Below are 67,523 nucleotides of genomic sequence, written 5' to 3'. Positions count from 1 at the left end.
TTATCACAAATATGGATTGTTGGACAAAGAATGTGGCAAAGAGATTGGACAGCAGTACATACAGCACTTAATAATGAGTGGTCTGAACAAGTTGCTAACATAATGCTTGCACTTAAAGGTAATTAATTAATTAATTGAATAATTGAATAATTGAATACATGTTTAAAATACATTATTAATATTTTATTATAGAAAATGTACGTGAACGTGCAATGTCATTAATATCAGAGGCATATTCATCAGTTAATTTGACAGTACTTGCATCAATGACAGGCTTATCACTTGATGAATCACGTCAAATTGTATTGGATCATGGATGGACAATTGATGATACAACAGTTTTACCTTGCAAAGTTGATAAAGATTTACCATCACGTGATGCCCTTACTGAAGATCAACTAAATAAACTTACACAATTTGTTTCATTCCTAGAAAATTAATTGTTAAAAAAGCATTTTGGTACAATCAAAAACCACAAAATTTATCAAGATAAATATACATCACCGACAACGACAACGACAACAACAACAACGTGTCTTTAATTTATCAATAAAAAAAGAAAGTTTTTGAAATTAAGAAAATATAAATAATAATAATTCAACAAGTTTAAGTAAGTTACTAAATAAACAATAAATAAAAAAAAATTAAAAAAAAAACGACTGTTAGTCAAGTAATTTGAAATATTATCCGTGTAAATGCTTTTATCATCACATGCCCCAGGTTAATATTTTAAAAAATAAGAAATTATCAGCGACATTCCAATGGGACTTGGATCAGACTATTGGAGAGAAAATAAAATACACAGTGAAGATGAGTATTTGAACCCCAGGTGAGCGGCAAAAGCGTTCATAAAATTTATTTATTTATATTTTTTTTTTTTTTTATTTAAAAAGTAAAATGTGTAGTGCCAACGGCGTTGCTATGACCTCATCGTCATCATCTTTATCTTCTTCTTCGTCTTGGTCCTCGTCGTCATTGCACGGAAGAGATTATTTAAACTTAATTTAATGTTTATTTAAAATCTATCAATATACATTACTTAACTCGCACCAAAGTTTGTCGAGTAAGACCTTTGATAATAATTTTAATTCAACTCTCTCGTGATATATAATCCATAACGTTTTTTTTTTTTTAAATAAATAAATCTATCTATAAAAAAAACAACAACAACAACCTGATGAAACACATAATTTTATTATTTATTTTTTTGAATAAAAGGGGAGGCTCACACAACATCTCAACATCTCAACATCTCAACATCACACGATTAATTCGCAACGGGATTGTCTCAGCATGACGAAATAATATCGCGGTGAATTATATACGCACCCTGTAGCAAAATTATTTATTTATATATATATATATTATAAACAAAAAGTCAAAGAATATATTTTTCATGTTGCAATAATAGAAAATTTATAAAATATACAGGGCGGTGCAAAGAAGTGCTGTTCGATTGTTATACCTTATCGCGATCCATCCTTTTCAACAAAATGAACGGATCAATCCTTCTTATTATTCTTTATTCTTTAATTTTATATAATATATTGTCTAGCATCATCATTGTGATCTCACTTTATTCATTTGTTTATTTTTTTTTTTATTTAAAAAGTTGTTGGTGGTGATGGTGATGATGACGGTATGTATAACTCTTTTTTTTCTTTAGCTCATTTTAAATGTATGTATTTCATGTCTTTCACATTCATTGTATTCTGCGTCAGGAGAGATTTTTAAAAAAACTTTTTTAATTTTATTTTATGAAGCTCTCGGCTGCGCCTAGTCACATTGCTTATATATACTATTTACTATTTACTATTTACTATTTTGCATTGTGATCATTTTGATATGCTATATTGAATTATACTTGTTGAAATATTTTATATATACTTACTTTCCACGATGATTTTACATTATAATTGTTCAATATAATTTTATTATTTATTTTATTTTTTGCAGTGTCACAATAATTGTGACGATTGTTGTTGCTTTATTTATTATTATTATTATTATTATTATTAGTTGTAGATGATTTATAGTGATACTTTATTATCTAATAATTATTAACTTGTATTTCTGTAATACAAAAGAAAATATTTCCATTACACGTTGAAATTAAAAGATTCGCATTTTCATTAGTAATAGTAAAAATAAAAAATTTAAATTGAATTTAAATATGTATACAAATTACTTACTCAATATTATTATGCCAATTATAATTTTAAAAATTGCTTAAAATTTCAAAAGCTCATAAATTAAAACATTAAATTAGAAATTATTATAAAATAAGAAAATAAATATTGATTTATCAGAAAAAAAAAAAAAAAAAAAAGTGAAATTATTATTTATATATTGGTAATTAATATTGAGTAACTGTTAATTAATATTTCGCTGATTAATTGGAAATTTATTAATGACTATTCATGTAATATAATATAATTATTAGGAGGTTGTCCAAATGACTCTTGTCAATCAATCAATCAATCAATCGCAATTATTATTTATTTAATGGGGTTTATTGTAATATATAAATTAATATTTTTATCATGAAAATGATAAACACAGCTATTATTATTATTATTTCAATGACTTTTGATGGAGGCAGATAAGATAAAATATAAAATCTGACAACTAGCCAAATTACAATTTCCATCATAAGCAAAACTCTCTATATTCATTTTTTGAAAAATTCATTTGACAAGATTCAATTTATTTTATGACTCACACAAGTCATTGCATAAATCTTAATATATGTATAATATTTTTATTTTATTTATCTAATAACATGTTAATTATTATTTATCACTAAAATAAAATATAAACTCATTGACAAATTAAATTTTCCATCAATGGATAAAAATAATTTTGCCTCGCGCGCGCAATTGAATTGATTGAAAAATAAATGAAATTTGATATAATTTAAATATAATCAACATCTGCGAAATATCAAAGAAATGAGGAAATGAATTTAAAGCAAGTGAATTATTTAAAAGATCAAAAAAAAAAACAACAATAGAAAAAAAATTCCAGAAGAACGATGCACTCGTGCGACGACTTCGTGGTAATTTCACAACACAAAAAATAAATGATATCCAAGTACATAATACATACAGATGGAGAACCAAAGAAATATCTTAAAGCAAAGGTGCAGGTTAAAGACAAGAGGTGAGGCCACATAGGCAATGAAGATAGGCTAGGCCCTCTCGAATATTATTCTATCTATCTATACATATAAATGCTCTTGCAGAAAGTGAGAGAGTTGTATCACAAGTACAAATATACATAATATTTTATTTGAAAAAATATCATCAACATACACATACTTTATCACATTTATATATGGTTTTTTTGTAAATTGTGAGTGTGACTCTTTGAGATAAATAATAATAAACAAAAGGATATAATAATATATATAAATTTTTAAATGTATATGCAAGACCTCTTTAGATGAAGCAAAGATACAGAGCAATGTGTTCCGGGAGGTGGAAACGTTATAGGCATCCTTTTTTTCTTTAAATTTATAAATGATAAATAAATTGATGACGGAAATAATAAAGTTATTTTATTTGCAATGATTTTTTTTTTTTTTATATATAATAATATTTAAAAAAAACAATCAACTAATTAATAATTTTTCTTTAATCTATAATTGAATAAAAAATGAAAATTTATATCTTTCTAATTGATCTTGAAAAATAAAAATAATAAATCAACAAATTTTCAAGCAATAAAATAAAAAATTGATTAATGATTTTATTTTTAGTATATGCGGGTATTTAGTTAATTTGTCATTTTGGTTAATTGGATATGTTAATAATTCAAAGCGGATATTGCAATCTCATCTTCATCTTTATATTTTCATGATTATCACTGTGCAGTGAATGTGAACAATGAGGAAGAGACTCAATGACAAAATGATAATGCATCACACTTTCATCAAAGACCAAGAGTGTGAAAAATAAAAAATATATAGAATGGAAATACCTGCAGGATAGAGAATGGAATATACACTATGGAGAATCACCTCGGGTTAGGCATCGCCCACGTTAAACCATTGTCTTAAATTTTATTTCAGATCAAATATATATAATGTATGATTTTCATATATAAAGAAAGAAAAAAAAATAAATAAATAAAAGGGGAAAAACCACACACAACAACAACGACGACGACGACTACTCAAAAATTCTTTTAGTGCAAAACGCCTCATCCAGGAAGTATATACATATAAAATATTTTCAAGACACATTTATCTTGTCAATGATATTTCAAATTATTTTGATATATTATCCAACTCATTTGAAAGCACTGTATATTTATCAAATATTATATTTCTATACACATATATACTGATAAAAATTATTATATAATTTTGCTTTCAATTTATATCATTGTGAAATGAAAATTTTTAAGATGAAATTAATGCGAGTTAATTATTTATTTGTAATTGTTGATTTTAAATTTTATAAAATATAATTTTTTTGTTGAATCGTTTGGCGTGCGCCGGTGATTTTATTTTTATTTTTTTATCTCGCTTGATGCTTGTGTCCCACTTCTGCAGATGGAATAGCGTGGGATAGGCCCTTGGGATGATAATTACACCTCACTATTAAATATGCGGTAATGTTTATATATTTATATATTTTCAATAGCTGTCTAAATTTGTCCAGAAAAAATATTGCTATTTATTTGTAATTTTTTCAATGTCTTTTACTCTTTTATTTGTTGGAAAATACCATCAGCTGATGATGATGATGATTCATGAGCTGTCCAAACGTTTGCATACATATATATAATTTTTATTTGTTGGGGAAGCAATTCTCAATTTTCGCATGAAGAAATAATGAAAGAGAAAGATATATTATTTTAATTTTAAATGAAAAAATAACATTAGCAGGCATTTAGGTCGATGTTAGTAGTGTCATTTAACAATATACATACTCACAATTGCAATCGGCATACCAAATAAATATTATCCCAAGTATTTCATGTATAAAAGTGAGAATGGCACGCGAGAAACAAAAATTCATATATTGATAGTTTGATACTAAATTTTATAATTTACCTTTTTTGTATTTATTTTTACCTCTCACTTGTTTTTTTTTTTTTATATACCATGATACGTTGTCGCATCTTTGCATTCATTAAAATAAATTAATATAAATAATAATAATAATAATAATAATTACACATAAAGATCTATAAATGAATTTTTTTAAATAAAAAAACCAGACAACTCTTGCACCAATACTGAATCTATAAAAATAAATTATCAAGTCTCACAATATATTTGCCAGATAAATTAAATAAATATTCAAAATTATATATTATTTTATTCTATAAATAAAAAAATAACTTTTACCTTCTCTTTGCAATCTACACATGTAAATTTTAGTGAATATACCTATATATAATTTCATTGTAAAATCAGAATGATTTTTTTTTATAATTTTTTCAAAATATTTTTCCTTATAATTTTTATTTGAAAAAATAAAAAAGGAAACAAGTGCTTTTCACTTCTGCATCAGCAACCACTTATACCACCATTATATTATACATTTATATATTTATTATTTATATCGCAATTCTCAATGAGTCGGCAATTAACAGACAACAAAATAAAAAATCACAAGACATGCATCTTCATTTTTATCTACCTTTTTTTACATCTATTAATTCATCATTTAAAAATGAAAAAAAAAGTATATACATACAAATGAAAAAATGGTGGGAATGAAATATAAAATATAAAAAACCCTGAGGCTATAAATTTGTGGTACACGTATACCTCAATTCAACGCAGTGATTTCCTATAATATGATAATAATTTGCTATAGCAGGTAGACTGGCACTCCTCCATCTGCAATGCCACCTATTTTTTTTTTTTTTTTATTTTTTCATGAATTCATAGAGTCTTTGTTTTATTAAAAATTAAAGAAAATAAAAAAATAAACAATAAGATTTAAGAGTATTTAAGAGTGTGGACTACCACCATCAACATCAACATCAACATCAACATCAACATCAACATCAACATCAACAACATCAATAACATCAACAGTAGTAATAGCAACACCATCTTACAACTTGGACCATCATAATCATCATCATCACCATTATCATCATGATGCTATTGATGCACAGCCAAGTGAACCAAGTAAAGTGAAAGGCCTCATCGGTTCTCGTTGTAACACACTCACAAATATATATATATATTTAATTTAAAATACTACAGCTTGTTTGTTTTTTTTTTTTTTTGCACACACATACACGTATTTATATTTTAGCTAATATTATTTGTGTGTGTTGTGTATATTTATGAAAAAAAAAAAAAAGAATATAGCAACATCAGACAAGGTCCCCCGCGCCCACGGGGTCACGGGTCGGCTCACCCACTTCCACGATATTATATACCTCCTGGCCCTTCACCTCTCGATCGATTCAACCGGGACCAGCATCATCTTCTTCGTCTTCTTCTTCTTCTTCTTCATCTTTACTTTATTTATTTTTATTATTTTCAGCATCCTCAACGGTTCTTGTTGTACACAACATAATGTTACATCCATCTATAACTTGTTTCTCCCCTATTTCTTTTATAGGTGCAATTGTGTGTTTGTTAATGTAAATACATGTTATATGTATACTCTGATCACTAACAAGAGCCAAGACATAAGCTTTTGTTGTAATAACTGCACTTGGAATATGAAATTGCAATTTTTCTGTATCAAAAATTTCAAGACAAATTTAAGAAAGATTTTTAAAATTGATATAATATATAACATGCAGAGAAAATAAAGAAAATAAATCACAGCATATCGCACCAGACGATTCTTCTATTGTTGATAATAATTTATTTCGATGGTTTTATTCTTATATATGATCCGCGGAGATTGTATATATATTTATTTATTTTTGGTAATGTCTAGTCTATCTTAATATTATACGCAACGGTATATTTTTAAAAATAAATTTTATTTGGTCATCTTGGGTTTATTATTTTGTTCCTGGAATAAGGCCACTGAACCTTATTAAAGTTTGTCTACTTGTTCTATTTCTTCTTCAACTAATAATTTTTTTCATTTTTAATTTTTAAAAAACGCCCCTTCATATGAAAGTGATGACTCGATGACTGTCTTAATAATTTTATATATATTAAAGAAAAAAAAAAAAAATTAATTTTTGGAATAACAATTTTTCTATTTTAAACAGGTCAGTGACATCGAAAGAAAGTTAGCTTTGAAATTTTTTAAATTGTAAGAATATTTTGATACTTAATTTAAACATGTTATTATTATTATTATTTTTATTTTATGAAAATGTTTAGTTAATTGGTAGCTAAATAAAAAATATAATGAATGTCTACTGGGATATTTACAACTATCAATTTTTATTTATTTATTTTTTTTTATTTTTAATCATCAATTTTCTCTTGTAACGCATCTCTGGCAAATAAATTTATATACTTGTATATATTTTTTAATATCAACAAAAAGAAAAAAAATTGTTAATAATAATTTATATTATTTTATTTGTAACAATATAAAAATCAATTAAACTATATATACCTACTGTAATTATTTGTGTGTTTTAAATTAAATTATAATATAAATAATATTTTTCTATATTATAGCATAAAAAAAAAAAGAAAAAATTATTTTAAAAATTTTCTCATTTTATTTTCATTTTGTTTATTATTTAATCACCAATTTTCTCATAATATCTCTGGCAAATAAATATAAAAAAAATAAAGGGGGAAGTCTACAGTGCACCTGTGATTATCGTGACAGATGGTTCGTGAAATATTCTACTGACAGGGGTGTAATGAAGGAACGTGGATTATTACATAATCAATATGCAAAAAAAAAAAAAAAATGCTGATTATAATATATGTATTTGTAATTTTTTAAATATTATTTTTTTTTTAAATTTGAAAATATATAGCTAAATAGAAAAGGTCGTATACTGCAGCGAGTTCGTTTACATTTATTTATTTATTTAATTTACAAAACTTAAATCATTAAATATATAATAAATAAATAAAAATAAATATAAATAAATAGACACATGATAAATACGACACTACAACGACATGTAGGCTAATTCAAAAAATCCTATCGGAGAAAGTTCACTATGCCTGCACCACTGAAAAAAATTATATTTTTTTTTTTTCATTCAATTTATTTATTTTTATTTTAATAAATATAAATATTTTATTGCTTAATTCTTCAAAAAAATATATATATTTTTCAAATTTCCTAGCTTATTTCAAATACAAATATATTTTTGGGAGAAAAATAAAAAAGCTATATATATGTATATATATATAGGTATGTATATTGCGACAAATTGAAAAAAGAAAATAAAATATTCTTCTTCTATTATTAATCTAAATTTAAAATATCAATTAAATGTCACTGAAATAATATAATTAATAAAATTTAATTACCATTATGATTTTAAATTGATAAATGACAAAATGAAATATAAAATGTTATATATATAGCAGCAGCATCAGGATGTATCGACTATGATGATCGATAAAATTAAATTAAACCAAGCCTCATGCATAAAAAATAAAAAATAATTTTTATATAAATGGCAAAACAGGGCCAGTAGTTGAATTCGTTAGTAAAAAAAAGGATTGGTGCGGTATATAAACGTAATGTTAGTGTAATGTCGTTTCACATCATGAGCATGTACAGAGGTGAGAGTACTCTCTCGTGCACCTCTCACTCTCAAACAGATTCAAAAAAAAACAAACAACAACATTTGACTTTACATTGGCTTCACTTGGCTTCTTATACATACTTAAGCTTTTTATTTTATTTCATTTTATTTTCATGCAATACTGCAGCTTTGAATTGGTCCTTTTCTTCCTTCTCATGTTGATCGTCATCGTTATTTTTCCCTCTCTTATATTGTAAAATGAATTTTATATTCGTGGTCGTGTTGTTGGTTGTTAGTTGTTAGTTGTTAGTTGTTATACCGAGAGCCGTTGGCTTTCCCTTTCACACGCGGCGCTAATAGCCCCCATCGTTTTAGTCGATCTATCGGTGCAAGAGGAATCAAGAGGTGAGGCCAGACGAAGAACGAGAAATTACACTTAAACTTTATGTATATAATGCTGCACTTTGTATATATAGGTATATTTATTATTATCATATCTTCTCTGCAGTATATGTATATAGAAAAATGAGAAACGTAACTATATTCAACAAGACAAAATGAATCGTGTGCTCGCCAATTTATTTATATTTGTTGGGGTCCAGTGCACTATATGCGACCTGTATATATTTTTTTTTATTTTATTTCATTTTATCAACTATCGTTTTTAACAATCTCAAGTTACATCCAAATGTAAAGCCATTCTTCTTCAATTTCAATGCGACAATTCACCTGTGCAGTATATAATATATAAATTGTTTTTTAATTTTATATTTATTTACTGACAAATAGAAGAACATCGCGGCTGATATTATTTAAAATCATTGATCATTATCATTGAATGAATATGGAGTTACAATATTGAATTTATTTTATCATGATCAAATTTATTTATTTTGTTTTTTGTTTTGTCTATTTGTATTTATATTTTATTTATTTATGATGCACACGATTTTACTGATTTATTCTGCAGCTATATCAATTTTTTTCTTACCATTTGAAATTAAAAATATATACAATAATTTTTTTTCATCATTATTTTTTTTTGTTTAATCGAGTTTAACAAGAACTTCGTGATTAAAAGATTGTAAAAAATATGTAATTTGTTTTTTTTTGTATCGATGATGATGATGATGATGATGATGATGAAAGGTGGTGTATCAAGTGTTGAAGATAAATTATTTTATTTATTATTAAAAGCGAAAATGAAATGAGAATATATTTTTTAAATGATTGGTCTTTTTGATAAATATATAATTTTACTGTGTTATTATTATTATTATTATTATTGGAGAGATTATTTATAAATTTTATTTCAAGTATTATAAATATTTTTATTGAGAAATAAATTAGTTACGACGAAATAAGTATGGGAATTGCATTGTGTCATGTTTTAAGATTTTCGTCTTATTTTTTTAAAAAGACACAATAAATTTTCAACAATTTAAACTTGAAAAAATCCCGCAAAAGCTATACAGAAAATCATCAAATTTAATAAACCGAAAAATAGTAAATGCACTATGTCATATATTTTAAAAATATTATTTTCATTTTATTTTTTTTCTTGCAGCCAAATGAAATGAAGAAATTTCTTGAAAATTCTCAACATCAAACAATAAACAATATTACATAATTTAAAACAATAAAATTCCAAAAGAGATAATTTTTTGTTGGAAAAAGAAAAAAAAAATTAAACAATAAATGAAAATATCTTCCAGGTGCAATTTATTCAATTATCTATAAATATATACATAATTAATAATATAAAATAAACAACAAAACAAATTTATTTATTTTCAAGAAGATGATTGCCTCAAATAACTCATAATAATATATATTTTCTTACTTATTTATTTTTTTTTGTCATTGAAATTAACAAACTGGATATACAAACTGTAAGGTCATATTTATATTTATCCATCGATCAATCAGTTGATAATTAATAATTTTATTTATTTATTGCCCATGAATAAAATTTTTATTCAAAAATAAAAAAAAAAAAAATTAAACTACCAATATATGCAGTCGTAATCAATAAAACTGATTGTGTATATTATTGATTAAATATTATGCAAAATTTTTTTGTAAAAATTGGTCATTTTAAAACCTTGACAAGTTATTTTGATTTAATTTTTCATAAAATTATATATATACCTATACGTTAACAATAATTATATTTACAAATTAAAAATATATTTTTTATTTTTTACTCTCAATTATATTATATTATATTTTTACTTTCACTTGGTCAAAAAAAATTAACAAGAAAAGATGTATAAGATTACAATGATAAATATATATATAAGATGATTTATAAATTCCTGAAAAATTCAAGGCTTCATTTTAATATAAGCACACTTCCTTGACACTTTTTTTTATTAATTTATTTATTTATTTCTTTCACTTTTATGCGTATATATTATACTATGATACTTTGTTGTTTCTTGATATTTATTTTGACTATTTTATATTTTTGCATGGTTCCAATATACGAATTATCGAAAAACATTTCTCTTTTCCGCATCGTCATTAATAATCAAAAAATAAAAAATAAAAAATAAAAAATATTGTTGAGAATGAAAACCGGACGATGTTCCCTCGTCCCACATCATTATTGACAGTAAGCCTGATGCATAAATTGTTTTTTTTTTTTTTTATACCAGGGCAATGAGTAAACCTTGTCTCGTAACTTTCGTTATTCAGGATGATTTTTTTATTTATATATATACCTATATATATTTGCACCATGTATTACACAACCTGTTGCTTCGCTCGCATGGGCCACCCCACGCTTTTATAATTCTACTCTGTCTGATTTATTAAATAAATAAATAAATATATATATAGTTTTATAATAATATACATCTAACTTTTAATAAAAAAATTAATCCAAAAAAATTACATTACATTTTTCAAAATTTTGTTTTTTACCATATATGTAGTAATTATTTTATTTTTGGCGTATATACGGAAAGATATATATAACTAAACACATTCATGGTCAATCAGTCTTAATAAAATTTGATAACCCAAATGATTAAATAAAAGTTAAATAAAATAATATGCAATAATGTTTATTATTATATTTTTTTTTGATGGTGATCAAGGGCGGCATGATCATTAAAAATCAACCGGGTCCTAAAATCTCGTTAACCTTGATGAAAATAATAATTATTATTTTTTAGTGTTACAACAGCTGTTAATCATCCAGCAAAGACCAATCAGCGCTTTAGACCGATGCATTAATTTCAATTTTTTTTTATCTAGAAATAAATAAATATAAATAAAATATACAAGTTGTGGTGATGATGGTGATGATGGTGGTGTATATATAGGATCACATGGACATCTTCAAGCTTCACTAAAATACATACTTTCTAAAAGGATATTCTGCTGTAGACCTTCGAAAATACCTCGCGGCCAACATCTTTATGTCCATTTTTTTCTTTTTTATTAAATAATAATTTCCTATATTTATTTAATTATTTAATTTTCATCTACTATTGAGCAGGCTTCACACGTATTTATGTCATTTATGCCAAGTTGAGGAAAAATGTAAAAAAAAAACTACCAGTGCAAAAAATAAAAAAAAAAAATATTTAATAGTATGATGTAAAATAAGACAAGATGTTTGCGTGCATTTCTTGATGATATTACTGAGTAATATAAGTATTGCATAAAATTTTAACTCTTCCAAACACATATACATATGTATATATCTATAAAAAAAATTAAATCTTCGAATAAGTTAGCTGTCTGAAGGAAATTTTTTTTTTTTTTTTTTTTTTCAGCTACATCTTTATCTGCATCGATTAAATAATTATCATCATCATCATTATTATTATTATCTGTTGGTTCATGTCTTTTAAAATTTTTTCATGTCATTTATTTAATTTAATTTTCAATGTAGTTCAAGATAATAATTTATAAAATAAAAATCAATAAACTGTATAGATGCGAGCTGTGCATAAAATGAGGAAAAAGGAATTATGCTTGATGAATTATCGGCTTCTGAATTTATGAGGAAAAGTGCAGAAATTTATCAATCAATTACATCAAAGAATAAAATGCAAAAAGAGTCTAGTGCAGTGGCCTGCAGAATCTTTAATCATATATATATATACATTATACATACATAGCTGAGTAATTTTTCACCATGATCACCTAAGTAATTTTAATTTATGTATATATATATGTAAACTCGTGGTCAAAAGTACGTTGGCGTTGTTTTACAACAGAAGGGTTGAAACAAGAAGAAAAAAAAATAAAAAACAAAGGGGTATGTTCATCATCATTATCATTGCACGTGTACTTTGAACACAATCATATCCCTGAAAGTTTATATAGTCAATATATAAATGCTGCAGGTACATATATACTTTACAAGGGTTTTTATATAAAACACAAGACTGTCGTAGTGGGTGGTGAGATATACAATAATATTTTTTTATGTATAAGAGTATTTATAACATAATAAACAACTTGTTATTATACTCTGGTATATTTGTTAACGATTAAAAATATTATTTTTTTTTTTTTGAAATTTCAATTACAGAAGATTGACATTAAAAAACAATGAAAATAAAATTAATTATGAAATTAAATATTTAATCAATAATAATATATATATGCGATAAAGGGTTGTTATAATATTGTTTGTTTTATATTTTGTTAAATAATAAATTATATATTTCCATTTAAAATACAATTGATATAATTTTAAAAAAATTATCAAGAGGGTAAATAATTTAAATACCACCTCGTGTTATCGTCATATTAAAAAATTCTTATAAATTAATCTTTTGTTTATTATTCCAAGAGCAAGTTTTTGACGTCAATCATCTCTCTCCTGCTTCAGATACTTGTGATCATTTTAAAATGCCAATTTTCTTATATGAATGGAAATTTTATAACGCTAATTATTAACTGATGAGTAATCAAAAGCTTTTGTCATTCATTCATTTATTCATTCACAAAATATATATTCATTTACCTATACTCACTGAGCCGTATATAAAAAAAAAAAATCATTTTTATAATATCCTCTAACACAAAATCAATATTTCAATACGTAATTATTTTTCTATATCTATATATTATAAAATATAAATTCAACTATTTCAATTAAAAAAAGCTTCCTTTTTGGGATTAATTTTTTGAGTTTACATTTTTTACATCATATATATGTACCTTTTTTTAAATTAATTCATTTTGTTATATTATAATTGCTATTGTTAATATTTTTATTAAAAAAATTTTTATGTCAATGCGAAAATTTGAATATATATGACATTGTCTGCTTTAATATCATGACGTCACTATATAAATTTAATGACGTCATAAGTGACGTCGTAATGAGGTGATAGACTCGTGCAGAAAACCACCCTCAATTTTATAATACATCCCCAATTCAAGCTGGGTTACGCGTGGTCATACAAACATATATACATTTGAAAAAATAAAAAAAAGCTCGCGCTCGCGCACTGCTCAACTGATCGATTTGTCTTTGTCGCATATTATCTATGTACATCTTTTTACCTTTCTCTCTCTTTCTTTTTTGTCTTAAATATATATATAAATTGATATAGTCAATGACGTATTTAATGACGTCATTGAATAGTGCCGTTTATCGCGCGCGCATACTCAAGAAATTGAATATACCATACACACTGTACGGTTTTAATATAGCATCGTATCTCGCGCTTTCAAGACTCAGTTACCCGCTGACCGGCCTTTCGTTCGTTCAAACACTCTGCTGACCGAAAACTTGAATATCTTGTTAAATAAATCAAGTGTTAATTGGATTTTTAATTATTAATTTGTCAAGATTTTTCAAAGGACTTTTTATGATATTATATTGTAAGTAATTTATTTGAAAGACTGGCACATTTGAAAATTTAAAAAAAAAAAAATAATATATAGCACGAGTGTTTATTTATAATATTATACCTATATCAAAAATAATTTGACAATATTTAAAACTTTTTCTTAATGAAAAATGTAGAAAAAAATTACATACATATTTATATAAAAATGCAAAAAATATACGTGGGTGATTATGTATATACACAAAATATATAAATTTCACTTGCATGATTTATTTATTTATTATTAGTATTATTATATTTGTTTTTGTTGATATTTTTTTTTTTTATTTTTTTTACATGTTGTATGTTGTATTAGTATATTAGTATATTAGTATGAGTGCAAGTAACAAGACTGCAGTATATATATGTAGGAGGTTTAAGTTATACTGAGGAAAAACGTGGGAACAACATCCTTCCAAAGGAACATAATCAATGATCTTGGAAGATTGGCATCAGTTATACAGAGGTGATTGACATCGTGCTGAACAGGACAGTTGCTGATTTAAAGTGCCATTTATTTTAACATAAAATATATAAATTTAAAAAAAAAAAAAAAAAAAACATACAAATACACAAGTGTTTTTGTGTATATATATGCGGTGATGATGATTATTTGATTAATCAATTTTAAAAAAAAAAAAATAAATAAATAAATAAAATTATTGCTAAATATTAAAAAGCCGCATGATAATTTCAAGGATATATTTCACAAATAGTCCATCAAACCACATCATCATCAACATCAACGATCAAATCTTCAATGCAATTTGGAAGGATTCACAATCACCACCACCAGCAGCAAATCTGGCAGGTTGATTGTGTCATTCATGAAAAAATTAAACATCAAAAAAATACGAAATAAATAAAAGTTTTTTTTTTTTAAATTAAAAATTATAAAAATAATAATAATAATAATATAAATAGTGCGACATGCGTACTGTTGGCGAATCATTGATAACAAAAACAATTTTACAAACTGGAGGAGGAATAGGTGGACATGGTGCAGGTTTATTAATACGTGATAATAGTAATGGTGTTGTTGATTGTGATGGTGTTATTATAACAAATAATTTACACAATGAACAAACAAATGATGAGTGTACAATTATTAATAATAGAATTAGAAATTTAAATAATTATGATAGTAATAATAATGATATTAATATCAACAACAACAACACTATTAATAATAACAATAGAATTGAATATCCATCAGATAGCAACAATAATAATGATCATCATAGAAATCTTGAAACAGATCAACATCATGGTAATCACAATGAAGATGATAATTCATGGACAAAGTGTAAGTTTATTATTGACTAAAAATAAAAACAATTTGTTTATTATATGTATATTATATTAACAAGTTATAATTAATTAATATAAATAGTTGCTTGTCATATAATAATATAGTTTTATTGATGGAAAAAAAAAAAAAAAAAAAAGTAAAATGAGATCATGAATTGTGAGGTGTTTTGTCAAGGTCAAGAACATGATGATAAAAAATAATAATAAAGTTTTTTTAAAACGCACGCGCCCTTTTAGTTGTAACAGAAAAATAAAAAAAAAAAAAAAAACAAATATGAAGGTGAACGGTTTTAAACCGTTAATATAATTTTGATGGAGAAAAGATATATAATACATACCATGAATAAATTATAAAATTTTCTTGGTTGATGATGGTGATCGAGGGACAATTCATAAAGAGTTAAAGACAAAGTCATTTTTAAATTACCATATCGACACATTTTCTTTTTCATAAAATTATACAAATTAATATTCATAAATGATAAGTTGTTTGATAAATAAATGTATAACAAATTGATTAATATTATATTATATGTATATTTTTATCAACTTCAAGAACACATTTATTTTCCATGTCGTCACACTATATATTGCTATTTAAATCTGCAGTAGCAAATATTTTTTTTTATTTATTTTTTTCTATTGTTTATTATATATTATATTATAAATTACATATAATGATGATCACTCAGCTTAATGCACCTTTGACACATTTTAAATAAAATATACGTGATGGATTTTTAATGAATAGGTAAAAGTCATCACGTATCATCAATAAATATATTTAGTTTATTATAAAAATACATATCAAGATTTTATATATTATATATTTGTTGATACATATCAATTGATACTTGTTGTTTTATTATTATTTTATTTATTTTTATTTATTTTTATTAACATGAGTTATAATAAATGTAACCGGTTATCTTGGGTGGTAATGGTAAATATATAGTTTGGCATCAAGCCTGATTTAACAAACTTAACTTGGCGTATTATTTATTTAATTTACAAGCTACTTACTTATATATGTATATACGCGGATATTATAATATTGCCACTTTGTTGTACACGACACGTTCAATCATCACGCACCTGAGTTTTTTAATTATTAATCTATTTATTTAATTTTTTATTTTATTTGTTGTCCCGTTTGTTGAATTACTGCACTAAGCACTTGTACTGCATTATTTATTTTTTTTTATTACATTAATTGATTAGCTATATTATAATTATTTAATGCTTAAATAATGATGTGGTTTTTGGATTGAGCTGCAGATTTTCCTAGAGTCAAATAGCATTGTTTTTTTTATTTTTTTGAGTTACTAAATTTACACTTGCAATGCTCAATTGTTTGGCCAGGCTACAAAGACCCGAATCACGTGTCGCAATACTTTTGAAAAACTTTGACCTTTTTTTTTTTTTTTTTTTTTTATTTTTTATTTTTTTTCCAACATGTATATTTTCACTTGTCCATCATTATATTATTATTATAATATCCGTGGTTGTAATGATGATAATTCATCAGGCAATAATTAAACTATAAAATAAATTTATGTATTTTTATATTTTTATTTTTATTAATTAAATGAGTTTTGTTGAAGCTGGAAGTAATGACCCCCATTCACCTCGGAAAATCAAAAAATAAAATTATGAAAAATCATAGAATATAATAGATGTATAAAAAAAAAAAATATTAAGAGAAACGAGGAAATAACACAACTCACAAGTATTATGAAATATTTATGCTTTTCGTGTTTAACAAATATATGAAATAAACAATCACTTAATTTTTCATTTAAACAATATATATTCTATAAATAAATAAATATTTTATACAATAATTTGAAGCAGCTACAATGAAAAATCGAATTTAATCATCAAAAATTTATAACAAAAGCAATAATTTGTTTCGATGTATCAATACAAACCGATCACGTATATATAAAATGATGAGAACAAAGTTGAAAAAGAAAAAATATTTTTATCATTAAAACTTTTAATTTTATTTTAAAAATGAAGAAAAAAATATTTAAACAATTTTTATAGTAATTTTGAAATAAAAAAAAAACGGTATATATATGAAAATGCTGTTAGTGACTGTTACCTACTGGCTTACAGAAAGAAAAAGTGAGATAGCTCAGCATTAAGGTCATCCTCAAGAAACCTAACGAGGTATCATTAAACGCTACCAGATACTCACTCTATCATTTGTATAGAAAAAATAAACATCAAAGAGCGAGATGAAATATATTTATATATATTTATTTTGATTGTCTAAAATATATAAATAATATTTATAAACATTTATCGTCTAGTTAACTAATTATCTCCATCTTCATTTTTATCAACTTGTCAACTTGGAGAAATTTATCTCCCACTCACCCACACCATGTAATCAGGAAGTCAAACTGACAGAAGAAAGTTTTATCAATTTCCAAAAATAAAAAAATAAAAAAAATAAACAAAAACCAATAATTATTTATTTATTTATTTATTTATTTATTCACATTATAAAAACAAGATAAAAAGCTCAATAAAATTATATAGTGACAATATATTTTACATACGTATAATTAATTGTTGATGAAATTTTTTTACTTTTTTTAGTTTTTTTTATTTATACCGTTTGAGAATTAAAAGGGTGGATGGGTGAGTGAGGTCGGGGATAATTTATAGTCAGACAAACGACGCCACAGTTTAATAAAAATAATATATCTGACGTCACAGTGCCACCCTCCGGATAACCAACCCACAAATCGATAAAATAACAACGTCATAAACTCAAGGACGTTGCTAAAATATATAACTGTCTATTTTTGGGATGACAACACGATATTTTATTTTAATTATATACATATTTGCAATGGTAACACTGAAACTATTTATCATTACATGCGTATATTAACATTTTTAACATATTATTTTACATATATATATACCTGTATATGTATTTATGTATTTTTTTTTTTTTCATCAGGTATATATTTGTACATATATATATTGCACTTGCTTGAAACATGTTCCATTTAAAACTCGACCCCATTACCTTGATTGCCACGAAAAAATAGAAATAAACTTTTTTTACAATATATTAGCTAAAATTTAATTAATTTTAGGCTAATGAAAATATTTAAGAGTGACGTTAATTGATTTATTTATTTATATTGATCATGTTTAATTTCATATATTATTATTGAATATTATTTTTATTTTTACTTGATAAATAGTGACATGTATTGATGTAATTATCAAATTTATTTATTTTATATATATTTATATAATTTTTTTAACGAGTAACTCGCCCACAATGATGATGATTTTAATGATAATAACTAAAATATATTGATAAATAAATATATGAAAAAGATGGTGGAGGATCAGTGCTGAATATGATCGAGTTATGCCCAAGATATTTTCCTTTGTCAGTAAATGTATTATTATTATTTTCTCTATGCTAAAATTGCATTCTCTATTTTCTCTCAACCATCAAAACTCTTTTTAATGTATATATAAAATATTATCCCAGAGATTTAACAAGTATTAAGTATACGCGTGGGCGTTTGTTTCAATTCAAGGGGTGGAGAATAATATAACACAATCTTCAGATGGAAAGCGAATTATATATATATATAGATAGCTAAAGGTCTATAGCTGAGAGATGATCATGCAATAAAATATATATACACATTGTTTTGTGCTTAAAAAATATTCAAAACAATTACCTAACACACAACTAGATATAATAGAAAAAATAAAAAAACAACACAAAGAATTTAATTTTAAAAGAATATATTGCGCTTAAATGAAAAATAGTAGGGATGGTTTTTCAAAATAATTGGCATTCTTATATTGATTCACACTTGTAAAAAAAAAAAAGAAAAAATGAAATATTTAGCCAGACAATTCTTCATTTCTTCCGGAATAAACTTTTGTTATAATAATTGATTCAGACAACAGTTATATGATACCTGTTCAATATATAAAGGTGCATGCATGTTGAGGAGGGATGAAAAAAAAAAATGAATACATATATATATATATAATACTGGTTATATATATGAAAAATACGACGATCAATGAACTGAACTGCGGCACAACATGTGACGTCATTGACGCTGTTTGATAACGACGTCATGGTCGTGAGATCCAGATGGCAAGTTTATTGTTAATGTAGGTGGGTGGTCGTTTGGTTGCTTTAGTTGCTTTGGTTGCTTGGGTTGCTTGGGTGGTTGTAAGTTAAATAACTTGACGAAGCTGCAGTACTGGGTCAATCCAACGTTTTGTTAACGTGTTGGTGGTGGATTATAAAAACGACAAGGCCGTGTCGTCGCTATGCTGTTAAAGCTGAACATTCAATATATTAATTTCAATATCAACCGCATAAAAAAATAACTTTTTAAAATTAAAAAAAAAAAAAACGTGAAATTTACCTATAAATGTTTTTTTTTTTTTCTTATGTAAATATTTAAGAAAACTTGAATTTAATTTATCAAAAAATTAAAATATATTTATATATAATTAATTTTTAATTTTTTGTATAATATAGGTACATGTGCACGCAAGTAATTATTAGTTTTAAACACTTTTACTAATCTTTCCATTGAATGTTTTTTTTTATTAAATGACAATTTATTTATTATTATAATATTTATAAATATATATTAATTTAACTATAACATAAAGTATAATTGTATATGAGCTTTGTCTGGAGCATGGTGTCTAGCTGATAGCGAAACAGGTTGGTTAAACCGGTATTCCACTTTCCTCGTCAGAATCTAAAAGATGCAAGTACTCTAACAGTATATATATGCCTGATAAAAATGAAAAAAAAAAAAAATATACAATGTATCAAATTTATATCTGGTTAGATGCTATTTTTTTATTTTTTACATTTTACATTTGCAATTCAAACCTACTTGAATTTTTCAATTTTATTTTCTAATGGATTTATAATATACTTTCAATTTGATATATATCAATATGATATCGATTTTCTTGCAACTATATTATCTATAAATTTAAATAACATAATTTCAAAAAAATAATATCATTTTTATTGTTATATTGCAATTTTCTATTGGCAGATGATTTACTTCATGACTTGATATTTTTTTTTTTTTTTTTTCATGCATATTGCCTATTTTCTATAGGATATATATATACATTATTAATATTTATTATTTGGAATGATAATCTGAATATAATATATAAATAACATTTTCATATTTAAATTAAAAATAAATCTGCAATTGATTTCTATATGTATACGTAGATATTTACATATTTTATTTTTATTATTTAAATTTACTTGCTGTGAGGGTAAAATTTTAACAACCCTTGTGTTGTGTACTGAATACAACTACTATTGCCATCTGTTAAAAAATCATTGTATTATTTCATTTTTTTTTATATTAAACAATTAGGTATAAATTATCTCAAATGAAACAATTAAAATTTCTAAAATATATTAAGTAAATTATATTAAAATATTTTTAGCGGATGTTGTTTGAATATTTAATTAGCAAATTTTGTTATATCGTCAACTGAATGATATACTCTAATTTATCAATTCTCCAAATTGAAACTTTTAATATATATTTTGCTGAAACTAATAATTATATTTCAACATTAAAATATTTATTTCTTCTATATACAAAAATTGACAAAATAATATATAAAACTAAATATCGGTCAACAAAAAAAATTTCTATTTTTAATTTAAAAAAAAAAAAAAAAATTAACCGCGTCAATTTATTGCATGAAAATTATTGATATCTATATTTTTTTTTTTTTTTTTTTTCTCAACTCGGATATCTTTTATCTGGCCTTGTATATGTATAGAAATAAGAAAAATAAAAAGAATCATTAAATATTTCAAATGATTTTATCATCAGACTGCAATCTAACAAATAAAAATTTATATTTTACATTATTGATTTTTAAAAATTAAAACTATTTTCAACAAAAACAAAATTTTGAATAAAGTTAAATAGTTAAATAGTTAAATGCAGTATCACATTACGAATATACGAATTGCAACCAGATGTGTTTTGTCTGTATGGGTTTTGGAATGTGTATGATATATATACAGAGGATACTTGGATTAAATCTTGATATTAAAGTGTGTGTGTGTGTGTGTATAGATTATATATACATGTATATAAAATAGTGAAATGAGCGCGCGAACGTTACTAAGCAAAGTGCCGTGAGGTGAGTTTTAAAAAGTATCGAGTCTCACGGTAGTACAATATCGTAACTAACCTACGCTGAGGTCAGAGGCCACAGGCCTACATATCCGTGTCGCCCCAAGACGAGATCGAGTCGCTTCTTCCATTTATACTGTATATTATCCCTTTTTTTTTTTTCATTTTTATAATCGAAATATATATAGTGTTTTTTAAATTTCTCCAACACTTTTTGCTTGCTTGCTTGCTTGCTAAATTTTATATGTATTTTGTAAAATTATATTGCCTCTATTATCATCATCAATTTATATGAAAAATAAAAATTTATATAATTTTGAATTTCTATAAAATGGCTATTTTTAAATATATATTTTTTATTTAAAATTTAAGACAGCGTCAAACCAATGAAATTATTTGAAGGCTGGCTACACGTGCGCAGACCACGTGGAGAGGCGTGGCGCCAAACTTTCAAGTAGAGGTGGAAAAACATTTATTTATATTTTTTTTATATTTCATTCGAAAACATATAATTATTTCTCACTTACTCTTATCAAATATAATATTTCCATTTCTTTTTCATTGTATTGTCCACTTGTGCAGAGTTTGTGCATATGTTGACACCCCTTAATCATTTATTGGTATGTCTATTATAATAAAAAATGATTCGTCACGCATTCTGGTGCCAGTGATATCACACCCTCTTCAAAGATAAATAAATTAAATTAAATATATAAAAATATCGACATAACAACTGCACATTTTAAAAACATAATTGAAAACAAAAATACTTGAAGTGTGACCATCTGATTAGATAAACAATTGTGTGTCTTAAAAAAAAAAAAAAAAAAACAGAAGGGAAGATAAAAATAACATTTTTAACCCTATATAAGTACTGCGACAATCTTATATTATCATAATTTTTTTTAATCTTTAACATCGCTATATAAATCACAACCCCATCATCAAATTTACAAAAATAAAAATCACCACAGGGAGTTTATAAACGAAAAAATAAAATAGATAATTTTTATTTTTTCTTATTGTCAAGTTGTGTTTTTTTTTTTTTGTGTGGATTGGAGTAATATTTTAAATGCCAATGATTTTATAACTCCCCTGATACACACAATAACAGGGGGTTTAATATTTTTTATCTTGATGATGATGATGATGATACCTGCAGGGTGTGAGGAAATTTAACATCAGTGTCAGTCTTGACATCAACGTGTAACCATCAACAATCAAAAAATCACTTTCACATTTTTCAAATATTTATATAAAACAAAAAAAATTATCATCAAGCATAAATCAATGGTGTCTTACCGTTACACTTATTATAACAAATTAAATATTTAATATTTTTCAAAAATGAATAAATTATATTTTTTTTATTTTTTTTTTTCGAGACATGAATGCATGATTTGACTATTTTTTTTTATGTGAAAGAAAGAAAGAAAGAAAGCCGATAAAAATATATACATTATACTTATAGTATTAATGAAAAACCTTGCGGCATGATTATATTTTTTTGAATAATATTATTTGAAAAGAGAGATAGAGAGAAAAAGAAGATAACCTGTGGGGACAACACAGTGAAAGTGCGTGTTCAACATACAACCGAGTATTTAAAAAAATATAAGATTGATAAGTGGCCATAGTGTGCGCTTGTAGATTAATATTAATAAAAATAAATAAATAAATATGAATAAACAAAGTGGCCTCGCGTAAAATGATCAGACAAGTAGGCGAGGCCCGGACCATAAAAGTGAAGGTTGCCTAGATTTTTCGTTGTCCCAATATGTAATCATCATCATCATCATTCAACGATATCGCATCCAAAGAAATAAAAATAAAAATAAAAATAAATATAATACAACAAGTAGTATAGTGGGAAATAAAGATGAGAAATAATTTTAAATAAATTAATATAAATATAATAAAAAAATAAACATATAATACTATCAACAATTTCTCTCTTTCTCTCTCTCTCTGCCATTGGATTATTATACATTATATATTTTCACATGTTACCTGCGTTAAATTTAAGGTTTTTATTATATATCTATGGATTTTAAAATGAGGACAATTTAACTATTAATATGCCCTAAAATTTAATAACTTGTAATTGAATAAATATCATATTAAAAAACAATAAAAAAAAAATATTTCAAATATATAGAAATGGAAGATACGTCAGCTTACAATAAATATTGTAGGTATTTTTTTTTTTTTTTCTAAACTAATATATATGTATATCAGTGTTTTTAATGTTTTTTTTTTTTTTATTATCATCATTAAATATTCATTTTTTTTTTACTGCATTTTTGTTGGGCCATCGTTGTCCCTTTTTAATATTTTCCATTGATTTGAAATTTCTAAAAATATATGCTTATATAACTGGACAATTAATTTTAATGATTACAAATATGTTTTTCTTTTTATTCATGTTTCAGGGCAATTACATACACAAACGAGTGAAAACGAATGTGATAAAGGTTTTGATCAACAGCTAACAGTTGATGTATCGAGGTGTAACAGTCAACAACTAAGACCAACAAATAATACACTCTTAAATTGTCAAGAACGTGGAAATTTAATAACTGCAAACACGACGACTTCAATTTCAACAACAACAACAACATTAACAACAACAACGTCAACAACACCAACAACAGGCACTGCCTTTACAGTTGCATCAAGTATGCTTCTTCTGCAAACTCAGGTAATTTTATATTTTAAAAAATTAAAAAATATTCTTGTTACATGTCATTAATTTTATGTGACAATAAAGAAACTTCCCTTGGGTGTCTAAATGTCACCAACAATACCATATACCTAATAGTTTTTTTTTTTTTTTTTATTTTTTGTTAAAAAATAGAGTCCATTTGGATGTAGTAGTTTTGCTGATTTATTGAGTGCACCATATAATGATCAAACTGATGGTGCAAGTTTACCAGAAGAACTTGATCCATTTCCTGAACTTCAATTGGGAAATTCACAGAATGTGACAAATGAAGACACAACAGCTCAAATTCATCATCAAATGCAACAACATCATCAACATCGACCTTTACCATCAGACATTCAAGCTGATTCATTGAGGTATTATTTATTTATTTGCCATAAAAAACAATAACAAAATTACACATTAAATGCTATTTAAATATATAAAAATTCATTAATCATTTAATTAATATTACTAACAATATTTTAATTAATAAATAAATTGTATAACTAACAGCCCCACTCCATTACCAAGTTTTCAAGAGACTTACACCTGTCAACGTTACACTCGTCAAGAACTTCTATGTCTGGGTATTAAAATGGATGATGAAGGTTTTGATGCACTTCAATATCCATGCAATGATTCACAATATACCAATGATTTTGTGACTGATTATCAACATCAACATTCGCATCAACATCAACATCCGCATCAACATCAACATCATTATCAAGATCATCATCAAAATGTAAATAAATTAATCAACAAATAATGAAAATAAAATAAATTAATAATTTAAATTTATAATATTATTTAATTTAGATACCACCAACGTTAACACCACCACCATCTTCAGTAGCATCACTATCAAGTACACCACCACCACCACCACCAACAGCAACAACAACAACAACAGGAGCAACAGCTGCATCACCATCACCATCACAAACTGCACCACCACCACCACCATTACCTCCACCACCACCTGGTTATTTTTCTGCAATAACAACAACAACAACAACAACAACAACAAATTCAACAACATCAAATGGCATTTTACAAAGGGACATTTACATGCCACAATCATATGGACAATCAAATATCATTAATGGAAATAATAATAATAATAATGTTACTCCAAGATCGAGACCACCAATGATTCAAAGATCCGATTCAACAAGGTAAATAAATTCATGTGTTATTTAAAATTTATATCACATTAATGAAAAAATGTTGAGCAGAAATTTTATGAATAATTTATTTTTATATTTTTGATTTATCAAGTAGTAGTGGAAGTAATCAAGAATCACCAAAATCACGTGTAAATGGAAGTAATAATATATCATCAGTGCCATCACCAGGTTGTGGTAATGAACGTGCACCACAAAGTCCAAGTCAATTGTGTGCTGTTTGTGGTGATACAGCAGCATGTCAACATTATGGTGTACGAACATGTGAAGGTTGTAAAGGTTTTTTCAAAAGAACTGTACAAAAAGGATCAAAATATGTATGTCTAGCTGAACGTTCATGTCCAGTTGATAAAAGACGACGTAATAGATGTCAATTTTGTCGTTTTCAAAAATGTCTAAAAGTTGGAATGGTCAAAGAGGCAAGCAATCAATTTAATAATTTAATAATTTAATAATTTATTTGACTAATAATTTAATTTTATATTATAATTTAGGTTGTAAGAACAGATTCATTGAAAGGAAGACGTGGACGTTTACCATCAAAACCAAAATCACCACAAGAACCACCACCAAGTCCACCAATATCATTGATAACAGCACTTGTACGTGCTCATGTTGATACAACACCTGATTTATCAAATCTTGATTATTCACAATATCGTGAACCTGGTCCAGCTGATTCACCAGTATCTGAAGCTGATAAAATACAACAATTTTATAATTTATTAATGACATCTGTTGATGTTATACGTAATTTTGCTGATAAAATACCTGGTTTCAATGATTTACTACGTGCCGACAGAGTAAGTTGTATATAGTTACATACTTATATATTTTAATCAATATTAACATGATTTATAAATTTTAGGAACTATTATTTCAATCAGCAAGCCTTGAATTGTTTGTATTGAGATTATCATATCGTACCAGAGTTGATGATACAAGATTAACATTTTGTAATGGTGTTGTTTTAACACGCTCACAATGTCAACGTAGTTTTGGTGATTGGTTACATGGAATACTTGAATTTTGTCAGGCATTACATACACTTGATGTTGATATAAGTGCATTTGCATGTTTATCGGCATTAACTGTCATAACAGGTAAATAAAAATATTATATATTTATAAATAATTATTGAGGGGAAAAATTAAATTTATATTGCTTTGACTTGTCAATTATTCAATGTACTTTTGTATGTACTTTTCATACAAAGTGCATACATATCGAGCATTTCATTTACATCACGCGATTACATTTATTGATTTCACTCAGTCAGTTCATTCGCCCTGATTGAATTTTAATATTTTATATTACAGATAGATATGGCTTGAAAGAACCTCACAAAGTTGAACAATTACAAACAAAAATAATATCATCATTACGTGATCATGTTACCTACAATGCTGATGCACAAAGAAAAACTCATTATTTATCAAGACTACTTGGTAAATTACCAGAGCTAAGAAGTCTATCTGTTCAAGGACTTCAGCGAATATTTTATCTAAAATTGGAAGATCTTGTACCAGCACCACCTCTAATAGAGACAATGTTTGTCGGCACCATCCCTTTTTAGATTAAAATTTACAAAAATTAAATTTAAAAAAAACACCCACGCCTTATAATAAATATTTTTCTTTAACACTTGTTGAGAAAATAAAACAATACATACATATATATATGTAAGTACCTAATGATTAAAAATACTCGTGAAAAAATTTCAACATATCAGAGAAATAATAATAATGACATTTCTCATTTCTTTTTTATATACCTATGTATAACAAAAAAAGTAATTCACATGAAAACAACAAGTGAGATTAAGAGATTATAATATATTTAAAAATAATTAAGTTTCTTGATGTTTTTGAATAATTTACAACAAGGCACATTTCATATTATAAATTATAATAAAAGTATAAGACAAGTCCTCATATTTACATTTATGTGATTTTAGTGTTTTAAGAGTACTAATTATTGTCCTTTTTAATGCGAAAAAAAAAATAAAATTTGACAAATTGTTTATAATTTTTCATTAATAATAATTTAAATGTATAAATAATATAAACAAGTCAAGACGTCATAAAGTTACCTATAATTATTAATTATTAAAAAATAAATAAATAAATTTTTAAAATGTGTAATTAATGAAGAGAAAAGATATATATAAAAAAAAAATTACTATTTGTACGTACAATTTTTCGCTACAATTACTTATTTACAATTTATATCATTAAAAATCGTACAATTATTTTTAATGTTATCAGAACATTCATTCTTTTTTTTTTTTTTAAATGATAAATATTGCAATTTATTATACATCACTTGGTGTTTATGAATATTTTTTGGCAATAATAATTGTTAATTAATATAGATAATTCATTGAAAAAAATAATAATAATCATCACAGGTTCAAATAGACAATTAAATTATTAAATTTAAAAAGAAAAAGAAAAAAAAAATAGTTAGTTACACATGTTGCTTGACCACTTGTAGAATGACCAACTTGTCATAGATAAAAAATACACAATGCAAATGAAAAAGAAAAAAAAATATATATACTTATCCAAAATAATAATTGAAATATATAAAAAAATAATAAAGTTGAAATTTTATAAATATACACACACAGTATAATTAATATATATAAAAATGTTTTATGCATTCAATCGCCAATGGCCTCAAAGATACTTGTCTATATAGAAATTAGAAAAATAAAATCCTGTCAAGTGTATTTTTAAAAAATTATTTTGTACTTATTAATTGGCCAGTACTGAGTGAATGTGCATTTATCACTGCAATAATTAAATTTATAAAAAGTATATAGATATTATGCGTGTAAAAAAAAAAAAAAACATTTAAAAAATGATAAAATGCTTAACAAAAATTGAATTAAAATTTTGAGAAAAAAAAAATATAAAATCTTCTGGCAATAAAAATGATATTTGATTTTTTTATATAAAATAATATATATATTTTCGCACACATATACAAAATGTAAATTATCACAAATTATATACAATTAACAATTCCTGCTACCTGATATTTAAATATACCTATATAAAAAATTGCAATATGTAAATTAATATATATATATATATAAGAAAAAAAAGTTACCACAAATAAAAATAATTATTACTATATAATGTAGTTATTGCAAATCGATCCACCAGCTTTCTATATAAAAAAAACTATATTATTTTATTGTAAAGTCATCTTATGAATAAATAAAGAAAAAGGAACAAAAAATAAATAATAATAATGGATAATCTACAAAGCCTATTTGAGGAAAAAAAAAAAAAAAAAGACATAAAGATAATTATTAAATGTAGGGCATTTTATATTAATGAAAATTGATGAAATTATTTTAAGAGTATTGATAGTTATGTGATATGACCACCGAGATGCCCAAAATAAATAAATGTTTGATATGGCGAGATTTATATATTATATTATATATCAATGTATTCTGGTATACAATCGCATTTCATTAAATTCATTTTAAAAAATTATATATTATGTGATGGTTTGTTATTTATTGCTATTAATGTTCTACAAGTTGAAAGCAGCAGTCAAGCAATTCAAAATTCAAAATAAAGAAAAAAAAGTCGGTATTGTAGAAAGTCTCGGAGCTTAACAGCGCTGCAGGTGGAATAAAAAAACGTAAATTGTAAAATTTATTTTGCCGACGCAAAATTATTTCCTTGTAGTGGAGGGGAAAATTAAATCTTTTTTTTTTTTTTATATAAAAAAAAAACAACAATAATATTATTTTCCTATTTCTAATCATCTAGAATAAACACTAGCAATTTTTTTGTCTTAAAATTAAAATAAAAAAAAGAATTGGAGATGTATACAAGCGCGCGGGAAGAAATCGGAAGTTGACATTATCAAGATCAATGTAAACCAATGAAATCATCAGGTCAAAAAAAGAAAGGGGATAAAAAATTTGACGCACGCGCGTACGTAAGTTGGCTAATATCCGGCGCCGGTTGTTGTGTGCTTCTGCCAGCTTTTGCGGCGACAACAACTCAATGTGGCCATCGGCTCAACTTACAAAAGATATAGAATATATAGAAAAAAAAACGTAATAATAAAAAAAAAGAATTAGATTATCATTCATCGTTTCAATCATCGTGACAAATTCCATCAAAGCGTGGTTTTAAAATTAAATAATTATCAACAATTTACGTGAGTTATAATTGTCAAAAATATTGTTTTAAATAATTGTTAATATATATTAACACAATAAATAAATAATTATTAATAATACATATATACATATATCTATAGAGTGTGTGTTGAAAGAGTCATTGACTAGAGTCTATTCAAAGCGTCCAACATGCAGATGGATCCAACGACAATGCAACTGATACAGGTCCTTGAAAAGACCGTATCACCAGGTGAGTCATATCACGATATTTTGACATTTTGTTATTTACGGATAAGCCAGCTATCCTTGAATTTATATTTCATTTTTTTTTCCACAAATATATACACGCCCGTTGTTTAACACACCGGTAATGGTTATGTTTCTCGAACGTCCTTTTATCATTTTTTTTTTTTTACCATTCATCATGGCTTTGTTAACTCAACTTGAATAAAAAAAAAAATCATTTTTCCATAAATTTGCTAATTTTTTTTTAAAACATGTAATAAATACATAAATTTTCATTATGATAATATTGGTTTTAAATGTGCGTCATTAGATAACACAAAATGATGATGATGATGATGATGATTGAATTTTCTTGTTAAAAATTAAACCGCGTGTGTGTCAATCCCGAGCATTTTTTTTTCTCATTATTAACTTTATTTATTATTGAATTTAAAATAAAAAAAAAAAAAAAATTCTACTCAATTTAATTAAAGATATTGTCTCCTCGTGGCTTGATCAACAAACTTTTTAAACTCCTTGATGAAAATAATGATTGAATGAAGCTTGTTGCCAAATTGACTTGATGATAAATAATTATTAATTATTTTTTTTTTTAGATAAAAATGAGCTTGAAGCAGCTGTACATTTTTTGGAACAAGCTGCTGTTACAAATAATGTAAGTATTTATTTATTTATTTATTTATTTATTTGTTTGTTGAATTATAATAATTGTAAATAAATGTAAATTATCATTTATTTTTTTGATTTAGCATGAATTTGTTCAACGACTCAGTGCAGTATTGGGTACAACAGCAGCAAGCACTGTTGCACGTATGGCTGCTGGTCTTCAATTGAAAAATCAGCTAACATCAAAAGATTTAACATTAAAAGATCAATATCAACAAAGATGGTTATTAATACCAGCTGATGCACGTGAATATATTAAAAAAAATATACTTGGTGCATTGGGTACTGAAGAAAATAGACCAAGTTCAGCAGCTCAATGTGTTGCATATGTTGCTGTTGCTGAATTACCAGTTGGACAATGGTCTGAACTTATTCCATTGCTAGTTAATAATATTGCTGATGTTAATAGTACAGAAATGATGCAAGAAGCAACACTTGAAACAATTGGTTATATATGCCAAGAAATTGATAGTGAAGTATTAGTTACACAATCAAATCAAATATTAACAGCAATTATTCATGGTATGAAAGGTACATCAAGATCACATCATGTTAAATATGCTGCAACAAAAGCACTATATAATTCATTAGAATTTACAAAGGGTAATTTTGAAAATGATTCTGAGCGTAATTTTATTATGGAAGTTGTATGTGAAACAACACAATCTGAAAATACAAAAATTAAAGTTGCTGCATTACAATGTCTTGTTAAAATAATGTCACTTTATTATCAACATATGGAAACATATATGGGACCAGCATTATTTCCAATAACACTTGAAGCAATGAATTCAGAAATTGATGAAGTTGCATTACAAGGTATTGAATTTTGGTCAAATGTTGCTGATGAAGAAGTTGATTTACAAATGGAAGAAGATGAAGCTATTGGAAGTGGACGTCCACCATCAAAAGTATCACGTCATTATGCTAAAGGTGCATTAATGTATCTTGTACCAGTTTTATTACAAAAATTAACAAAACAAGAAGAATTTGATGATGAAGATGATTGGAAACCATCAAAATCAGCTGGTGTATGTTTAATGTTATTAGCATCATGTTGTGAGGAGCATATTGTACCATATGTATTACCATTTGTTAAAGATAATATTGAAAATCCAGATTGGCGTCATCGTGATGCTGCATTAATGGCATTTTGTTCAATACTTGGTGGTTTAGATCCAACAAAATTACGACCACTTGTTGAACAAGCAATGCCAACATTAATTAAATCAATGTATGATCAAAGTGTTGTTGTACGTGATACAACAGCATGGACATTTGGTAGAATATGTGAAATAATACCAGAAGCAGCTATTAATGAAACATATTTAAAACCATTATTGGAAGCATTGGCAAATGGTTTAAATGCTGAACCACGTGTTGCTGCAAATGTATGTTGGGCATTTCCTGGTTTAGCTGAAGCAAGTTATGAAGCTGCTGAAAATGATGATGGTACACAACCAGATACATATTGTATGTCACCATATTTTGAATATATTGTTGAACGTTTATTACAAACAACTGATCGTTCTGATGGTTCACAAGCAAATTTACGTACAGCAGCATATGAAGCACTTATGGAAATGATGAAAAATTCACCAAAAGATTGTTATGTTGTTGTACAAAGAACAACAATGATTATACTTGAAAGATTACAACAAGTATTACAAATGGAATCACATATACAAAATAATTCTGATCGTGCACAATATCATGATTTACAATCATTATTATGTGCAACATTACAATCAGTATTACGTAAAGTAACACCAGAAGATGCACCACAAATATCAGATGCAATTATGACTGCTCTATTAGCAATGTTTAATTCAAATTCTGGTAAAGTTGGTGGTGTACAAGAGGATGCATTAATGGCTGTATCAACACTTGTTGAAGGTCTTGGTGAAGGTTTTTTAAAATATATGGATGTATTTAAACCATTTTTATGTATGGGATTAAAAAATTATACAGAATATCAAGTATGTGGTGCTGCTGTTGGTTTAACTGGTGATATATGTCGTGCATTAAAAAATAAAATGTTACCATATTGTGATGAAATAATGTCATTATTATTAGAAAATTTACGTAATGATTCTGTACATCGTACTGTTAAACCACAAATACTTGGTGTATTTGGTGATGTTGCATTAAGTATTGGTACTGAATTTAAAAAATATTTAGATATTGTATTACAAACATTGGCACAAGCATCACAAGCTAATGTTGATCGTAATGATTGTGATATGATTGAATATTTAAATGATTTACGTGTTGGTGTACTTGAAGCATATACTGGTATAATACAAGGTTTAAAAGGTGATTCAACACCAGGTATACCAAATAATGATATATCACTTGTTGAAATTCATGTACCATTTATTATACAATTTATAACATCAATTGCACAAGATCGTAAACATTCTGATGAAAGTATGTCAGCAGCAATTGGTTTACTTGGTGATCTTGTAACAGCATTTGGTGCTAAATTATTACCAGTTATTGAAACTGAACCACTTACTGAATTTTTAACAAAAGGAAGACGTGCACGTACTGCTAAAACAAAAGCACTTGCAACTTGGGTTACAAAAGAAATACGTAAATTAAAAAATGCTGTAAATTCAACATCAAGTTGGTGAGTAATTGTTTGATTGTTTGATTGTTTGATTGTTGTTTGTTTGTTTTAAAGAGAGAATGAAGAAAAGCTACAAAAGCTATATAGATATATTTAATAAATAATTAATAATTTTATCCCTCTCAATGTCGCCAAGTTGTAACAATAATTGTTAAAACTTTTTTAAAAGAGATAATGACACTTGAACCGCTTTTGTTGTTTACAGATCACCCCACGAGTGTACTCTCGTGCAAATTGATTTGACTAGAAACCTATCAAACACAAAACAAAGACAACAAGATTGGATGATGATGCGGATGCGAGTTGATGGATGTGCGTGAGTTCCAAAATTTAAAACGAAAAAAGAGAAAAACCGAAAAAAAAAAAAAAAAAATTACGAAAAAACTTGAAAAAACAAAAAAAAAAAAAAAATTAAATTAAATTGATGAGGATGATGATGATGTAAATGGAAAATGATTATGATGTCGATTTGATGAAAGATATTAATGAATTTGCACGTTGTTTTCTCTGGTTCTAGCCACTGGATGTGCTCATAAACAAAAAAACAATTTTTTTTTTTTTTTTTTTTTTTTTTTAAATCTTTTTCTCCTCCCCAGTGGTGGTGTATGTATGTATGTATGTATGGATGAACATGTATGGGTGGATGTGTGAGTCAAACCGATGTAAAAGTTGTCAACTAAAAAAAAGAATAATTCAATAATAATAATAATGTATAAAAGGGTTTTTTTTTTTTCTATTATTATTATTTTTTTGATAGTGCAAGAATGGAGGATGCAAGTTAAAATTTGTTGCCAAATAAATGAATGAGATTACAACAAACTACTACGTGAGCGCCTAATTTAAAAAATAAGGATGAGATGATTTGGTGGTGATCATTGTGTGCCTGTTAATTAATTAATTAATAAATAAATAAAAAAAAACCATAGTTAAATAATTAAAACTTGCCTGATGATTTTAAATCATCAGGTCGTCGGCGCGTGAACTGGATTTATGCGTGATTTAATTATCAGAATGATACGTGCGACTGTTGTCCAAAATATTTTTTTTTTTTTTTTCCCCTCCATTTTATTCAGTATATGAAATAATTTTTAATTTATTTTACTGTTTTTTTTTTTCCTTTTTGCCATAAATTTTTTAATGATATAGTCTTAAGAAATATTTCATTTTAAAATAATTAATAATTTTTTGAGGCTTTAAGAAAAAAAATGTTCAAGTCACAATAATAATAATATTATTATTAAGATTAAAAAATATTTGATGATGATAATATGAAAATGGCTAACAAGCATCAATAAAATTAAAAAAAAAAAATATTTTTTTTTCACCACGGTCGCATTGAGTGCGCGTGTATGATTCAATTATCAAAAAGCTAATTGATAAGTAGTTTGGTTAAAATGTGATGAATAATATTGTATGTAAGTGTATGAATGAAGAAAATGAGAAAATAATAAAAAATGAAAATTTAAAAAAAAAAAGGAGATATGTATGCATGTTGTTCGAATTATTTTTGAATGTACTGAAGGTTCTATTGAACATAGCTGTAAATGTGATAAAAAAGTATGTATGTTAAGTTTTTTTATTATTTTTTTTTTTAAACACAAAAAAAAAAAAAAAAAATTGATTGATTGAATGTCCGTTACTGTTGATTCATTAAAATTAATCTTTTGATGATTTAAAAAAAAAGAGAAAAACGATAAAATATTGAGAGATGATAATTTATTGAATTTGTACACTTGAAAAACAAAATTTCCTCGTCCACAAAAAAAAATTCGTAATCTTTTTATTATTTCAATTTTTTATTTTAGAATATAAAAAGATGAGGATTATTATTTTTGGAAAAAAAAAAAAAAAAATTCTTTTTTATAATTTTCCCTCCTCAAATATCCTACACACTCATTTATTTATTTATTTATTTATTATTTTTAAAAACTGTTATAATTTTTATATACTTACTTGATTAAAAAAATTATGTTGAAAATTAAAAAAAAAAAAAAAAACTGTGGATGTTAGTTTAAATCGTTGTGTACTGACAATCTCGCGCGAGGACTGAAAAAAAAATTAAATCAATTAATAATAATAATAATAATAAATACAAAAGTACCTTGAATAAATGATGGGCTAGTGATATATTTAATTTTAAGTGAGCGACACAGTGAAAGAGACTGCCTGATAAATCATCACAAAAAAAAAAAAAAATGTTTTTACAAAGATTCTTTCCGCGTCAATGCCAATTTTATATTAAAAAAAAAATATATATTATAATAATTTATTAACAACGTGGAAGGAATCACCCACAAGGAGATAAGAATCATTGGACTTTTTAAAACAGGGTAATATTAATGGATAATTTGAAATTCAAAATTCAATATATAAATTATCCATAAATTCCCCATAAAAAATTATTTTAATTATTATATATTTTTTTTTTTTTTTGATGATTAAATTTAATTTATTATTAAAAGATAAACGAGAATGGATGTCACAGTTTGTACTTTGAGTATTTGCGAATGCGAATGCCTGCGTACAATTATGATGATGACGAGAGTATATCCAATGAAAAAGAGAAAGAGAGAGAAAGAAAGAAATTTACCTGTGCAAAATGATTATTGAATGACAAGTGGTGGTAAGACAATTGATGATGATGATGATGATAATAAAATTCAACAAACAAAAAAAAAACAATAATATTATTATTATTATTATAATTTTTAAATTTATCTCTCAACATTTCAGTTTGAAAAAAATATAAAATAAGTAAGTTGCTTTTTTTTTACAATTACTTGCATTGTCTCTCGATGAGTTGGTTGGTGTCATCGATGCCCTTAATCCTTCTCTAAGTACCCTTAACCCAATTGAATTACCCCCAGCTAATTCCATATACATGTATTTCTTGCTTGACCATTGAATTATCATCTAAAATTATATTGATATTAATATTTATATTATTGAGTCTTTAACGCTCACACTACACTCTCATATTACCAGCAATAGTCCATGATAATTTTATTTATTTATTCATTTTTTTCATAGAAAAAACAAGTTTTTTAATCAATCAAGTGGATGAAATTTGTTGAAAGAGTTTAATATTTGATTATTTTTATAAAAATAAGGTCGAGCATGTTTCTCTCTCTCACGTGACAATACTTTTATATGGTATCACGATTTGCATCGACGACTGATGCAAGGAAGCGATAGAAAATTAAGTTTAAAATTTTTAAAAAACATGTACGGTTCGGATGATAATAATTCGTCATTGACGATGAATAATAATAATAATGAAACACATAAAAAACCAGATAATGAAGATGTGAGTGTTGTGATATTTTAATATTAAAATTAAGATTTTATATTATATACCTAATTTTTAATAAATAAAAATAATAAAAATATGTAGGATGCATTTGATCTTGATGATCTTCTACCAGTTGTTGGTGAATTTGGAAATTATCAAAAAAAATTATTATGGTTGGTTTGTTTACCTGCATGTTTACCATGTGGTTTTTGTGCATTTAATCAATTATTTATGGCATCAACACCACCACATTGGTGTCATATACCAGGTCTTGAACATCTTGATGTTACTAAAAGACGTCGACTTGGAATACCAATTACACAACAGGTGCAAAAATTCAATTCCAATTATGTAAATTTAATTGCGGCATTGAGAGTAGAAATAATATTATTATTGATAAGGTTGATAAGCTTGTAATTAAATTATAGAGAAAGAATGTGTTTTTGATATTTGATATGAATGATGATGATGATTTTAGTTTGACACTCGTTTTCAATTATGAAGATGTTATTTGTCAAAGTAGGATGGTAACGAGACACTGTTTAGTCAGTGCACAAGATATGATGTCAATTGGTCAGATCCAACAATTGACCTGATGGCATTTGATCCAGAATTTAATAACAATACATCTTGGCCAATAATACCATGTGATTTTGGATGGGAATATGATATTACAGAAATAGTATCTTCAATAGTCATTGATGTGAGTATAAATTTCTTGAATTTTTTAAATATATCAAATTAATTTTATTTGTTGTTTTTTTTTCTTCTTAGTTTGATTTAGTTTGTGACAAGGCTATTTATCCAACACTTGGTCTTGTTGCTTTAAACACTGGTGGACCAATTGGTGTTTATTTATTTGGTAATCTCAATGACAGGTAATAATTTAAATATAATATAATATAATATAATAAAATATTAATCATGTATGATCATGTTGTTTTTTGTCGATTTAGAATTGGAAGAAGATTATCATTTTTTACTTGTCTGGCAACTTTAATAACTGGTGGTATTTTAACATCAATATCAAATAGTTTTTGGACTTGGGCAGCATGTAGAACAATTGTTGGTTTAACAATACCAGCAATTTATCAAATACCATTTATAATTTGTAAGAATTTTTTTTTTTTTTCTTATATAAATTTTATATTTTTATTAATTTATTTTAATTTTTATTATTAGCTTTAGAACTTGTTGGTCCAAATTATCGTTCATTTGTTACTGTTATGACATGTACATTTTATACAATGGGTCTTTGTATGCTTGCTGGTGTAACATATTTAATACCTGAATGGAGAAAATTAGCATTAACAACAAGTACACCATTTCTTATATATTTTTTTTATTGGTGGTTTTTACCAGAATCACCAAGATGGCTATTAGCTAAAGGACGTCTAAGTGAAGCAAGTAAAATATTAGAAAAATTAGCTAAAGTTAATGAAAAAGAATTACCAATATCATTTACACAAAAATTAAAACAACGAATGACCATGACAAGAACTAAAAGTGAAGAAGACAGATTACGAACTGGACCTGGTGTTTTATCATTATTTAAAACTCCAAATATGAGATTAAAAACTTGTTTAATAACACTAAATTGGTAAATGATAATAATATAAATAAAAGATTTTTTTTTATTTTATTTATTTTAATTATTTTAATTATTTATTTATTTATTTAGGTTTGCTAATAATATGGTTTATGTTGGTTTATCATATTATGGTCCAGCACTTGGAAATGAGGAACATTTAAGTTTTTTATTTTCATCACTTGCTGAGTTACCAAGTTATCTTGCTTGTTTTATTGTCATGGATAGATGGGGAAGACGATGGCCATTGTGTCTTTGTATGGTTACTGCTGGTGTATCATGTGTTGCAACAGTATTGTTACCAGCTGGTAATTTAATTATTTTTTAACTTATTTTATTATTTAAACTTTTTATCTGATTTGTTTTATGTTTTTTATTTTATTAGATGCTGTAATGACAACACTTGTATTATTTTTATTATCAAAATCAGCAATATCAGCATCATTTCTTATTATTTATCCATTTGCTGGTGAATTATATCCAACACAATTACGTGGTCTTGCTATTGGTTTTTCTGCTTATATAAGTGGTCTTGGTCTTATTATAATTCCATTTATAACATATTTGGTAATAATCACTACTTATTATTATTTTCAATAATACACAAGTTATAAATTTTTATTTTTATTTTTTAAGGGTAGAGAAAATTTAGTACTGCCACTTGTTATACTTGGTGCTGTATCAGTTATTGGTGGATTGTCAGGTTTAAGATTGCCCGAGACACTTCATCATAGACTTCCACAAACTGTTGAGGAAGGTGAATTATTTGGAAAAGATTGGAAATATACTGATTGTCTTCGTTGTATTCCTCTCAAGTAAATTTACTTATTTATTTATTGTTTATTAAAATCACCAAAAGAAAAAAAAAACAATAATTGACATATTTTTTCATTTATTTTTTATGATAATATAATAATTTTTATAATAGACCACCGTCTGTGGGAACAAGTTATGAAGATTTATCAGCTGGTGAACAAACAATGGAAATGCAATCAGTTAGAAGACAGTCATCATCAATTGAACAACAAAATGAACCACGTGGATTATCAACAACAGCTGCACGTAGATTACTCATGAGACAAACAAGTGTTATGGATACACAACGTGATTCAGATGGTGCCATGAAAATGACATATTGGTTTTAACTTTTAATGTGATATATATTTAAAGTTTTAAACAAGAGAAAGGCAAAGACAAAGACAAAGACAAAGAGAAAAAGAAAAAGAGTGTATGTGTGTATGTGTGTGGTGAAAATTATTTAGATACCCTGATTTTTCATCAATCAAGATTTTTTTTTTTTTTTTTTGTAATTGTTATTTGTTCTTGTTGATGATGACGATGATGAAAAGTATGAAATAGTGATTTGTTTTTCATTTTTATTTGCACAAAATATTATTATGAGCTGAAGAATATCAAGAAGTTCTCATTTTATTTGTTTTGTCATTTTTTTTTTGTTTTTTTACAACCTTGTCGTTCTGTTGTAACAGCTGAAATAAATAAATAAATAATTAAAATTAAATAGATAAATACTTAAATTATATTATTTATTTATTTAAAAAAACCTTTCAATGAGTCGACGTTTGAGCTCTGGAGGATAAGTTACGTAGATATAATGATCTGGCATATCACCAGTTGGAACAAGTCTATTTTCTTCTTGATCATCATGTTTTCTTCGATTATCATGACGTACATCATTTTGATGTTCATTAATAGATGATGATGATGATAATACTGGTAGATTATGTCTATCACGATAATCTTGATTGTCTTCAATTGCATCAATGCAATCATCATCACCTGAACTAAAATGTTTTTCAATAAATATACTTATTATAATTTTTGATATTTTTGATATTTACCTTAGAAGAAGTGAAACAACATAGTAACATGCTGATATACCAGATGATAATAAAAATAAAAATGTCACAAGAAGATACCAAGGTGTATGACGTTGATTACGTTTTGTATCTTCCCAATATCTATCACAAGTTAAATACCAACAAACAGCTCTATTTAATTCACCTAAAATAATAATTATAATTTATTATATTGATTTAATACAATAATAAATCATTTTTTTTTTTTTTTTACCTTCAATTTCTTGAAAATGTTTTACTGATAAATTTGTAAGTAGTCCAGCAATACAATCTCTCACCAATATCTTTAAATAAAAAATGAATTTTTAAAAAATAAAAAAACAAATAATTTTTATTATTAGACAAATAAATAATTCATACTTCACATTGAATTTTAAGTTTAGCAAGTTCATCAGGTTTACAATTAGCTTTTAATTTTCTAATTTCAGCTTCTCTTTTTTTTTCTCTTCTTTCAGCTGATGGTGGTAAAGTGGTATCAACAAGATTTGGATCATCATCATCATCATCATCCTCATAATTATTATGTCTATCATCGTCATCATGATCATCATCATCATCATCATCATTAGAATTATCACATGCACTACTTTTATTATCTGGTCCAGCATCTCTTGGATAACAATTTGATTTTCTTGTTTTATCATTATTTTTTTTAATTAATTTTTTATTTTTTTTATTTTCACCATCATTATCATTATCATCTCTGTAACAATGTCGTTGATGATTATTATAATAATAATAATAATGATGATTATGATGATTTGGCTGATGAAATAATGTACCAACTGGTATAACTGATTTATCTGTTTTAATATTATTATTAATATTTGTTTGTACTCTTGCCAAATCACGACACTCACATGATATAAATGGTGTCATTTTACTTTCAGTATGTTCACGCCAAACTTGTATGTCAGTTATTAATGATCCAGTTTGATCATTTGTCAATATACTGTCATATTCAGTTACTGCCAATACATCACATCGCATTATATCACAATAATTTGCTAAACATATTGCATCTTCTGCCTGTAAAATTATTTTTAATTATTTATTCAACAATTTTTATTTTTTATTTAATTTAAATTACCGTATTGACATTATTTTTATGTCTGCTATCGAAATGTGTGTCTAAATGTTTTTCTGCATAAAATGATTTTCCACAAAGACCACATGTCCATTGTGATGTTCTGTGTTGAAATTTTGCTGATTGTTGAGGATAAAATATATCTCGACTTTGATGAAATGGACATTCCAATGGTAATTCTACCTGGTACTTTTTTAATATCGGTATCCATCTCTAAATAAATCATCAATTAAATATGTATTATACATATATGTAAATATATTTTTTTTTTTTCGTTTTCATTTAGGTACCTTTTGTATGATCCGTCGAACCATTGAAGCACGATCCCGGGGGCATGATATTTTAAAAACAGATGGTCCTGGCCAAGGAATAACAGACAGTAGCAACACCACTATAATCTACAATATTTAATTTTTTAAAAATAATAAAACAATTTTTATTATTTACTTTTAATATAGAAAAAAAAATCAATATTTATTTCTAGACTATGTCTAGCTCATGTATTTGTATTATTCAGTATAAATTATAAATTATAAATTTTAAAATACCTCGAAATGACAAAATTTGGTCTTCATTCATAGCCTTGTGTGTTATCTATTCAAACTATTATTTATTTTCGTATTAATATAAAATTGTAGTGTTTTATAATGATGACAATGTGCTTTTATATTATATATTTTTTTTACTCATGGAATTATAAAAATGATGGGTTCGTTGCGCTGGCGCACATGTATTTCATGTCAATTGCAGGAAAGTTAAACTACCCCCTGAATCATCAGGAAATATATATAAATTTATAAATATTAGCGTCAATGAGGTCGCGCAATCGCATTTTCTTATTTTTATCATGTACCTACATACACAAAAACATTGATGAAATAATTAATCAATTTTTAACACAATAAAATTTTATTTTTTTTCAATTATTTATTTATTTATTTATTAATAAGAAATTGTCGTCTATACACACATTCAAATTATTTATCATTTGTATACCTACATATAGCTTTAATTTTATCAATTTGAAATAAAAAATAAATAATAAAGCATTTTTTATTGTTTTGTGTGAGTCAACTATTGTTGTGAGCTGTTTTTTTTTTTTTCTTAAAAATGGTAAAATTTTAAAAGTGTGTAAAGCCGACTAGATGATAAACAATGATAAACAATGATAAAATTAAATTGATATCTGCTACATAAATTCATCATAATCATTGTCATAAGTATAAGTATCATATTGATGATCATTAATATGACTACTGTCACCATCCATTTTTAATGATGCTTTTCCTTTACCTTTATTTTTTTTACTTTTACTACCTTGTTCAATTTTTGTCTTGGCTATTGCCAAATTATCAATTGATGTTTTTAATTTTTTCAAACTTGCACCTGGTACTGTAATTAATTAATTAATCAATTAACAAAAAATTATTTAATTTATAATATTTAATACAAGTACTTACAAGTTATTGCTATACGATTTATCAATTCTTCAGCAAATACTGGATACTCTGGATGTTTGTTGAATGAATTTATTTTTGAATAAAGTGCTTCACCAAATTGTTCAAAATCTTCCTTTGTGTCTGGTAACATTGCATCAATTGCAACAACACCTTTAAACAATAACAATAATAATAAAATGAAAATTAGAAAAAAAAATCAAAATTATATGGAAAATTAATTGAAATTCGAAATAATAATATGTGGGATTGTTTTTTTTTTTTTTCAACAATTGATTTTATCAGGAACAGTACTGGGACAGATTGATCAACTAATTAAAAATTAAAAAGGTCCAAAAAAAATACTAATTTATACACAATTGTTTAATTTTTAATTTTTTTTTTGCATCAAACAGCAATTTTTATTACAATACAATAAACATTATGTTTTTTCATTCTACTGATTAAATAAAATTTTAATTTTTGTTTATTATATATGTATATATATGTATTAAAAAATTGACAATGACTTTTTATTTTATATTTTTTTTTTTTTTTAGTTTATCAATCTTTCGTACGGTTCCTCACAAATTATTATTATTATAAATATAAATTTTTTTGTTTTTAAAATTTAAATATTTCCCCTTTGGAGAATTTAATTTTCATCAATTATCTAATACTGCCTTTAATTTGTTCGTTAAAAAATTATATAAAAAAATATATCAAAAAAAAAATTAAAAAAAAAAATAAATTAAATAAATAAAAGGGTTGATATTTTTGCACATGATACCGACGAATTTTTTAGAGCAATATACTTATTGGTAATTAAATATTTAACCGGTATTTTTTTTTTTTTTTTTTTTTAAACCTTTAAACGTTAGATACTTTAAATTACTGGTGTTATTGTTTGTTTTGAATTTTGGATTTTTTGTAAGATAATTATTGATTAGAAAACTCTATTTTTTAGATGTTTTAGAGGGTTTTCGGGGACTAAAGTCAACTAGATTCGACAAACCGAATGTCTCCATTGCAAGTCGAAGATCAGCTTCCTCAGCCATTTTTTGTCTTCTCAATTTTTCAGCAGTTCTTTCTTCAGGTGTCATTGCTTCTTCTTTTTCACGTGCTCTTTTTTCAGCTTCTTCACGATCTTTTTTCTAATTTATTAACATATTTTAGTTGATCAGTTTAATTAATTAAATAATAATTAATAATTCAATAAACTTACTTCTCTTTCTTCAATTTTTTCATGAATTTTTTTTTTGGGTTTTGGTTTGGCTTTTGGAGCCTCTGATGCTTTTTCAATATCTTTTTTTTCATCATCTTCTTCGTCTTCCCAGCTGTCCTGTAGACAATAAATTAAAAATTATTATTTATTAGCATAAAAAAAAAAAATAATAACAATATTGTTTGTTATTTTTTTCAATCAAGTTGCCCCAAGACAACTTACACTAATTAACCACAAACAAATAAAAAAGAATTTTAGTATGAAAAAAGATAAGTAAGGTTAAGTGTTTCTTATATTAATCATCATAATTATTATTATTATTATTATTATTATTTTCATTCTACACTTGTAAAAATAATAAATGATAAAAATACCTTGACGTCTTCTTCTTCGTCTTCACCCTCCCACTTGTTGGTTCTCAAGGCTTGCTGCAGTTTAACATCAATATCAGCAGTTTCTGTAATATATTATTATTAAATTTAATATAACCATTCAATTATTATTTTCAGCATTTAATTAATTATTTTTGCCAATCCATAAATTCATGTGAAATATTAGCTTACCCCAATCCTCCATGATTACGTTTTTTATTCAAAAATTTATTTATTAATTAATCACTTATTGATGATAGAACAACAAAACATACGTTCCAGGTTGTTGGGAAATTTTTTTTGTCAGCTTACTTTCTGATTTTTTTTTTTTTTCAGATTCAGCCTCGTGTTCGGTGTTGGAGACGACGTTGATATAAAAATTGATAAAAAAAAAATATAATTTTCAAGCTTCGAGAAATTACCACCAGGGAATAAATCCGCCATTTTAATTTTTATTATAGTATTTATCATTATCGGCTGAAAGAAAAAGACAGAAAAAAAAAAAAAGAGATAAAAGCTAAATAGGTTAGGTTACAACTTACAAGTTACAAATGTTACAATTGTCATTTGTCGCCTGCTTTTATTATACACACAAAATAATAAATAAAAACAAGGTAAATTAACAAATTTATGTAGATTATTTGTCAAGATGAATAATTTATTACAAATTTAAGTAATTGTCATGTAGTTATGCCTAAATGTACCTAAATAAAAAAAATAATAACATTGATATTGTTTCGTTACATGTTTTTTTTTTCTAGATGATACTGAGACCATCATTGTTTAAAACGATTCAAAATGTTGGATTGTTAAAAACAAATTACAGCACAAAGCCAAAAGAACTTGTTTTTTTTATGAATGACATGGTTGTTGCCTGGCATCCACCACGTAAATTTCCTTATGAATTTACAAAACCATTGCCAAAAGTTGAAGCTCAACCAGATGGTGTTTTAAAAGTTGATACAAATAATGCACATAAAGCATTTAAAAGTGAACCACCAAGAGCAATTATTGCTGATGAACTTGCTGCTTTGACATATACAACAAAACATATTTGGTTCCCAAGAGCTAGAGACAAGAAAAATAAAAAAACACCACCAAACAGACCTTATTTGTAAATGAAATAATAATAATAATAATAATAATAAATAAACTGTTGTTGTAAGCATATGGAAATGTGTTGTTGATTATTATTTTCAACAATTATTATTATTAGTACAAAACAAAAAATTGCTTTATGTTATTTATTTATTAACTTATTATATTTATTTGCATGTATATATATTTTTACGGCAAAAATAATAATAACTATTATATATTATTATAATAGTGATTTAAATGTTGGCGCTTTATGAGGAAAAAAAAAATGGCGTTTTATGACTGCCGTTGATGCCGCACTGTGGCGCTTTGCTAAATTTTCAAAACGTTTGATCAATAAGACAATAAATAACAAAATAACAAATATATTTATTATCATTTTTAAATAAAAGAATAAAAGTTAAATAAAATACACAAATATGAAGATTGAAGAAGTTAAAAGTTCTGCTAAAACTCAACGAGTATCAGGACATTCACATATTAAAGGACTTGGTCTTGATGAAAATGGTGTTGCAATACAATCAGCAGCCGGTCTGGTTGGTCAAACATGTGCAAGAGAGGTTAGTAATTCATATTTATATTTACATATATTTTTATTCTGAAAAAAGTAAAATGTATTATTATAAATGTTTATTTTTTTAGAATGCTGGAACAATTGTTGATTTAATAAGATGTAAAAAAATGGCTGGTAGTGGTGTGTTATTGGTTGGTCCACCAGGTACTGGTAAAACAGCATTGGCATTAGCAATTGCCCAAGAACTTGGTAGTAAAGTACCATTTTGTCCAATGGTTGGATCAGAAATATACAGTGCTGAAATTAAAAAGACTGAAGTACTCATGGAAAACTTTCGTCGTGCAATTGGTATCAGAATAAAAGAAACAAAAGAAGTTTATGAGGGTGAAGTTACTGAATTAACACCAGTTGAAACTGAAAATCCAATGGGTGGTTATGGAAAAACAGTATCACATGTTATTATTGGCTTAAAAACAGCCAAAGGAACAAAACAATTAAAACTCGATCCATCCATTTATCAATCATTGCAAAAAGAAAAAGTTGAAGTTGGTGATGTCATTTATATTGAGTCAAATAGTGGAGCTGTTAAAAGACAAGGTAGAAGTGACAATTATGCAACTGAATTTGATCTTGAAGCTGAAGAATATGTGCCATTACCAAAAGGTGATGTTCATAAAAAAAAAGAAGTTGTACAAGATGTTACACTTCATGATTTAGATGTTGCCAATGCTAAACCACAAGGTGGACAAGATATTATGTCAATGATGGGACAATTAATGAAACCCAAAAAAACTGAAATAACAGATAAATTAAGAAAAGAAATAAATAAAGTTGTCAATGGTTATATTGATCAGGGTATTGCTGAACTTGTACCAGGTGTATTATTTATTGATGAAGTACAAATGTTGGATATTGAAACATTTACATATTTAAATCGTTCATTAGAGAGTGCAATTGCTCCAATTGTTATATTTGCAACAAATCGTGGTCATTGTAATATTAGAGGCACAGACATCAAGGCACCACATGGTATACCATTTGATTTTCATACTCGTTTAATAACAATCAAAACACCACCATATGTTAAATCGGAAATTCAACAAATTGCCAAAATTCGTGCTGTTACTGAAGGTCTACAAATTGAGGATGAAGCATTAGCTGCACTTGGTGAGTTGGGTGCAACAACAACACTGAGATACGTAGTACAATTATTAACACCAGCATCTTTAATTGCTAAAATTGATGGAAGAAAAGTTATTCAAAAACAAGATGTCGATGAAGCTGCTGAATTATTTATTGATGCTAAATCATCAGCTAAAATTCTCATTGAAAATTCTAATTTATTTATGGAATAGAAAAAAAAAAAGACAAAATGTTAAAGTTTTTCAAGAAAAAAATGATTTTGTAAAATTTCATTGAATTTTTAAGTTTCGTGTATATATATTAATAATATTAATTTGTGTATATATATAGTATTAAAATAAATAATAAATAGAAAATTAATGTAAATTTATTTGTTTTATTTATTTAATAATTATTTCCTTAAAATAATATTTAATAATTTAAATGAAATATTGTTTATTGGAATGGAAAATTAATTTTATTGAAAAAATAAAAAACTATATTTAAATGTTGATTTTATTTTTTATTGATAAAATTTATGAGCATTCCATTTCTTGCTCAGCTGAAAAAAAAAAAAGAAAAAAAATATCAATATAAATTATAATCTGTTTGAAAATAATTGTTGAATAATAAAAACTTACTAGCAGCAACAGCAGCAGCAGGTTGATTAAACATGAAAGAATCTTGATATTCATCTAAAAATTGTGTTGATCTTTTTTCATCCAAAAAACGATCATATACTTTACGAACATCAGGAACACTGACCTCGGTACCTTTTCTTTTACGACATACCAATGATGACAGAGTAATAAGTTGAATAGCATATCTCAATGATGTTTCACGTGCAATTCTCGTCAAAACAATCAATGCATCATCTGACATTTCACAGTCTTCCTCTTCACATCTTATTTTCAGGATTTCTTTTAAATCTTTATCTGAATATTGACTTGTATGAACAATAATCATTCTATCAAGAAAATCAAATGGTATACCATGTGGACTTTTGTATGTTGTTCCACGTACTTGTGTGTCACGTCTGTTTGATGCCATTATGACAATTGGTGCCATTTCATTTTCCAATGCACAATTTAAATATGAAAAACAATCAATGTCCAACATGTGTACCTCATCAATGAACAATACACCTGGTATTATTTCGGCTTTTCCTTCTTCTCTCCATTCAGCAACTTTGCCATTAATTTGTTCACGTACTTCTGGCTTAATTTCACCGGTGTCACCAGAAAATAATGCCAAAAAACCATGTGTACGACTATTGATAACATCAATTTCATGCAATGACACTGTATGAACAACTTCTTTTCTTTTTTGTAATTCACCCTCTGGACACTGTACAAATCTCGTTTGTGATCCAGTTGCATCATAATCACGTGCACGTGTAAATGAACGTCCAAGACGATTAATTTTACCAGTTGCTTTGTCAATTGTTATGACATCACCAGCTTGTACTTTTTCCTTGATTAAACTGTCAATCATTTTATTACCAAGATCATATATTGTTTCCATTTCAGTTGTTTTTAATGTTAATTTACCAACTTTAACACCACTACCAGTTGCTGGTCTATCAACTTGTATTTCAACAACTTCACCTTCAATTATTTCAGTCTCTTCTTTGATACGTACACCAATTGATTTTCTAAGTGCTTGTGTTAATGACTCAGTTTTGCTCATTTCCAATGAAAATATTTCTGATGCAGCCATTGATGTGAATGGTGTATCTTGTCCAAGTGTTTGTGCTAAACCCATGGCAATTGCTGTTTTACCAGTACCTGGTGGTCCAGCCAACAAAACACCACGTCCAGCTATTTTTCCAATTTTAATCATTTCCAGTAAAATACCCAAGGCTCTACGAGCTTTTAGCTGACCAACCATACCTTGAGATACATGACGAGGTTGAACAGTGTCATCTAAACCTAAACCACGTATATGAGAATGAGTGCCAATTCTCTCAATACGTGTTATTTCACGTACTTCTTGAACTTTTGCTGCAGCAATTGCCTAAAAATAATTATTTTTTTTTTAGTTTTGTTGCTATGACAACTGTTAAATTTTGATGATTGATTGATTATACATTATATAGTATTTTGTAAATTTAATTTGTGTTATTATTTAAAATAATTAATTACACATTGATTGCTAATTATTGTTGTCTATTTAATCAAGTAGAAAAATATTATTATTTTATAGGTATCAATAATTTAACCGGCTAACCAATAGCCTCAAATTTTAATTATTTAATTTTACAATTTAATTTTTTTGTACTTGAATTTCAATTGAATAACTATATTAACAATAATTTGTAATAAATACATCAACTCACCGCCATAATTATTTATTGACTTTTTTAGTTTTTTGTATTTATTTATAAAAATGTAAAATCCACGTGCAGCACACACACACACAGCTGTCAATCTGTCATTTATTTAAAAACAACAACAACAATAATAATAATAATAAATAATGAAGCATTTGTATAATTGTATATATGCCTTAAGGTTCCTCCACTTTTTTAATCTTTACCCCTCGTCTCCACCCACCTGTCCAGCACCATCGTCCATCAGTAGTCAGTACTTGTGAATTGTGATATAATTTTAATCCGTAAAATTCAAGACACTTTGATTGACATTTCTTGTTAAAAATAAAAAAATATCCTATATAAAAATTAAATTAGGAATAATTGTCATGTTGATGATATTAAATTCATGATGTCAGAAACGATCTCATCATCAACAACAACAACAACAATAACAACAACAATGGTAAATAAACAAAAAATTAAAAAACATTATTATTATTATTATTGTTAAATTGATAGTGGAATAATTATAAACAAAGTAATTATTTTATAATTTTTGTTAATTTAAGGCAAGCCAAGATGATGATTTTATAAAAAGTGATGATTTTGATACATCTGATGATAATGATGGTCCTTCTGGTATAAGATGGGCACCAGTTGGTGCAAATGATGGTGACAGTGATTTCAATGATGATTACAAGTGTTCAGACAATATGGAAAGGTAAATTAATTTTTTATTAAATGTAAAAAAAATAAAAAAAAATAATTAAACTAACAATAACTTGCAAGGACTCTTTCCTACAACATGGACAGACTTAAATTATTGGAGGAAGAACAAGAAATGCTAAATTCATCATTAATTGCACTAACAACTCATTTTGCTCAGGTAGAATTTAGAAAAAAAAAAAAAACCAATTATTATTCTTTATTAATGAAAATTTATTGCATAAATATAAATAAATTTTACAGGTACAATTTCGTCTTCGTCAAATTGTTGATGCTCCAACAAGTGAAAAAGAGAGTCTATTAAAAGAACTTGAAGAATTTGCATTTCGTGGTATTCCAGATGTACCATCAACATTGTCATTAAAAAATAAATTATGTAATTCAATAATGCAATCATCATCATCAACAACTAGTAGTATATATGATGCAAATGATAAAAATGAAAAATTAATAAATGACACAGATGTACAATTAAAAATAGATAAACAAAAAACAAAACAACGTGAATTAATTGAACAATTAAAAATTCAACTTGAAGATTTAGAAAAATATGCATATGAAACAGATGGACAAGATTTACCACAAAGTGTTGTATTAGAACGTCAAAATTTAATTATAAATCATTTAAAAGAAAAACTCAATTTTGATATTGATGATTTATGTAAATTACCAATTGATGATTTACGATGGCAAGTTGATGATGCATTAAATAATTTAGTTAGTCCATTAAAAATGAAAGAACAATTGGTTAATCAATTGAAAACTCAAGTTGCTGATTTAGAAAGATTTATTCATTATTTACAAGGTGAAGTGTCAAATGACACATTGGCATGTACATGTGCATGTCCAATTCATCTTAATACAATAAAATCATCATCAACAACAACAACATCCTCATCATCATCATCAAGACGTGATATTGATAATTCATCAACAACAATTAATACTGTTAAAAAAGTTCTAACACTATTACACATTTATTTATTATCACAGCTAGGCTGTAGTAGTAGTAATAATCATCATTATGATGGCCAAAAAAAAAGTAAAATAACATGGAAAGATTTACGTACACGTCTTGATATATCAATTGAGCATGTATTGGATATTGTTGATGAAAATAATAAATCAATTGACAATGATAATAGTGATTATTATGAAGATGATGATGATGATGATGATGATAATGGTGACATATTTATATCTGGACAAATGAAAAAAAAAACAAACAACAACAAGCTAACTGGTGCTGTTAGAAAACATTTATCAATATGTTTACGTGACTTGATGCAACATGGACTTTGTTCAGATTCAAATGTTAATAGTGTTGTTCCATTTGTCGGTTGTTTTCCACATAAAAAAACAACATTAAATACAATACATGTTTGGCAAATTATTGTTAAATATTACGAGTATAAAAATGGACATAGATATTGTTCGAGTACTGCACAAAAATTATCACAAAGTTTTAATTTAGATCTTGTTAATGACAAATGTGTTTCAACAAAACAAAGTTTACTTGTTACTATTGGTAATATTATTGCTAGTCATACACCATACAAAAGAAGTTTTAATTCACATTTTAAGGCATTTGTTTGTGCTGCTTTAAAGTAAGTTGTTGATTTGTTATTTATTTTAATAATAGCTAATTGTTTTTAATTTTTTTCAGTGCAAATAAATTGGTCGTTTGGCTTAAACTTATTCTTCAGTGTCAGTATTTGTTGGAAAATCATTATGCTTCTTGGAGTTATGTTGTTAAAACAGGTAAATATTTATTTATTTATTTTTATTTGTTTGTTTGTTTTGTAAATAACGAGAATATTTTTTTATTAGGATTTCAAGATGCATTTTATGCCCTTGATCGTCTGACAAATGTTAAATTTGAGCTTCCTGTTGATTTGGCTGTTCGCCAATTTACAAATATCAAAGATGCATTTTAAATAATACAAGTATAATTTAAAAACAAAAAAAAAAAACCAAAGAAGATGTAAAAATCAATATACCAAAAAAGGAAAAAAGAAAAAAACTATGACAATTAATTATTAATCAAATGTATGTGTTTAAATGCCAAAGTTTCTTAATTTAATGAAATTGTTTATTATTTTGTTATTAATTATTATAACAACAAGGGGGGATACTTGAAGTTACTTGAAATAAATTTAATAATCATTCAAAAGTGCTGCACCGTAGGTATCACAAAATAAACAAAAAAAGTTTATTATAATATATTATTCAAATGTTTTATTATTAATATTGTTGAGTACATGTTGAGAAAAAATTATAATAATTAAATAAAGTGTTAATTATTTATGAAAAAAAAAAAAAAAAAAAAAAAAACATCAACAAATTGAAAACTACTTTACCGATTTTTGTTATTAATTTTTTTTCTTATTTATTGTTATTATTAAGAGAGAAAGGTATTTTTATTTTTTTTTCTTTCTCATTTCTCAACGGGGTCATTATCATTTACATATTCATTTTTGTGAACCACATGGTGTCATGTCTGGAGAATTTGTTATATACCTATATTGTTTTTTTTTTATTTTGTCAAGCATCATCTGGCATCATCCAGCAAGCAGCTGATGAGTGTCGTCACAAGTGTCAAAAAGTGTAAACAATAATTTAAAAAATTTAACAGAAAAAGTAAAAACAAACAACAATAAAAAATTTATTTGATGGTAGTTCTAATTATTTATAAATAAATTAATTTAACATTTACATGTAGGTAAGTTGAAAAATTTTATTATTTCATTATTAAATTGACATTTATTTGGTGAATTTTTTTAATACTTGTTTTTTACTTTTTGTTAATTTATTTAAAAAAAGAAAAAAAAAAAAAATTCAATTCTAAATGTAAAATGTACATAAAAGTAGATATGAATATGTGATATTTCCTATATTAAGTAGATGTGTTTAAAAATGATGAGGTCATCCACCCACCTGTTTTTGATTAAAAAATAAATACACATTCTCTTCCATAGTTCCATTCATTCATGTTATTATTATATTTATTTTAAATTATTCTTTCTAGTCAAACAGTATAATAAAATTTATGTTATTGCATTACAGTGACCAGGATGAAGAGCCAACTACAATTAAATAAAATATACTTTTTAATAATTTTTTTATTAAATTTTATTGGACATCTTGATGGTTTTAATTGGAATGATATTAATTTACCAAAAAATCATGTTAAATATTATTTCAACACGTTTCCAAATGTTGAGAAATTATGTCGTAATGATCCAACATGTCCATATAAGGTAAATTGTTTTTTTTTTTTTTTTTTCTAAAATAAACATTCAAGTATATTATTGATTATTAATTATTGATTAATATTTAATTTTTCAATTTAGAATGAAATGAAAAAAAAATCATGCTGGGGATATGAAAGTAATTGTACATCTGAAAATTCATTTTCTATACCTCATTGTCCTGGTGATCACAAAGGTTGGGTTACATCTAAAAAAGCACAACTTGATACATTTTATAAACAGGGTGATTTTGGATATATAAAAGATCAAAAAAAAGAAATGTCAATAATTTGTGAACCATTATTTATTGTAAGTCATCATCATCATCATCATCAAAAAAATATAAAAACTTTTCTTTTTTACATTTAAATAATGATTGATGTATGTATCTATAAAATAAATTTTTTTAGGATGATTCATCACTTGAATGCTCTGAACATTTGAGATTTTGTCGTGGCAGAAATATCATGATTAATTTAACAAATTTAATCAACAGACATGAACAAATACGATACAACATGGATGTATTGAAAGAAGGTGAAATTAGTGGATTTTGCAAGTGAGTTTAAATTAAATTATACCTATAGCTTATCATAAATTGCTATGTGCATTAATTATTATATTTTTAAATAAGATTAAATGAAAAAAAATTGCAAGAAAATTGTGATCATATTAGTGCCTTACAATCATGGGGTCCAGAATTACGAAATTTTCGTAAATCAAAACGTCGACCAATTCGTGATGGTGATTGTGATGTAATCATCAGCAAGCCAACTTTTATTATGAAAATTGATGCAAGTTAGTATAAATAAAATTTTATTATTATTATTATTATTATTATTATTACTATTAATTTATTTATTTGTTGCAGCAGTTAATTTGTATCATCATTTTTGTGATTTTTTTAATCTTTATGCATCACTTCATGTTAATCAATCACATCCAAGTGCCTTTAGTTTGGATAATCACATAATGATTTGGGAAACTTATAGGTAATACATAATAATAATAATAATTATAATTATAAATATACAAGTTATTTCATTTCATTTTCTAGTTATCGATCAGCATTTCAAGATACTTTTAAAGCATTTACAAAAAATCCATTGTGGGATTTAAAAACATTTACTGGAAAAACAGTTTGTTTTAAAAATATTGTTTTTCCACTTTTACCAAGAATGATATTTGGTCTCTATTACAACACTCCACTGGTAAATAATTATTAATTATCATCATCAATTGTATATATTTATTTATTTATTTATTTTCATTAGATTTATGGCTGTGAAAAAAGTGGATTATTTAAAGCATTCAGTGAACATATACTTGATCGTCTTGACATTCCATTGAGACAAAGAAAAAATAAAAAAATTCGTGTTACATTGTTGAGCAGAGATACTAGATACAGAAAAATTTTAAATGAAGATGAATTAGTTGAAGCTTTAAAAAAAAATTCAGAGTATCAAGTTAAAAGAGTAAGTATGTTTTATTTAAATTTAATAATTTAGCAAAAAGCTACTTTATAATATACATTTCAGGTTGTTTTTAATAGAGACGTGACATTTAAAAAACAGCTAGAAATAACAAGAAATTCTGATGTATTTATTGGTATTCATGGAGCTGGTTTAACACATGCCATATTTTTACCAGATTGGGCTTCACTTTTTGAATTGTAATAATACAAAAATGTTTTTTTTTTTAACTTTTTGATTTAAAAAAACAAAATGCTTATATGTAATTGATTTTATTATTTTTAAGATATAATTGTGAGGATGCTGGATGCTACAAAGATCTCACTAGACTTCGTGGTGTTAAATATTTTACTTGGGAAAATAGCACAAAGATTTATCAACAAGATCCAGTAAGTATTATTATTTATTTAATAATTAATAATTAGCAATTTGTTTATTATTTGTTTTTTAAATCATCAGGGAACACATCCAGATGGTGGTGCACATGCTAAATTTACAAATTACAGTTTTGATGTCAATGAATTTTTAAGAATTGTATCACTTGCTGCAAATCATGTTAAAGAACAAATGTCATTTAAAAAATTCATTGATCCAAATTATGACAATGAACCTCCAAAACAAGAGCTGTAATAAATAATAATTTTAAAAATTTCGAAAAAATAATGCTCAAATAAATTTCAATTATATTATAATAATTTAGTTTAATTGTTTATTATACAAAAAAAAAAAAAAACATGTACATATTATTTAATTAAAGTTATTACATAATATAGGTATATTTATATAGAATACACATAGTTGTTGTATATATATAGGTATATAAATAATTAATAATTATAAATAAATTTAAAATCTAATGACTGACACAAATTGGAAGTTAGGGATTCCATCAATAATTAATTAAAGTTTTAGTTGAATATGGCATCTGTATAGACATATTGAAAAAAATATAACAACAGCAATATATAAAACAAGAATTTGTATAGATTGCCATGTACCAACATAGAGAGTTTTTGTTGACATATTAATAACACCAGTTAATAAATTTGATATTAAAAAAAATGCAAGACCATTATAATTAACAGCTTCAAATATTTCTGGACATTGATAAATCAATGGATTATCATCGTCAATGACATTTTTTTCCATATATTTAATTTTACTTTTATAATCTTTTTTATTTAAGCCACGTGCTGCTGCTGCTGCTGCTGCTGATTGATTGATACTATTTTTAGCACAAATAACATTTATAACATCAGTCATTATTTCAATTAACAATAATAATGTCAAAACAGCTGTACTTAATGTTATTATCCATGAACAGTAACCAGAATTAGCAAGTCTTCTTGATACACCAAAATTAAAATCACAAAATAATGTTACAGCACATGATTGCACACTTATCAATGATAATTTAATACAAAGTATCATTGATTTGTTGTAATGAATATTTATATTTTTACCAAATAAAATAATAGATAGCTGTTGTTTTTTTGATTTATAATAATTTTTTGTTTTATCATAATGACAATTATTTGTATTATATGTGGTGTAAATTAATTTACCAATAGCAATACCAATAAAATATATACCAACATATCCTGGTATTGACAATATACCTTCACGATTTGCTGATATAAAATCATTTCTTGGTGAATCACCAAGTATCCATTCTTTAATTCCTTTGGTACTTAATGCATATTCATGCATTCCAATAATCCATATACCAGATAATAATGAATATTTTGTACTAATTGCACTTGATATTGTGCTTGTAAATATTTTAACAAATGCAAGTGTTATAAAAAAATTCCAGTGTATACCATATTCAGTAATATGACGTTGATAGCCAGAAAATTCAACAGCAATAAATCTTCCAAAACCAAGTAGTAATAAAAATGCTGAATTTTTTGTACAATTTTTTGTATTTTCACTAAATTTTTTAAATATTGACCATTTTGGTCTTTCATTATTATATGCACGTGATTCTTGTGATACAAGTGCATTTGATATTATAAAAAATCCAACACCAGTATCCATTAAACTATAACCATATATTTCTGTTTTAGCATATTTACGTGGAAATATTTGAAAATCAACAGCCAATATACAAATTGATGTTATTATATTTGTTAATGCACGATAATTTGTTATAAATGGACGTTTTATTAAATTATTATTATTTTTACTATTGACATTATTATCATGATTCATATTATGATTTTTTGAACGATCAAGTATTATTAAAAAATTTATAATTGACATGACAATCATAATTATTGATACAGTTATTGTGTAATTTGATAATATTGTAAAACAAAGTACACATGGAAATACATTGAGCACAAATTCAATACATGTTTGTATTATTCTGTCTGGTTTTTTTTTCAATAAACCAATTATTGTTGCTGTTAATAATATTCCACATATATTTGGTAATAAAGCTAATAGTATTTCTTGTGATGTACTACCACCATGATTTGATACAAAATCTTCTTGTTCACGTTTATAACGTTGTTCATTTATTATTGATTCCATTGTTTTATAATATACTTAGGTATGTAATAATTTTTTGTTACATTGACCAAGTAACTTTACCGGTTTTGCATCAATATCCTATTAATAAATATAATTACAAGTAGTTTTAATATTTTTGTAATTTTATCATTTTTTAATTTATGATAAATTGTATCTGATGATGATTAAAGTTTTTTTTTTAAATTTAATAAATGAATAATTGTGTGTGTTTACACTGAGTTTTAGAGCAGACGTTTGACGTTTATCGGTTTACATATTAACACACATTTGTACGTTCAGCAGTGTGAGTGAGTGGTACATATACATATGTATTGCTATGTATTAATATCAAGCAATATCAATTATCAAGTATACCTATAGTTATAGATAAATCATATGAAAAAATATACATTTTTTAAATAAAATTTAAATTAATAATAGAGATGAAAATATTGTTGATGAATTTTATATCCCCCCTTATTAAGTAATTAAGTTGCGAATCATTATTATTATTTTTTTTTTTTCAAATACCTATAGGTATAATTTTATACGCAGATAAATTTTAAAATAAAAAAAATAAGAGTGTGCTAAGAACCTCATTTTTAATTTCAGGATAATAAAATTATACCTACAAAAAAAAAAAAAAAAAAAATAGCAAAATGCCATTAGATAAAATAATTTACAGCTGTAATAAATAAAATTAAAATATAACATAAAAATTTTATTTTTTATCTATCTATATATATAAGTAGGTATATATAGTAATTGTTGAAATATTTATTTAATGATAATAATTTTGTGGGTAGTTGCTCAGTATAATATAGGTATATACTTAATATTAAAATTATTTTTCATAGATATAAATTGACTATCTTTGCGATTAAAGACATCAAAAAAATAAAATAAAATAAAATAAAATAAAATGTTTTTTTTTTTACATTTAGCTGTAGTTGTTGTTTTAATGTTAATTACAAATGGTAAGTATATATATACCTATTTAATTTTAATATAATAATATATAGGTATAAATATATCTTTGATATTGATTTTAAATTTCTATTATTAGTATGTGATGCAAAAAAAGCCAATGAAATAATTGGCGGTACAACAACGTCAATTGCAGAGTATCCATTTATTGTATCAATTCAATGGTTAAATATTCATTATTGTGGTGGAACATTGATATCATCATCCTTTGTTTTAACAACAGCATCTTGTGTTAGTTTTGAAGCTGGTAGTTTTGTAACAAATTTTCAAGTACTTGCTGGTACAAATGATAAATTAAATACTTTTCGAAATGCAAAAATTCGAAATGTCATATATATTATTCTTCATTACAATTATGTACCATATAATTTTTGGGAAAATGATTTAGCAATATTAAAAGTAATTATATATTATATAGACTAATCATTCATTTATTTATTTTTGTATTTAATTATTATTATTATTAATTTTAATTTTTATTTGATGATATAGCTGGATCGACCATTTAACATGCACACTATTTCTATACGAAAAATTGCTGTTAGCACGAGTCAAAAATTATTTGTCATGCATTACAAAACAGCAGGATGGGGTGATAGATCAATACCACATTTTCAAATAACTCAATATTTACAAAAAATTAAATTAAAAAGTATTGATAAACAAGTATGCCATACAATATTTGGACAAGGTCTTTCACCATTTCAGGGTTGTGCAAAAGTTATTTATCCTAATCAAGAATTGTCAATGGTATAATCTTATTATTATTATTAACAAATAATTATATAAAAATTATATAATAATTTATTATTATGTATTATTTTTAAGGGTGATAGTGGCAATCCAATGGTCATTAATAATGAACTTGTTGGAGTCATTTCAGCTTATTCACGTGTCAAAGGAAAATTTATAATTTTTACTGAAATTTGGAATTATAATAATTGGATTCGTGGAGTAATGGCTGTATTTTAAAATATTTAATTATAACATAATTTCATTGTATTATTCCGACAGAATATATAATTATTTTTTTCATTTTTAAACTTTATTTATCTTTGTTGAAAAAAAATTATTGTAAAAATTTTAAGATGAAAAATAAAATTTAGAAGAAAAAGAGCTTTATCAGTGTTGTAATTGTTGAAATAATATTTATTTAATGATAATAATTTTGTGAGGGTAGCTCACTATACACATATACCTATATAGGTATATATCACGCATATTTATTAAAATTATTTTTCATAGATAAGTTAACTATCTTTGATTAAAGACATAAAAAAAAAAATGTTTTTTTTTTCACATTCAGCAGTTGTTGTTGTTGTTATTTTAATATTAATTACTGCTGGTAAGTATATATTTTAATATAATATATAAATATGTATCTTATTATGTGATTTTAAATTTCTATTATTATTATTTATTAAATAGTATGTGATGCTAAAAAAGCCAATAAAATAATTGGTGGTACAACAACGTCAATTGCAGAGTATCCATTTATTGTATCGATTCATTGGTCAAATTTTCATTTATGCAGTGGAAATTTAATATCATCATTGCATGTTTTAACAACAGCAAGTTGTGTTTTATTTGAAATTGGTCATGTTGCTGGTAATTTAATAATAATTGCTGGTACAAATGATAAATTAAATACACTGAACCTTGGACAAGTACGACATGTTCAATATACAATTTATCATGAAGAATATAATCCTTTTCAATTATGGAAAAATGATTTAGCAGTATTAAAAGTAATAATATATATTTTTTTATAATAATATATTTTGTAATTTATATTATTTATTATATATCAACAGCTGGATCAACCATTGAATGTCAATAATTTTTATACAAGAACAATTAGTCTTCGTACACGTCCAAAAATATTAGTACTGCATTATAAAACAGCTGGATGGGGTGATAGAACAATAGCTCCTATTCGAATGACACAATATTTACAAAGAATTAAATTAAAACGTATTAATAAACAAGTATGCCATATGATATATGAAAGGGATCTTGATTTATTTCAAAGTTGTGCCAAAGTTATTTATCCAAATCAAGGATTGACAACGGTATACATATATATATAATAAATAATAATTATACAATTATATAATTTAGGCGCATGTGAATATTTATATATATATATTTTTTTTTTTTGAAGGGTGATAGTGGAAATCCATTAGTCATTGATAATAAACTTGTTGGAGTTGTTTCTGCATTTTTGGATGTTAGAGGACAATTTGCAATTTTTACTGAAACTTGGCCTTATCATGATTGGATTGAAAATACAATGCGGCTATAAAATTGATATTAATATTCTGTAATAATTTTTTTTTTTTCATTCGTTTGTAAACATTAAGATAAAAAATTATACACTGGTAATTTAATAAAAAAAAAAAAAAAAATTTAATCTATAATTTTTAATTTTGTCTATTTATTAAAAAAAAAATTTTTTTTTTTTTTTTTTTTCTCAAATTAATTTTGACATAATTATCAAATTTTAAATATTTATTTAATGATAATCTATATAATTTTATACATTTAAAAAAATTCAACTTCAACATTCGTTTATATAAGTATAGTTGACTAACTTAAAAATTTATAAAGAAAAAAAATATATCCAACATTGAAAAATGTTTATTTGGTATTTTGTCATAATAATAATAATGAGCATAGCTAGTAAGTGAAAAAAAAATAAAAATAAATAAATAAATAAATTACAACAAATACATAATAATAATATTATATGATTTTTTTTATATATACAGTATGTGATGGAAAAAGTTCAAATAAAATTATTGGAGGTACAACAGTAGATATTGAAAATTATCCATATATTGTTTCAATAAAATGGTCAAATTGGCATGTTTGCAGTGGCAATTTAATAACATCATTACATGTTTTAACAGCAGGAAGTTGTCTTATATTTGATAATGGTCGTACTGTTATGTCAAATTTAGTAATAACAGCTGGTACAAATGACAAACTCGACAGATTTCAACTTGGACAAGTACGAAATGTTGAGTATATAATTTACCATGAAGAATACACTCCTCAACAATTATGGAAAAATGATTTAGCAATATTAAAAGTAATTATAGTTGTAAATCCTAATATATATACTATTTTATCGCAATCAATGTGTTTTTATTTAGTTGGAGATGTCATTTAATGTAAATTCTGTTTTCACAAGAATAATTGGTATTCGAACGAGTATATTAAATTTAGTGTTACATTTTAAAACAGCTGGTTGGGGTAATCAAGTTAGACCAATTTTTCAATTGACACAATATTTACAAAGCATTATAATTAAAAATGTCAATAAAATAGTTTGTCGTAACATGTTTAAAAGTGATATTCATTTATATCAAGGATGTTCAAAAGTTGTATATCCAAATCAAAAAATAACACCGGTAATTATATCATATAAATAATATTAATTATACCTATAAATGTTTTAAATAATATATTATTGTTGTTTTTATTATATACATATGTATAGGGCGATGGTGGTAATCCTTTGGTTATTAATAATCAACTTGTTGGACATATTTCTGCAACTATTGGCTCTGGTAGTACAATTATTTTTACTCAACTTTGGGGCTATAGTAATTGGATTCAATTTGTTATTTTTACATTTTGATAAAAATTTAAATTGAATAATGCGGTGTTTTTATTTGAAATTAATTTTGTCTTTATATACATTTTTCAAAAAAGTAAATATTGTACGCAAATAAAAGATATATCTATAAAATTTTTAAATTTAAAGATTTGTTTATTTTATTATTTATAATTTATTAATTTGATTTTTTTTTTTAAACCACAATTATTATCTATGAAATTATGTTTTATCAGTAAGCATGTATAGATGTATTTATTTAGTGATATTAAAGTTCAGTTACCTCAAATTAAATACAAAAAATAAAAAAAAAATTTTAATTTAATAATTTATACCTATACTTATTTATTTATCGTTGATTTTTTTTTTTTAAATTATATATAAAATTAGATCGGTAAATTAGTAATTTATCTTACCGAATTATATTTTTAGAGAGAGAGAAAAAAAAAAAAAAAATGGATTGATGGAAATATGTAAACAAAAATGGAATGTCCAATTTGTCAGTGTTTTTTTTTAAAATCTATAATAGAAAATCATGTTAACGATTGTTTAAATTTATCAAAAAAAAATGATACTATGTCATTCAAAAGAATATTTCCATTTGAAAAAAATACTGAAGACAATAATAGTCACTTGATAAAAAAAACAAAAATTGACAACAACAACAATATAATTTCTCTAGCTCAAAAGTTACAACCAAATTGTTTAGAAGATTATTTTGGACAAAAACATATTGTTGGTAAATCAACAGTGTTTGGTAAACTTTTTAATAAAAATGAGCTAATAAGTATGATATTTTGGGGTCCACCTGGATGTGGCAAGGTAATTAAACAAATAATATTATTTATATTTACATATAGGTACCTATATATTGATGAATATTATAGCAATTATTTATTTTTTTGTATAGACAACACTTGTTAATATAATTTGTAAAAAATTCAACATCAATAAAAAATGTCAAACAAAATTATTAAAACTCTCTGCAACATCATCTAAAATTGGTGATATAAAAATAGCAGTTGGTGCAGCTGAAAATGATAAAAAACATGGTCATAAAACAGTGATATTTATGAATGATATTCATAGATTTAACAAACTACAACAGGATATATTTTTGCCTCATATTGAATCTGGTACATTTATATTAATTGGTGCAACAACTGAAAATCCATTTTACAGTTTAAATTCAGCTTTACTTAGTCGTTGTCGTGTGTTTTCATTTGAAAAACTAAAATCTCAAGATATTAAATTAATTTTACTCAAAGCAATTGGATTATTAAATGGAAAAATACAATCAACAAATAATTCTTTAAATGAAAATGTTAATTGTCATGTTGATGAAAAATTTAAAATTAATACAGAAACTTTAGATTGGTTGATTGATACTTGTGATGGTAATGCAACAATTGCTATAAAAAGTTTAGAAAAAACAGTTAAATCAATAAACAACAACAAAGGATCATCTGCACTACTCATGACAATTGATGACATAAAAATTAACATGGAAAAAGTAGATGAATTTTCAGATAACAACAAATGTGATATGAATGTTTATTTGATTATGGCTTTGCATAGATGCATCAAAGATGGACATGAAAATGGTGCTTTATATTGGTTAGCAAGATTATTTAATGCCAAGGAAGATCCAGTATTTATTGCCAAGCGTTTAATTAATATTGCTAGTAAAGAAATATGTCTTGATGATGATCCAGAAGCTCAAAGTAAATAATAACAATAATAACAATAATAATAATAATAATAGATATTTTAATTTTGATTTTTTGTGTTACAGGTCTTGCTGTTAGTACAATGTATGGCTGTCAAATGATTGGAATGCCAGAGTGTGATGTTTTATTGGCACAGTGTGTTCTTTATTTATGCAGAGCTTCAAAAATCCCATATCATCATCAAATAAACTCTTGAAAATAATAAATGAAAAATGTTTAAATATCATGATAAAATAAAATGAGCTCTATAATTTAGAATTTTTTATCAGTATATATACATATATTATTTTATCTTACTCAAATATCTTGATTGAAAAACAAAATCATATATATATAAGTATACCTACTCATCAAGGCACTGCTGTCACATTCGAAAATGATTTTTAAAATTGGTTCTTGGTATTATTTTTTATCACTATTAAATATTATTTTTATTACGAGTAAGTATAATGAAATATTCCACTAAATATATTTAATTGTCAATCAATGAGAAAAAAAATCATTTACTTAATTATTAAAATTATTAACAGAATCCAATCATGTTGCATCGAATCCCAAAATAATTGCTGGTACAACTGACAGACGCAATAGACAAGGAACTGGACAAGTCAAAAATGTTGCATGGGTTGTATATCATGAAGACTATGATCCCCATCAATTATGGAAAAATGACTTGGCAATATTAATTGTAATTAATCATATTTATATTATTTTTATTCTTTTTTTAATTTAATGTCTATTTAATAATATTTATTTATATATTCAACAATGTGCTATATAGCTAGAATCACCAATTATTCCAAATTATAATACCCAAGAAATTTCAATTCGTAAAATTGCCTTTGTTCCTAATCGTAAAATAAAAAGTACCGGATGGGGTGGCCATGTAACATCAAATTTCGAAATAATTGAAAATTTTCAAAGAATTTATTTGGAAATGAAAATTAATACAAAATGTCGTGATATTTATGGATTTGACATTGGTATCAATCAGAAATGTGCCAAGACTCTCGAGATAAATCAAGCAATTTCTTTGGTAATAATTATAATAATCATTTATTTTAATCAAATTATTTGTTTTCTATTATTTTATTTATTTATTTTTCAATGACAGGGTGATGGTGGAAATCCATTGATTGTTGATCAACAACTTGTTGGAATTGTATCTGTCTATTTATTGACAGGAAGTCGTGTTATTGTTTTTACAAATCTTTTGGGATATGTCAATTGGATTGAAAGAATTGTTGAGTTGTATTGATTAAATTTAACAAAAACTTTGTGTTTTAAAAACTTATAAATCAATATATGAATATCAATGAAAAAATAAATAAAAGATATTTTAAAAAATGTTTTATTATTAATTTAATAATCTAGGTAGACTACTTTATATATTCCTATTTCATAATGAGCTTATTTTACTTTCATGATGAAGTAAAATTAATTTAAAAAATGAAAAATTTAGTAATAATAATAATAATAATAATAATAATAATATAAAAAATATATTAGTAGGTTTCTATATTATTATTAAACACATTGATATATATATTATGATAACAAAATAAGTATAAAAAAAGGTACTTCTAGGCATAGATTATAACATGCTTTATATTTTTATTTATTTAGAACTAGAGAGAAAAAAGTAGAAACTCAGGAAAAGATGTAGCTAAGGAAAGGATAGAGCTAAGGAAAAGATGTAGCTAAGGAAAAGATGTAACTAAGGAAAAGATTTTACAAGCACAAGACCCACCGCGTGGAACTTTTTTTATTCTAAGTTTCTGTTATTTTCGAAAACGGCAGCTCCTTCCCTATAGTGGCAATATCCTTTCCATAGCCAATTTTTCCTTTAGCGTTTTATTTATTTTAAATAGGATGTTGCCACACGTTAATTTATAAAGAATTAATTTAGTCAAAGAAATAAAGTTACAGGCAATATCTTTTTCTCAGACATTTGTTAATAGCTGTTTATTTATTTGAACATACAAAAAGCTATGGAAAAAATATACGAATAAGACCCAGGTTTAAATCCTTTTTTTTGGCGGAGGAACTTTTTTTTTCCAAGTTTCTGTTATTTTCGAGAACGGCAGCTCCTCCCCTACTCATAGAAGCCCACAAAACTCCTCGAAACCCCCTTCCTTTACGAAATTTTGGGGAGGTTCCACCGAGTGGGTACAAAAATCTCCGGTCGAAAAGAGCATGTGGCGGTTTCTATAGGATTGAGATGAATCGAGACTTTCGCGTATTTCGTTTTTTTTTTAAGCAGAAATTGGAGACACAGCTTAAATAAATAAAATACCAAGGACAAACAGTAGATAAGGAAAAGGCAGAGCTAAGTAAAGAATGTTGTTTCTAGGAAGATATCTTTTCAATAGCTTTTTATTTATTTAACTAAACAAAAAGCTATGGGAAGAATAGCTAAGGAAAGGAAGTTGCTTACCTATTAATTTCAAATGAATTGATTTAGCCAAAGAAATTAACACGTAGGCAACATCCTTTCTATATACATTTTTTTCATAACTTTTATTTTATTTATTTAATATTTTATTTATTTATTTAATAAAATAAAACCTATGAAAAAAATGTCTATGGAAAGGAAGTTGCCAGCTACCTGTTAATTTTTTTGGCCTAAGCAATTCTTTATTAATTAACCTGTGGCCACATTCTTCCCTTTTTTTTTTCATAGCTTTTTATTTATTAACCTGTGGCCACATTTTTACAGCATTAATTTCTATTAAAAAAAATTTTTTTTGTCAAATCGCTGTAAAAATAATCTACACTGCAAATTTATTTATTTGGCAACTTCTTTTCTTTAAAAACACTTGCCATTATTAATTATTTAGCTATTGGCAAATTTTTCTAAAGAAAGGAAGTTGCTATAGATAAATAAATCCGCAGAGTAGATTAATTTTACAGCGATTTGACAAAAAAATTTTTTTTCAATTGTAGATAAGAAAGGTGATAAATTAATTGAAAAAAAAGTCATTCATGAATATAAATGAATAGTAATAAACACATAATAAATTTTGTGATTAGCAACATTCTATGAAATGCCTAGAACTTTTTCTTTGGTAACATAGTACCAATTTTCAAACAATTTAAATTTGTTTTTGGAAATGATATTATAGAATTTTACATAAGTACATTCAATGATATTTTGATTTGAAAAAATTCCATTAATATTATTAAATAATATTATTAAGAATCATAATAATTATATAATGGTAAGAATTTTTTTTATTTATTTTTGTTTAATATATATTAAAATGAGGTTATGTTTTTTAATTTTTATATTTTTTTTTTTTTTCTTTTTTCTTAATTTATCTTAATTTAATCAATCTTAAAATTTTAATGAATTAAAAAAAAAATAAAATCAATAGCAATAAATATATATTAATTCCTTTTTTAATTTTTCTTTTACAGGCAATGAATATAGATATAATCAACGAAGATATATCTATTTCAGAAGATAAAAATTCATCACAAAATAATGATTTTATTATTGATGATAATACATCGTCATCAGATGATGATAATCATGATAATAATTCTATTGATGATGATACTGATGATGATGATACAATTGACAATGATGATGATGATGATAATGATAATAATAATAAGAAGAAAAGAAAATCAAAAAATTCAAATAGTAATTCTA

The 67,523-nt window shown here is 25.1% G+C and overlaps 15 protein-coding genes across 25 annotated transcripts in view; 11 read left to right on the top strand and 4 right to left on the bottom strand.

The window, feature by feature from the left end:
• Window positions 1-526, top strand: part of LOC122860598 (COP9 signalosome complex subunit 8) — a 954-nt gene extending 428 nt beyond the window's left edge. Inside the window, exons 2-3 of the mRNA XM_044164485.1 lie at window positions 1-118; window positions 193-526. The exon at window positions 1-118 is cut by the window's left edge and continues 132 nt beyond it. Coding sequence (XP_044020420.1) covers window positions 1-118; window positions 193-440 — 366 coding nt within the window. The 3' untranslated portion in view covers window positions 441-526. The remainder of the gene's footprint in view (window positions 119-192) is intronic.
• Window positions 527-14,369: 13,843 nt separating this feature from the next.
• On the top strand, window positions 14,370-28,768 carry LOC122860596 (probable nuclear hormone receptor HR38). 5 transcript variants are annotated; one of them, XM_044164484.1, is made up of 9 exons: window positions 14,370-14,520; window positions 24,478-24,746; window positions 24,903-25,126; window positions 25,266-25,497; window positions 25,572-25,930; window positions 26,037-26,358; window positions 26,434-26,742; window positions 26,808-27,042; window positions 27,259-28,768. In XM_044164484.1, exons 1-9 carry the CDS (start codon window positions 14,508-14,510, stop codon window positions 27,513-27,515), a joined length of 2,220 nt encoding a protein of 739 aa, XP_044020419.1. In that variant the 5' UTR covers window positions 14,370-14,507; the 3' UTR covers window positions 27,516-28,768. The 5 variants fall into 5 exon arrangements, with proteins under 5 accessions (XP_044020419.1, XP_044020418.1, XP_044020417.1 ...); XM_044164483.1 differs by having other exon boundaries at window positions 14,376-14,520; window positions 26,034-26,358; window positions 27,259-27,605; XM_044164482.1 differs by lacking the exon at window positions 14,370-14,520 and adding an exon at window positions 15,090-15,834 and having other exon boundaries at window positions 25,284-25,497; window positions 26,034-26,358; window positions 27,259-27,605.
• Window positions 28,769-29,945: 1,177 nt separating this feature from the next.
• LOC122860586 (importin subunit beta-1) lies at window positions 29,946-37,534 on the top strand. Of its 3 annotated transcripts, none has more exons than XM_044164466.1 (5): window positions 29,946-30,130; window positions 30,233-30,342; window positions 30,935-30,993; window positions 31,088-33,636; window positions 37,433-37,534. In XM_044164466.1, coding segments are annotated over exons 2-5 (2,670 nt in total). In that variant the 5' UTR covers window positions 29,946-30,130; window positions 30,233-30,281; the 3' UTR covers window positions 37,434-37,534. The 3 variants fall into 3 exon arrangements, with proteins under 3 accessions (XP_044020401.1, XP_044020400.1, XP_044020399.1); XM_044164465.1 differs by lacking the exon at window positions 37,433-37,534 and adding an exon at window positions 33,842-34,467; XM_044164464.1 differs by lacking the exon at window positions 37,433-37,534 and having other exon boundaries at window positions 31,088-33,640.
• LOC122860587 (carcinine transporter) lies at window positions 36,312-39,936 on the top strand. The gene is made up of 10 exons (XM_044164467.1): window positions 36,312-36,943; window positions 37,031-37,255; window positions 37,452-37,631; window positions 37,703-37,806; window positions 37,885-38,039; window positions 38,111-38,528; window positions 38,610-38,824; window positions 38,902-39,083; window positions 39,153-39,331; window positions 39,445-39,936. The coding sequence occupies exons 1-10, from the start codon at window positions 36,815-36,817 to the stop codon at window positions 39,659-39,661; spliced, it is 2,004 nt and encodes a 667-aa protein (XP_044020402.1). The 5' UTR covers window positions 36,312-36,814; the 3' UTR covers window positions 39,662-39,936.
• LOC122860591 lies at window positions 39,479-42,290 on the bottom strand. Its single transcript, XM_044164474.1, has 8 exons — window positions 42,029-42,290; window positions 41,771-41,878; window positions 41,484-41,693; window positions 40,754-41,422; window positions 40,608-40,677; window positions 40,376-40,538; window positions 40,079-40,318; window positions 39,479-40,003 (listed from the first exon to the last, which is right to left on the bottom strand). Exons 1-8 carry the CDS (start codon window positions 42,053-42,055, stop codon window positions 39,976-39,978), a joined length of 1,515 nt encoding a protein of 504 aa, XP_044020409.1. The 5' UTR covers window positions 42,056-42,290; the 3' UTR covers window positions 39,479-39,975.
• A 90-nt stretch (window positions 42,291-42,380) lies between these two features.
• LOC122860594 (eukaryotic translation initiation factor 3 subunit J) lies at window positions 42,381-44,890 on the bottom strand. Its single transcript, XM_044164478.1, has 6 exons — window positions 44,705-44,890; window positions 44,516-44,598; window positions 44,142-44,258; window positions 43,932-44,070; window positions 42,941-43,090; window positions 42,381-42,872 (listed from the first exon to the last, which is right to left on the bottom strand). Exons 1-6 carry the CDS (start codon window positions 44,715-44,717, stop codon window positions 42,670-42,672), a joined length of 705 nt encoding a protein of 234 aa, XP_044020413.1. The 5' UTR covers window positions 44,718-44,890; the 3' UTR covers window positions 42,381-42,669.
• A 96-nt stretch (window positions 44,891-44,986) lies between these two features.
• Window positions 44,987-45,681, top strand: LOC122860595 (39S ribosomal protein L42, mitochondrial). The gene is made up of 2 exons (XM_044164479.1): window positions 44,987-45,126; window positions 45,274-45,681. The coding sequence occupies exons 1-2, from the start codon at window positions 45,064-45,066 to the stop codon at window positions 45,628-45,630; spliced, it is 420 nt and encodes a 139-aa protein (XP_044020414.1). The 5' UTR covers window positions 44,987-45,063; the 3' UTR covers window positions 45,631-45,681.
• Window positions 45,682-45,952: 271 nt separating this feature from the next.
• LOC122860593 (ruvB-like 1) lies at window positions 45,953-47,527 on the top strand. The gene is made up of 2 exons (XM_044164477.1): window positions 45,953-46,170; window positions 46,253-47,527. The coding sequence occupies exons 1-2, from the start codon at window positions 46,030-46,032 to the stop codon at window positions 47,477-47,479; spliced, it is 1,368 nt and encodes a 455-aa protein (XP_044020412.1). The 5' UTR covers window positions 45,953-46,029; the 3' UTR covers window positions 47,480-47,527.
• A 233-nt stretch (window positions 47,528-47,760) lies between these two features.
• Window positions 47,761-49,613, bottom strand: LOC122860592 (ruvB-like 2). The gene is made up of 3 exons (XM_044164476.1): window positions 49,585-49,613; window positions 47,888-49,262; window positions 47,761-47,808 (listed from the first exon to the last, which is right to left on the bottom strand). The coding sequence occupies exons 1-3, from the start codon at window positions 49,588-49,590 to the stop codon at window positions 47,783-47,785; spliced, it is 1,407 nt and encodes a 468-aa protein (XP_044020411.1). The 5' UTR covers window positions 49,591-49,613; the 3' UTR covers window positions 47,761-47,782.
• Window positions 49,614-49,799: 186 nt separating this feature from the next.
• LOC122860588 (RUN domain-containing protein 1-like) lies at window positions 49,800-52,623 on the top strand. 2 transcript variants are annotated; one of them, XM_044164468.1, is made up of 6 exons: window positions 49,800-50,023; window positions 50,130-50,281; window positions 50,350-50,446; window positions 50,530-51,893; window positions 51,953-52,047; window positions 52,117-52,623. In XM_044164468.1, exons 1-6 carry the CDS (start codon window positions 49,967-49,969, stop codon window positions 52,221-52,223), a joined length of 1,872 nt encoding a protein of 623 aa, XP_044020403.1. In that variant the 5' UTR covers window positions 49,800-49,966; the 3' UTR covers window positions 52,224-52,623. The 2 variants fall into 2 exon arrangements, with proteins under 2 accessions (XP_044020403.1, XP_044020404.1); XM_044164469.1 differs by having other exon boundaries at window positions 50,374-50,446; window positions 52,117-52,619.
• An 82-nt stretch (window positions 52,624-52,705) lies between these two features.
• Window positions 52,706-55,701, top strand: LOC122860589 (EGF domain-specific O-linked N-acetylglucosamine transferase). 4 transcript variants are annotated; one of them, XM_044164473.1, is made up of 11 exons: window positions 52,706-53,008; window positions 53,353-53,546; window positions 53,640-53,846; window positions 53,948-54,096; window positions 54,214-54,335; window positions 54,409-54,529; window positions 54,595-54,748; window positions 54,812-55,012; window positions 55,076-55,209; window positions 55,296-55,398; window positions 55,469-55,701. In XM_044164473.1, exons 2-11 carry the CDS (start codon window positions 53,361-53,363, stop codon window positions 55,637-55,639), a joined length of 1,548 nt encoding a protein of 515 aa, XP_044020408.1. In that variant the 5' UTR covers window positions 52,706-53,008; window positions 53,353-53,360; the 3' UTR covers window positions 55,640-55,701. The 4 variants fall into 4 exon arrangements, with proteins under 4 accessions (XP_044020408.1, XP_044020406.1, XP_044020407.1 ...); XM_044164471.1 differs by having other exon boundaries at window positions 52,706-52,961; window positions 54,172-54,335; window positions 55,469-55,700; XM_044164472.1 differs by having other exon boundaries at window positions 54,172-54,335; window positions 54,412-54,529; window positions 55,469-55,700.
• Window positions 55,702-55,793: 92 nt separating this feature from the next.
• LOC122860585 (GPI-anchored wall transfer protein 1-like) lies at window positions 55,794-57,804 on the bottom strand. Its single transcript, XM_044164463.1, has one exon. It carries the CDS (start codon window positions 57,545-57,547, stop codon window positions 55,910-55,912), a length of 1,638 nt encoding a protein of 545 aa, XP_044020398.1. The 5' UTR covers window positions 57,548-57,804; the 3' UTR covers window positions 55,794-55,909.
• A 683-nt stretch (window positions 57,805-58,487) lies between these two features.
• On the top strand, window positions 58,488-60,818 carry LOC122847770 (serine protease hepsin-like). Its single transcript, XM_044145626.1, has 7 exons — window positions 58,488-58,503; window positions 58,593-58,912; window positions 59,006-59,263; window positions 59,342-59,462; window positions 59,942-60,261; window positions 60,328-60,585; window positions 60,678-60,818. The coding sequence occupies exons 1-7, from the start codon at window positions 58,488-58,490 to the stop codon at window positions 60,816-60,818; spliced, it is 1,434 nt and encodes a 477-aa protein (XP_044001561.1).
• A 364-nt stretch (window positions 60,819-61,182) lies between these two features.
• LOC122847769 (serine protease SP24D-like) lies at window positions 61,183-62,159 on the top strand. Its single transcript, XM_044145625.1, has 5 exons — window positions 61,183-61,195; window positions 61,285-61,607; window positions 61,672-61,771; window positions 61,847-61,929; window positions 62,019-62,159. The coding sequence occupies exons 1-5, from the start codon at window positions 61,183-61,185 to the stop codon at window positions 62,157-62,159; spliced, it is 660 nt and encodes a 219-aa protein (XP_044001560.1).
• Window positions 62,160-62,592: 433 nt separating this feature from the next.
• On the top strand, window positions 62,593-65,091 carry LOC122847767 (ATPase WRNIP1-like). The gene is made up of 6 exons (XM_044145624.1): window positions 62,593-62,957; window positions 63,046-63,859; window positions 63,931-64,305; window positions 64,396-64,553; window positions 64,647-64,901; window positions 64,980-65,091. Exons 1-3 carry the CDS (start codon window positions 62,619-62,621, stop codon window positions 64,059-64,061), a joined length of 1,284 nt encoding a protein of 427 aa, XP_044001559.1. The 5' UTR covers window positions 62,593-62,618; the 3' UTR covers window positions 64,062-64,305; window positions 64,396-64,553; window positions 64,647-64,901; window positions 64,980-65,091.
• The last annotated feature ends 2,432 nt before the right edge of the window (window positions 65,092-67,523 follow it).

Source organism: Aphidius gifuensis, linkage group LG1, assembly GCF_014905175.1.
Source record: "Aphidius gifuensis isolate YNYX2018 linkage group LG1, ASM1490517v1, whole genome shotgun sequence".
NCBI classification, from domain to species: domain Eukaryota; kingdom Metazoa; phylum Arthropoda; class Insecta; order Hymenoptera; family Braconidae; genus Aphidius; species Aphidius gifuensis.
Note: the sequence above shows the minus strand (reverse complement) of the source record. Positions and strands in the feature narration are given on the sequence as shown.

What these genes read in the sequence shown, in the direction of transcription:
- LOC122860596 (XM_044164480.1), top strand. Translation starts at nt 15,459, where the DNA reads ATGCGTACTGTTGGCGAATCATTGATAACAAAAACAATTTTACAAACT. An exon ending in TGCTTCTTCTGCAAACTCAG is followed by an intron (nt 24,747 to 24,902) that starts GTAATTTTATAT and finishes GTTAAAAAATAG; the next exon opens with AGTCCATTTGGATGTAGTAG. An exon ending in GGCATTAACTGTCATAACAG is followed by an intron (nt 27,043 to 27,258) that starts GTAAATAAAAAT and finishes TTTATATTACAG; the next exon opens with ATAGATATGGCTTGAAAGAA.
- LOC122860586 (XM_044164464.1), top strand. Translation starts at nt 30,282, where the DNA reads ATGCAGATGGATCCAACGACAATGCAACTGATACAGGTCCTTGAAAAG. An exon ending in TGAAAAGACCGTATCACCAG is followed by an intron (nt 30,343 to 30,934) that starts GTGAGTCATATC and finishes TTTTTTTTTTAG; the next exon opens with ATAAAAATGAGCTTGAAGCA. An exon ending in AAGCTGCTGTTACAAATAAT is followed by an intron (nt 30,994 to 31,087) that starts GTAAGTATTTAT and finishes TTTTTGATTTAG; the next exon opens with CATGAATTTGTTCAACGACT.
- LOC122860587 (XM_044164467.1), top strand. Translation starts at nt 36,815, where the DNA reads ATGCAAGGAAGCGATAGAAAATTAAGTTTAAAATTTTTAAAAAACATG. An exon ending in TCAAATACCATTTATAATTT is followed by an intron (nt 38,040 to 38,110) that starts GTAAGAATTTTT and finishes TTTTATTATTAG; the next exon opens with CTTTAGAACTTGTTGGTCCA. An exon ending in TGTTTAATAACACTAAATTG is followed by an intron (nt 38,529 to 38,609) that starts GTAAATGATAAT and finishes TTATTTATTTAG; the next exon opens with GTTTGCTAATAATATGGTTT.
- LOC122860591 (XM_044164474.1), bottom strand. Translation starts at nt 42,055, where the DNA reads ATGAAGACCAAATTTTGTCATTTCGAG. An exon ending in TTCGACGGATCATACAAAAG is followed by an intron (nt 41,694 to 41,770) that starts GTACCTAAATGA and finishes TGATTTATTTAG; the next exon opens with AGATGGATACCGATATTAAA. An exon ending in GTTGTTTCACTTCTTCTAAG is followed by an intron (nt 40,319 to 40,375) that starts GTAAATATCAAA and finishes AAAACATTTTAG; the next exon opens with TTCAGGTGATGATGATTGCA.
- LOC122860594 (XM_044164478.1), bottom strand. An exon ending in AAAAAATTGAAGAAAGAGAA is followed by an intron (nt 44,071 to 44,141) that starts GTAAGTTTATTG and finishes TTAATAAATTAG; the next exon opens with AAAAAAGATCGTGAAGAAGC. An exon ending in ACTTGCAATGGAGACATTCG is followed by an intron (nt 43,091 to 43,931) that starts GTTTGTCGAATC and finishes TATTGTTTAAAG; the next exon opens with GTGTTGTTGCAATTGATGCA.
- LOC122860595 (XM_044164479.1), top strand. Translation starts at nt 45,064, where the DNA reads ATGTTACAATTGTCATTTGTCGCCTGCTTTTATTATACACACAAAATA. An exon ending in AAATAATAAATAAAAACAAG is followed by an intron (nt 45,127 to 45,273) that starts GTAAATTAACAA and finishes TTTTTTTTCTAG; the next exon opens with ATGATACTGAGACCATCATT.
- LOC122860593 (XM_044164477.1), top strand. Translation starts at nt 46,030, where the DNA reads ATGAAGATTGAAGAAGTTAAAAGTTCTGCTAAAACTCAACGAGTATCA. An exon ending in GTCAAACATGTGCAAGAGAG is followed by an intron (nt 46,171 to 46,252) that starts GTTAGTAATTCA and finishes TTATTTTTTTAG; the next exon opens with AATGCTGGAACAATTGTTGA.
- LOC122860592 (XM_044164476.1), bottom strand. An exon ending in TGCTGCTGCTGTTGCTGCTA is followed by an intron (nt 47,809 to 47,887) that starts GTAAGTTTTTAT and finishes TTTTTTTTTCAG; the next exon opens with CTGAGCAAGAAATGGAATGC.
- LOC122860588 (XM_044164468.1), top strand. Translation starts at nt 49,967, where the DNA reads ATGATGTCAGAAACGATCTCATCATCAACAACAACAACAACAATAACA. An exon ending in TGTTCAGACAATATGGAAAG is followed by an intron (nt 50,282 to 50,349) that starts GTAAATTAATTT and finishes ATAACTTGCAAG; the next exon opens with GACTCTTTCCTACAACATGG. An exon ending in TAACAACTCATTTTGCTCAG is followed by an intron (nt 50,447 to 50,529) that starts GTAGAATTTAGA and finishes TAAATTTTACAG; the next exon opens with GTACAATTTCGTCTTCGTCA.
- LOC122860589 (XM_044164471.1), top strand. Translation starts at nt 53,361, where the DNA reads ATGAAGAGCCAACTACAATTAAATAAAATATACTTTTTAATAATTTTT. An exon ending in TATTATGAAAATTGATGCAA is followed by an intron (nt 54,336 to 54,408) that starts GTTAGTATAAAT and finishes TATTTGTTGCAG; the next exon opens with CAGTTAATTTGTATCATCAT. An exon ending in CAGAGTATCAAGTTAAAAGA is followed by an intron (nt 55,013 to 55,075) that starts GTAAGTATGTTT and finishes TATACATTTCAG; the next exon opens with GTTGTTTTTAATAGAGACGT.
- LOC122860585 (XM_044164463.1), bottom strand. Translation starts at nt 57,547, where the DNA reads ATGGAATCAATAATAAATGAACAACGTTATAAACGTGAACAAGAAGAT.
- LOC122847770 (XM_044145626.1), top strand. An exon ending in CTAATCAAGAATTGTCAATG is followed by an intron (nt 59,264 to 59,341) that starts GTATAATCTTAT and finishes ATTATTTTTAAG; the next exon opens with GGTGATAGTGGCAATCCAAT. An exon ending in GAATTATAATAATTGGATTC is followed by an intron (nt 59,463 to 59,941) that starts GTGGAGTAATGG and finishes TTTATTAAATAG; the next exon opens with TATGTGATGCTAAAAAAGCC.
- LOC122847769 (XM_044145625.1), top strand. An exon ending in ATGATTTAGCAATATTAAAA is followed by an intron (nt 61,608 to 61,671) that starts GTAATTATAGTT and finishes GTTTTTATTTAG; the next exon opens with TTGGAGATGTCATTTAATGT. An exon ending in CAAATCAAAAAATAACACCG is followed by an intron (nt 61,930 to 62,018) that starts GTAATTATATCA and finishes ACATATGTATAG; the next exon opens with GGCGATGGTGGTAATCCTTT.
- LOC122847767 (XM_044145624.1), top strand. Translation starts at nt 62,619, where the DNA reads ATGGAATGTCCAATTTGTCAGTGTTTTTTTTTAAAATCTATAATAGAA. An exon ending in GTCCACCTGGATGTGGCAAG is followed by an intron (nt 62,958 to 63,045) that starts GTAATTAAACAA and finishes TTTTTTGTATAG; the next exon opens with ACAACACTTGTTAATATAAT. An exon ending in TGATGATCCAGAAGCTCAAA is followed by an intron (nt 63,860 to 63,930) that starts GTAAATAATAAC and finishes TTTGTGTTACAG; the next exon opens with GTCTTGCTGTTAGTACAATG.